General features: G+C 47.0%; 3 protein-coding genes across 4 annotated transcripts; 2 read left to right on the forward strand and 1 right to left on the reverse strand.

The window, feature by feature from the left end:
* The first annotated feature begins 249 nt into the window (after positions 1-249).
* LOC136521724 (probable ubiquitin-conjugating enzyme E2 18) lies at positions 250-4,070 on the forward strand. Its single transcript, XM_066515498.1, has 6 exons — positions 250-420; positions 539-642; positions 1,004-1,106; positions 1,189-1,252; positions 3,605-3,693; positions 3,771-4,070. The coding sequence occupies exons 1-6, from the start codon at positions 382-384 to the stop codon at positions 3,864-3,866; spliced, it is 495 nt and encodes a 164-aa protein (XP_066371595.1). The 5' UTR covers positions 250-381; the 3' UTR covers positions 3,867-4,070.
* A 576-nt stretch (positions 4,071-4,646) lies between these two features.
* On the reverse strand, positions 4,647-36,656 carry LOC136521706 (protein SABRE-like). 2 transcript variants are annotated; one of them, XM_066515471.1, is made up of 23 exons: positions 36,324-36,651; positions 34,981-35,092; positions 34,236-34,496; positions 33,293-33,558; positions 32,781-33,003; positions 31,873-32,046; positions 31,667-31,744; positions 31,338-31,589; positions 28,562-30,643; positions 25,254-27,084; positions 24,984-25,084; positions 24,210-24,566; positions 23,978-24,096; positions 21,728-21,980; positions 21,415-21,636; positions 18,634-18,767; positions 18,358-18,430; positions 10,507-10,605; positions 10,035-10,220; positions 6,538-6,891; positions 6,294-6,461; positions 5,381-5,750; positions 4,647-5,284 (listed from the first exon to the last, which is right to left on the reverse strand). In XM_066515471.1, the coding sequence occupies exons 1-23, from the start codon at positions 36,392-36,394 to the stop codon at positions 5,184-5,186; spliced, it is 7,887 nt and encodes a 2,628-aa protein (XP_066371568.1). In that variant the 5' UTR covers positions 36,395-36,651; the 3' UTR covers positions 4,647-5,183. The 2 variants fall into 2 exon arrangements, with proteins under 2 accessions (XP_066371568.1, XP_066371576.1); XM_066515479.1 differs by lacking the exons at positions 4,647-5,284; positions 5,381-5,750; positions 6,294-6,461 and having other exon boundaries at positions 6,729-6,891; positions 10,035-10,216; positions 36,324-36,656.
* On the forward strand, positions 6,903-9,914 carry LOC136521718 (uncharacterized). Its single transcript, XM_066515488.1, has one exon. The coding sequence runs from the start codon at positions 8,596-8,598 to the stop codon at positions 9,322-9,324; it is 729 nt and encodes a 242-aa protein (XP_066371585.1). The 5' UTR covers positions 6,903-8,595; the 3' UTR covers positions 9,325-9,914.
* Positions 36,657-59,710: the final 23,054 nt, after the last annotated feature.

The following is a 59,710-nucleotide window of genomic DNA, read 5'->3' on the forward strand; positions in this document are numbered from 1 at the left end:
TTTACTATGTTTTTTTTTTCAAAAATTCAGCCGAAATAAATAAAAAACAAAAAAATAAAACCGTCTTTGAAAACCACCCATATCCGGGTCATGGAGGTAAAATGAACGATTTTAAAAATTAAGAGAGGTGGTTTATCCGGTTCTAAAATTCAGGAGGAAAACTAGACTCTAAGATAGGGTAAAATAGACTTTTTCCGCAAAAGGCCGCCAAGTCTTGTTTTCTCCCATTTCCCTCGGCGCTGCCGCCCCACCACCAACCAATACAGCACAGCGGCCGCTGCCCCTGCCCTCTGCCGCGCCGCCCGCACACGCGCGCACGGGGCACAGACACCTTTCCTCTCCTCTCCCCCTCTTCCGCCTCCGCAGCAACCCCGGCGCGGCATGGCCAGCCCGTCCTCCTCCTCGTCCCCGTCCCGCAAGGTAACGAACCCTAGACCCTCTCCCGATCTCCCACATCCGATCCAGCCGCGTGCGAGGTCGCCGCTCGATTTGACTGATCTTCCTGTGTTCCCCACTTTGTGTGGGTGCGCGCGTGCAGGCCCTGAGCAAGATCGCGTGCAGCCGCCTACAGAAGGAGCTCGCGGAGTGGCAGGTCAACCCGCCCGCCGGCTTCAAGCACAGGGTCACCGACAACCTCCAGAGGTGCCCCTCCTCCATCGCCGCCCTTCCTATCCCCCTTCTCACCAGTCACCAGCAATCCCTGCGGTGCGGGGTCTCTTAGATTCCCTTTCTCCGTGGCTCGGTGCTTGGCTACTGTTTTCTTCTTCGCGAGTCTAGGTTAGTCCTGCCGAAACTGCGGAGCACGTTCCGCGTCCTGATTGACCTGAGACACGACGTGTTGCGTGCGTTTTGACCTTTTGGGCGTGTAGATGTTGGTTTCTTTACTATTTCCCTCGTCTTCTCCAAGGGGTTTGCAGTAGAATTTTTCTAGTGTTTTTGTGATCCTGGGCGAAAGAAAAACTTAATGAATGGAAAAATAATGGTGGATGAAACAACAAAAAAGGTGGGTCATCGATGTAGCCGGGGCACCAGGCACGCTCTACACCGGCGAGACCTACAAGCTGCAGGTGGATTTCCCCGAGCATTATCCCATGGAGGCACCTCAGGTCAATATCTTCAGTCCCGATTGATTATTACGTGTGCATTGGGTTTTAGTGCCTTTTTTAATATTGTTTTCCTTTGTTTCAGGTTATATTTCTGCATCCAGCACCGATGCATCCACACATTTACAGCAATGGACACATCTGTTTAGGTATGATCGTTAATTTCTATTCCCTGTTGACATCTTTTTTTGAACAACTCTTGTATTTTAAGTTCACCAGCACTAGGATGCAGTTTCGTTCCATGGTGTGGTCATCATTGATGTCTTCTCTGATCTCTAGCGAACTTGGTCACGACTGACGTTAAAACCAGCCCTTTCATATCTACCATTTTGTAAAAAATTCGGCGCACTTAGGGGAAATTATGAGTCCGTCCTTTTTCGTAGGCTGGCTGTTTCATGATGTTAGTGGAACACCTTGACAGTATTCTCACATATGACATATGCGGCATGCTAAAGTACATTGCACTTGGCATGGTGCCTTGATCAGGACCGGTGATTGGTATGCATTATGCTGCACCCATTGATTTTTCCCCCTTGCTAACCACCTGGACCATTTTGTGATGTTACTGTTTTACCTAGTTTCGAATGGCCCTTCATCTGTGGAGTTATATCAGACCTGTTAGTTAAGATTAGGAATGTGACTAAGCTAGAGTTATAGGTTATCTTTGCAATTCATGTCCATTGTTTTCTTCTATGTAAGCTGTCACGTGTAATCCAATCTTGATTGACAATAATAATGGTGTACTAAAATGATGCTTAGTCAAGACAATATATGCCAACATCAGTGGAGGTTTCCATGCAAGTAACACTTCTAGAAATCTCGATTAGAACTTTCAAGTACAAAACGATTCTATTAAAGTCCAATAATATACTATCTGGGCTTTACATCATGAACAGCATAAGCTTGTTGGAACGCTGCACCTCTTAGACTGTCTCCAACAACACAACCTATACACAATACCCATTCTCTTATTTGCATCATGCACAGTAAAAGAGTCGGCACCCAAAAAATTTTGTGTCTCCAACGACCAACGCAAATCCCAGGCGACAGCGGAAAGGGCAGAGAGAGATGGCGGCCGCGTCCTTCACCGCCGCCAAGGTCCTGGCGCCGGTGGCCGCGAGATCCGGCGGCGAGAAGGCGCCCCTGCTCCCCGTCGGCGCCTCGTCCTCCTTCGCCAGCTGCGCGGCGGCGGGCCGCACCTCCCGGCCTTGTCCCCATTTTCGTGCTTGGCTTCGATCACGATTTCCCGGAGTTTGGGTCAATCCCAGGCGATGATTTTTGGGGAATAGGTTCGTGCTAGGTTGAATTGCATCTGTGCAAAGTTTAGGCTCGATTCCTTTTGATTTGGTTCGGTTTTCATTGTTTTTCTCTCTCGCGTTGCTGCTGTCCAGAGCACCAAGTTCTGCTGTGTTCGTTGGTTCAGGTGTGTGCACCAAGCAGCGATATTGCTCAGGTCTCCTCCGTTCTGTGTCTGCAGCACTGGTGTGCTTCAAGTGAAATCGACTCAGGGATTTTCTTGGTCGTCTCTCGCTCTATTTCTGTTCTTCGCTGGTTGGAGTCGTAGGGACATGGGGCTCTTGCAGCAGCGCTACCAGCGCCGGCGTACAGATGCTGTGCGTGCTCCCTAGAGCAGCGCTTGCCTTTTCCCCTGCTGCCCGTTGGTCCTCCTCTCTCTCTGCGTGGTGTCGATCTCTGGACCTGCTCGCGGGGAACAAGGCCGCCGCCACGCATCCGGCTGCTCCTCGCCGCGCCAGCGGCTCCCCGCAGCAGCCCTGCCTGGCCGCGCCGGCCGCGTGCGCCGCGGACCCGCCTGCCGCCGCGGGCTCGCCTCGCCGAGCCGGCCGCAGAGATTTGCGTCGTCTCTCTCTCGAGACGCTTATTTGCGTTTCGGATCGGCTGCTATGCAAAATGCGTTTTCTGTTTTCTGGATGGGTCATCTGTTGGAGCGTGATTTCGGGACCCAAAAACACTGTGAGCCATCTATTTTGCGTCTGCGTTACGTTGTTGGAGACAGTCTTATAGAGAGTTTTTGTTACACTGTTGTCTTGTTTTCCAGCTTGGTCCACTGGCTATGCCACGAAATTTCTAGAAATATGAGTATTAATCATGATTCCATGACCATTGGTATATATCACTGGCCTCTTGAGGTTATTTTTGTAGAGCAAGTATATATTTTGTATACACCTGCATCCATTTCATGTGTTTGTGCCTCTTTTTTCAGTCTTTAATTACTTTTACCTCATGAACTTGAATTACCAATGTGATCTACCTGTTCTAGCTTAAATTATTTGAATTAGCTAGCTTGGCACAATTGAAAAATGTCTTCTGTGCTAGAATTCTTTTTTTATCCTGGGCACTGTAGAAGATGGAACTTGTAACATTTACTGTGCTTTTGTTTTTGGATGCAAGACTAATAATCCCTGATAGTTGACATCTCTATTCAATTTTTTTGCCATGAAAGAGCCATTCTAGTAACTATTGATTCCTTCACTTACCTACAGATATATTGTATGACTCATGGTCCCCAGCAATGACTGTCAGTTCTATCTGTATCAGCATATTATCTATGCTGTCCAGCTCACCAGCAAAGGTTACATATTTTCTCTACATATCCTTGTTGAATCGGTGGATCTTGCTTTCTGATTGCAATACATGTACTGATTGCAGCAACGCCCAGCCGATAATGATCGCTATGTCAGGAACTGTCGCAATGGGAGGTCACCGAAGGAGACCAGGTGGTGGTTCCATGACGACACTGTGTGATGGGTGTTCCGATTGTTGTTGCCCTGTCCGCGTTTAGTTGCCAGACTACATGGGGGATGATTTAGGCTTATTTCAAACGACCCATTTGACCAGAAATTAACATGCTCTTGTGGTTTGTAAATGAATGTGCATCAGCGTCAGGTCCTGTACTTGTTGATCCTTACACCGTCGATGGTATATAGAATAATGTTTGTATCATGTCAATTTACTGAACAAATATGAAATGCAATGCAGGTCACTTTTGACTTGCAAGATTTCTGAATCCTTCTAGTTGAAACGAGGGTCATATATGCTTGGTAGTCTGCCCCAGATCAACCAGTTCTAGCTCTAGTTGTACCTCAGTCTAAAACGCTTGGTAGCGCTTCTCACAATCTTGCTAGACGTCTCGGAGCAGAGCTCGTGTGGACTCCGCGACACGGAGCTACTTGACGGCGCAGTTTGAGTAGAGGGGGTGTCTGTTCAATCGTGTAATATCTGCTGTATGAGTATTGCATAGTTCTGTAGTTATTATATCCTGGTGCTTTGATAAACCTCAGCTATATCTACACTACCAAACTACAAATCCATAGGTGAGCAACATACATGAATATTGACTCCCTCGACACGTAATTTTTACCTCTCGTGAGCAGATAACATTTCATAGCTCACCAATCTGTGAAGTAGCATTTCTTTTTGACGTGGAGCAATGCATTTCTGGCTTCCAACTAGTCCGGCAAAAGAATCACAATACACTACGCAAATAACCTCTCCAAAATGCTGCAATGATTCTACCTAGACACCTAAGTCAATTGCTCCTTTCCCAATTGTTTCTGCCATAGCTTTTACAAATTCTTCAACAAGGGAGTCCTGAAGTACAAGGAAATGGGAATGCCCCGTGCCATAGATCACGGTTTTTTTGTTTTCTAGGAGCACGAGCTGGTCTCTTATTCGGCATATTCGCTGGTTGGTTTATAGGCTGGTTTGAGCTGGCTAGTACTGGTTTATTGTGAGAAGAAAACACTGTTGGCTAGTTGAATAAGCCTGGCTGAAACCAACAAGCGAACATTGTGATTAACTTACAAGGACATAATTACGGATTAATGCCTAACTACTATACATGATACATTCGGATATTTTGATGGTACACCCGCAATACAAACTCCACTACACCCTACTATATACAAGGGGCTGACTGATACAATGCCATGCGATCGCCGACTGTGACAAAGCAGCTTCACATTTTGAAGGGCTACATCACTGGACAATGATCCAATTGTCAAAAATGACAGCATCTTGTCCACCAGATGTAGAAGCTGAAAACAGCATCACCAGGTTGTTTTACTGCTCATGGAAGTCCTCGTAAGATGACCTGGAGGAATCACTTTGATACGGCGTTGTTTCCCGCGGACTAGATGGGAGTGAATCTTGCAACGACAGACCTAAGAAGACAAGGGAAAAAATGCCAGTCCTATAGAGTAGAAGTTGCAATCGTGCTAGAGAAGTGATACGAAGTATCAACATGGAAGGAATTATACCTGAGTTCTTTTGCCCCCTTGGACGGAATTTCCTTCGTATGAGCTTCTTGGCCTTTGTAATTGTAAGTTGCCTCGCAAAAGGATATTCACCATCACTCTCGCTCCATTCGTCCTGATATTCATCATTATTATGCCCTTCACCATGCATTGTCCGAATCACAAAGGCCTTTGCTTTACGGCGTTGTGTATTGAAAAGCCCCCTAATTGATGTGACAAATCCATCACCTGCACCTTCGCCCGGCCTCTTCAACCATGAAGCCGTTAATTGATCATGTCTTCCATGACGACCAACATCACTGTCACTCAAGTTAAGATCATTTTCAGGAATAGAACCCTCAAGTGTTTCCCTATGGTTGCTAAACTTCTTCCCCTGCTCAAAATTGGCACCATTAGTTACCCTTTCAGAAATAAAATAACTATTGGGCAAGGGTTTTCCCTAAAACCTGTGGATGCTGGTATGAACAAAATTACCAGACAGATTGGAATAATATAACCAAAAACGGTAGCTATGTTCCCTAGATTTTCAAACAGAAAAGGTGCCATTCGATTCCATAACTCTTTTAGACTATCGAGTATCAACTAAAATACCATGAAACAGCACCGATTTAGATGTTAGCACAAGCAGCATTTCACAGTTAAGGGGCAAGCATAATTTTTCAGAGGCAGGCCCAGTAAAGTTTCAGAAAGAGAAAAACCACATAGAAATTACTGCTTAGGTTGTCGAACCGTCAATCTTGATTAGGGTATTAGACTCCAAAAGTAATAAATCACATAAGCCAAGACCTAACAGAAGTACAGAACAAGTGCTTTCAACATATATAAATTGGTGATAATGTGGATCTAGAATATGATACAGCTAACTGTGAGCAAAGATTTTGTAATAACAAAATTTGTGCCCACCCAGAGCACTTGCCTGCATTCCAGTCACCGACTTCAAAACTCCCCAGATGATATGTTTTTTGACTCTAGAGAATAGTCGCCTCCATGTACCAGTAAATTCTGCCTTGTGGAAAGTATCCATAAGCAACCTTAGGTCATTAATAGCAAGCCTTGACCCCTCATATGTAACAAGAAGTTCAACCTAGAACATCAGCAACAGTTAAGACAAACTGAAAGAATTGTTATAGGACTACTGGACACAGTAATAAAGATAATACCTGGCTAATCTTGATGTTATGAAATTCCATGGACTTCCGAGGTTTTGTCTTCTTTTCATCAATAGACTTCCCAAGCTTTTTTTCCTCGTGAGACAGACAGCCAGACTTGGCAGGCTTAGAATCTTTCGTTTTACTTCTCCACATCTCACTTCCAACAACAGGGTTCTCTAAGACAGAATTGCTAGCATCTACTTTTGAAGAAATAGTAGAAGAATTCATGAATGATACCACATCATTACTTGCAACACTTTCTGATGCGCTTTCTTCCCAATTTCTTTCAAATGAAGACGACCGGTGCAACTCTTGATGCGAACCACATACCATATTTGCTTTTATACTCTGAAATTTTGACACCTGCATGTAGATTAAGCGTTAATAAAATTTGTTTATACTAGGGGGTTGGGGCGACCAATGCATTGGTGAACTAGGGTTGCAGCTGAATCATAAACCTAGACCTGTGATACCATGTTACAATATTAGGGACTGAGTTGTATGGTTGTATTGAGGCCCAATGGGCACTATATATAGAATACAAGAGAGAAAAACAGGAGAAACTCTAGACCACAGTCACAAAGTTCCCGGGTCGACGGGGTCAAGGAACGGGGTTAGGCTACTCATGAGAGGTTTTTACACGGCGGGGTCGAAAACGACCCCGCGCACCCGTTTTATGTGATTATGCTATAGACTAGGAGATTACTCTAATAATAGTCACTGATGACTTTTTATGGTTTTCAAGGTACAACCTCGACCACTATTTTTTCTACTAGAATATTGTTGTAAAATCCAATAAATATGAGATTATGAAAGTATGTTACAAGACAAATCTATACATGAATTTTATGTTCACAAACTAAATATTTTGAAACCACTGGTGGTCAGAATTTTAAAGCTGAATTTGGTCAAAGTGTCCTGCATTTATGACTGGAGATAGTTATACCTACCTCTCAGAGCACCCTTTCATTGAAAAAACAACTCTCTATGACACCCTACAGAAAATTATAAGCACATCTCGATGAACAGACATTGCCCCGTACATGTAGTTGGCAGAATAGTTGTGTGAATAAGAGGCCACCACATAGTAAGGGTAAACAAAACTTGGGAGTGCGTAAGCACAGTATCAGACATAGAGGGCGTGATTGGTTCGTTTCTCTGCTGAAACTGGCTCACACGAGAGAGACAGGCCCCGCTTGGCCAGGCCCAACGCATGCATGCGGGCGGTGATTGGCTTCCATCTACATCCAGCCAGCACAGGGAAGGATGGTGATTGGTTCGTTTCTCTGCTGAAATTGGCTCACACGAGAGAGCCAGGCCCCGCTTGGCCAGGCCCAACGCATGCATGCGGGCGGTGATTGGCTTCCATCTACATCCAGCCAGCACAGGGAAGGATGGTGATTGGTTGGACAGTGTACCTGCACGCCTGCTCTCTCACTCGGCTCAACCTGCTTGCTCACGCTGCACCAAGCCAGCCAGGCCCGGCAGGAACGGAACTCAACCGCGTTTCCAGCGAACCTGGCTCGGCGTCACCTCGTGCATGCGGCTGGCCTGGCCCGAGCAGCAAAGCAGCCTACCAATCACTTCATTCCTGCATGCGATGGGCCATGTACGAGTAGAAGCAGCGTACCAATCACGCCCAGAAAGAACAGAAAATGTAGCTGTTTTCAACGAGACGCATAGCCATTACCAATGGGCAGTGGCCATTATTCAGGTCAGGACTGCTTAATATTGGGTGCCAAATACTGGTTGCCAGTCTAAGTGCAGTAATCAGTGCAATTACCAGCTGGGGCACACAGTTGTTCCTTTCTGGAGAGGGGTGTCCACATATAGGGTGTGTTTGGTTGGGTGGCCAACCCCTGGCCTGGTTCCCCGGAGCCAAGTTGGGCTTGTTTAGTTGCCTGTAGATGGGCTGGGGCCTGGCTTCGGGGAGCCAACCATACGCTCCTGGCCTGGCCAGGAAAGAATGCGAGCGTTGCTCGTTTCCTGGAGCTAGGCTTGGCCAGGCGCAAGTCCCCGTTCCCGTCACCTCCCTCGAGCGGTGCGAGGCTTTCCTTGCTGACGCGGATGGCAGGCGGCGGTGGCGTACGTGGAGGCCGGGCGGAGAGGAGCAGCGCAGGCACTCGTGGCCGCGCTGCTGAAGACCGGCGAGGTGGGCGGAGAGGAGCAGCCCTAGCTGATCTGCGACTTCGGATGGGCGGTCTGCAGGATTATGGTGAAATCGAAAGGAACGTCCTCTCGCCCGAGAGGCATCAGATCGGATCCATGGAGCTGGAGGCTGCTGCCGCGTCGGCGACGTGCAGCAGGAGGGACGGGCGGGAGCTGGTGAGGTGCCCGTGGTTGCATCTGGACGCCAAGACGGTGGCGCTAGTCCTTGGCCATCTAGCGTGGCGGTGGAGCTCAGGACGGCAACGGCTAGCGCCTGGCGACGTTGGCGTTCCCTCTGGCTGCGTGGTGGCGCGGGCGGGTTGCGTCAAGTACACGGATAACGGCGACGACTCACCCTTGCTGCCTGTCCTGTGTGCGACGGGTGACGCGCCGCCGGTGATGGTGGTGCAAGTGAGCGTGGGCGGGCCGGGTGGGATCGCGGCGTATAGCGTCAGCCTGCTGGACGACTTCAACGTGGCGGTCGTGGTGACGCCGCACGAGCTGCCGCCAAAGGGTGCCCGGCGAGGGCGGCGGTGCCCCACGCTGGGATGCGCCGTGGACCTTGCCACCGAGTGCCCCCCGCGCGACCGAGGCGGCGCTGTTCAAGCACTTGTGCCCCGCACGCGGACCAACACCACCGACGTCTAGTTCACGCCGCAGGACTGCGTCGACCCCGGCGAGATCAAGGTCGTCTTCTGCCCCAAGCCCCGAACCCGACAGCGTCGTCGCCGGCCACCTCTAGCCTCTGTGGCCATTGGCTGTCCCTTGGGAGAGGTGGCGTTCACCAGGTGTTCGATAAATTGCCTCAAAGGTGGTAAACTTACCTGCACAAAGAAGAGGTGACTCTACCCAAGCCAAACCAGCCAACCAAACACACTAGTTGCTAGCTAGGCTTAGATGGTGCATGCAACCAAACAAGTCCATCTTGGCTTGCTAGGGACAGCCTTGGGTTAGCCTGGCTTATGTTCTAGTCAGGCTAGAAGATAGGCAGGAAACCAAACACACCAATAGCATCTGAATTGGGGATCAGTCTGCTTTCAGGCAAAGTTGACTAACAAGGAAAACAACATACTCAGTCACCTTTCTGCTGAATGGACATGGCCCTGTACACAGGTAATTGGCAAAATAGACGTGTGATTCAAAGGTCAAGGCATAGTAAGGGTTGATTCCTGCTCGTTTCAGAAAATGCATGTTGAGAAAACAGCTACTGCGATCAGGTGAGCTAGTGAATAATGACATTTCCCTCCCCACCACCCCCACCCAAACCTCACCCCTCCACCAAAACTATCACCTTCTTTATTCCCAATGGTATATGCATATGCAAAGAACAAATTGTGCATATGTTTCACTTGACTCACCTGTGAGTTATCGCTGAGTAAACCTTGCCAACTTGAGACATTTGTTGACGTAGATACAGTTGTTGCTGATTTCCCAGGAAGCTCATGATCTCTGACAGAATAGCTGCTAGAAGTAACAGCATCGACAGCAGAAGAGAGCCTTCTTGTTCTTCTAGGACCGGTCGATGTTGAAACTCTCCAAACTTCCTTCCCCCCCCCCCCCCCCCCCCCCCCCCCCAAAAAAAAAAGTCGAAATAAGGATGTAGGACAGAATTGTTTGGGTGGCTCTTGTTTTTGCTTGGCTCCATAGTACATCAGGAAGAAATCGGAGAAGGTCGCCTTTGAGAAGCTCGTTTCAAAAGCCATCACTTTTCAAACAGATAGACGGCAGAAATGGGCTCCTCACAAGGAGGCTTCTTTGATTGGCTCCCATTGCATTAGAAGTCAAGCAGAAGCCAGTAGAAGCCAAACCGAACTGGGACTTGCAGCTTACCTGTCGTCGTTGTGAATCATCTTCTTCAGGGAAGAAGTATTCCCACATCATTTTATACATTGCTTCGGATAGATATATTCTCAGTGGGTAGATCTCCACCTGAAAAACTTGAGTTAATATCAAAAAATAACAGAGCTAGTAAAGCAAGAGTGTAGACACTAGACAGTGACACTTAGTGTTCAGTAGAATCATGAAATACTTAGATCACCTCCATTACTAAATGATCCATTTGCATAAAAAAACTGCCACACGTGAGTGTGCAAGCAAAAAAAAAAAAACCCAACAATATCTTTGTGAATGCTTAGACTGGCCTATGAAAATATTAAATAACTAGCAGCAAATAAACCTCATAATATTCTAACTTCATTCGCATTTACAACTACGTTTACAAAGAAATTGGTGATCAGCCCCACAAAACTAAGTGGGTGGTCAAATTCCAAAGTTGGACTGTCCTGTGTCCAAAAGAACGTGTCATCCGATGTAGAAATGCCGTTTCAAATATCAGGGGAATAGCACAGTATTATATGTAATTTTATTTTTTTGCACGGCCCAGTTCCATTCATAGGTCATACTATTAGTTTTCCAAACTTGTTCCACCGTATACTTTCCTCATGAAAAGTGTTAGAATAGGCGCCTATGGGCTGGCCACATGGGCCTTGGCACCCACGCCTGATGTGGCTGGGCTGCCTCTAGGGACTTATGGTAGATGATTATAGATTGATTGGGTGTTTCCTATAAACCCTACTTGATCCTTGCCTATATATTGTACCTCCTTGTACTCTATCAAACAATCTACAGTTTCCCTGTGCCATATTCACTTACATGGTATTAGCCGCCTAGATCCTTTTTTCTGCTGCCCTTCCTCGCATGTCGGCCCCTCTCTCGCCACGTAGCGCCCTCGCGTGCCGGCCCTCCTCTCGCCGTGCAGCGCCCTCGCGTGCCGGCTCTCCTCGCCGCGCCGCGCCCCTCCGCGCGCCAGCCCCTTTTGTGCGATGCCAGCTACCCCTCCGTCTACCCCCCAAGTCTGGGGACGACACTGCTTCCACTGCCAACGCCGGTCTCACCGCGGCCTAGGTCGAGGACCTCAACCAACGCCTCACCAAGGAGAAAGCCAGTGAGGCAGCCACCGCCGCCCAGCGCCAGGCTGCACGCGACGCCGCTTTGGCCCGCGCCCTCGAAGCTGAAGAGGAGGCCGCCGCTGCTGCAAAGAACCACGATGCCGCAGCCCAGCACGCAAGCGAGGCCCTCGTGCGTGCCGCCAAGGAGCGTGCAGCCGCTACCGCCGCCTCTGCCGATGGGGGGTCCTCCGGCGCTGCTCCGGCGCCCAGCGACCTTCGTTCCGCCATGCAGCTTCACGAGGCACTGGCTCTCCAGAACCTGCACGCCCAGGCCATCGCCGTCAACAACATCCGGACTCACGTAACCATCATCCTCGACGTCGACTCCGGTAACTTCAACCATTGGCGCGATCAGTTCCTGCTGACCCTTGGCAAGTTCTCCCTCCAGGATCACGTCCGCCTCGACCCTCCGGTCCCTGCCTCCCCGGAGTGGTCCCGGATGGACTGCGTCAAGTCCTGGATCGTCAGCACGCTCACCGACGAACTCACTGTGGAGAACCGGAAGGACCCCCCTGCCACTGCGCTCGCTGCCTCCACTACGTCGAGCCCTCCACGTTCTACCCCGCCATCGTCCAACACCGGTTCCGGGGGCGCTGGTGGCTCCAAGCCCTCCAACAATCGCCGCAGCAAGCGCGGCGGCAGTGGCAAGGGCGGTAGTGGCGGCTGCGGAGCTGAAGGGCAGGGTCAGCGACCCCCTGCAGGTGCACAGCAGCAGCTGCAGGCCGGCGCCAGGAACTTCCCCACCGTCTACAACCCCTAGATGGGGTCCATCCAGATGTGGCCGAGCGGGCCCCGTCCTCCTTTGGCGCCAATCCTGCTGCATCCACAGCAGCAGGCGCTCCTTGCCCAGCAGCAGCAGCAAGCCCTTGTCGCCCAACAGCAGCCTGCTGCTGCCCCTGCTTCCACCGGCCAGTGGGTTGCGCCGGGCTACTACAACCCTGTCGCCGGCCTCCCTTCCTGGGATCCGTCGGCCCTCGCCTCCGCCTTCAGCACGACGTCGCTGACTCCACTTCCGGCAAACGAGTGGTATTTCGACTCAGGTGCTACATCCCACATGTCCTCTCAGTCCACCTCCCTTTCACATGTTCTTTTCCCGTAGTATCCTACTCCATCTATTATTGTCGGTAATGGTTCTATTCTCCCTGTCACAGCCACTGGCTCCACAGAGTTGTCACCCACTTTACGTCTTAATAATGTTCTTGTGTCACCACAACTTATTAAGAATCTCATCTCTGTTCGCCAATTTACTACCGACAAAAATTGCTTTGTTGAGTTTGACCCTGCTGGTTGTTCTGTGAAGGCTCTTCCGTCTCGGACCAAGATCGTCAGGTGCAATAGCTCCGGACCGCTCTAGCCTCTACGCCTCCCTCCAGCACACTCCCTTGTCGCCCGGGCTGCCTCTCCGCTGTGGCATCGGCGTCTTGGCCATCCTAGTCATGAGCCGTTGTCGAAGCTTGCGTCCAGTGTTTCCTGTCAGATAGAAGATTGCTCAGATTTATGTCATGCATGTCAGTTAGGGCGTCATGTTCGTCTGCCCTTTCATGTGTCCACCTCTTGTGCGTCTAGCAAGTTTGATCTTATTCATTGTGATTTATGGACATCTCCAGTTGTCAGCATTTCCGGTTACAAATATTATTTTGTCATACTTGATGATTGCACTCCCTATTTGTGGACTTTTCCTCTGCACCTTAAATTTGACACTTTCAGCACGCTCGCTCACTTCATCGCCTACGCCTCCACTCAGTTTGGCGCCCACATCAAGGCCGTTCAGTGCGATAACGGGAAAGAGTTTGACAACTCTAGTGCCCGTAACTTCTTCCTCACCCAAGGCATACCTTCGCATGTCTTGTCCCTACACCTCGCCTAAAAACGGTAAAGTCGAACGCATTATTCGCTCCATCAATAATGCCATTCGCTCCCTGTTGTTTCAGGCGTCTATGCCTCCCTCCTGGGTTGAGGCCCTCTCCAAGGCGACATCCCTCCTTAACATTTTGCCCACCAAGACCCTACAGCTCTCCACGCCGCACCATGCCTTGTTCGGCACACCTGCGCGTCTTCGGGTGCAAATGTTACCCCAACCTGTCCGCCACCGCTCCTCATAAACTCGCTCCTAGGTCCGTCCTGTGCGTCTTCCTAGGCTATTCCGCTCATCACAAAGGACACCGATGCCTTGACCTCTCATCCAACAGAGTCATCATCTCCCGACACGTCATCTTCGATGAAGCTGCCTTTCCCTTTGCTGAGCGTGATGGTCCTTGCGTTCACACGGACTTTGAGTTTCTTGATGCTACTGATGTTGTGCCCATTCCTATTGGACCGTCGCAAAAGTTTCTCACTGAAGGCACCTCCCATGGCGGTCCCGGAGCCTCCACCGCTCCTGCTGCTGACAGCAGCACCCCTACCAGTCCCCCTGTGGCTGTGCCTGGGGCGCCCATGCTGTCTCCATCGTCACCAGCACCGCCTGATGCTTCCCCGGCGCCCGAGCTCTACGTCCCGCCTGCGCTCCATGCGCCGGGGGTCTTGGCAGGCTCTCCAACCGTGCCACGCGCGGCCCCCGATGGTTCCAGCACGCCAGCGTCTACCGCTGGGGCTGCCTCACGCGGGCTGTACATCCTGCCAGCGCTTCGCGCGGCCTCGGTGTCCCCTGCAGCGTCACCGCCCCGCGCCCCCCCGCCTGGGTTCCCGCCTCTTCGACCGGCGCGTCTCTCACTACACGCGTCGGCAGCCTCCTACCCCGGCCGCGTCTCCGCCGGCTGCGTCTTCACAGGTCACCCCGCCACCTACTCCTCCGCTGCCCAAAGGTGCTGTTGTTGTGTCACCAGTGACCAACAGCACACCATGGCCACGCGTTCAAAGAGCGGGTTCCAGATGCCTGTTGCGTTCCATGTTGCGCCTCTGTCTCCAGTACCAAAGACCTTCTGTAGCGCTCTTGCCGATCCAATTGGCAAGCGGCTATGGAAGAGGGACACAGTGCTCTTCTAACGAACCACACCTGGGATCTCGTGCCTCGCCCTCCTCGGGTGAACGTTGTCACTGGCAAGTGGATCTCCAAGCAAAAATTCCAGTCTGATGGGGGTCTCTTGAGCGGTACAAGGCACGCTAGGTCCTTCGCGGTTTCACTCAGCGACCTGCTGTGGACTTTGATGAGACTTTCAGTCCTGTGGTGAAGCCTGCTACTGTCCGCACAGTGCTCTCTCTGGCCCTCCCTCGCCAATGGCCAATCCACCAGCTTGATGTGAATAATGCTTTTCTGCATGGCACCCTGACAGAGACTGTGTATTGTCAGCAGCCGTCTGGTTTCGAGGATCCTGCTCATCTGGACTTTGTTTGTCGCCTGAACAAGTCCCTGTATGGCCTGAAGCAAGCTCCCCGCGCCTGGTACAGCCGGTTTGCTACATATTTGCTCTCCCTTGGATTTGTTGAAGCCAAGTCAGACACTTCGCTCTTTGTTTACCAGCGCGGATCAGATACTGCCTTTTTGCTACTCTATGTTGATGATATTGTCCTCACAACTTCCTCAGTCGGTCTCCTTGATCATCTTAGCCCTCCAGCGAGAGTTCGCCATGAAAGATCTTGGTGAATTGCATCACTTCCTCGGTATGCATGTTCAGCATTGCAGTGATGGACTTCTTTCTCAGCGGCAGTATATGCTTGATATCCTTGATCGCGCCGGGATGGCAGAGTGCAAGCCGTGCTCTACACCTGTTGACACCAATCCTAAGGTTGCTGCAGCAGAGGGAGCACCTGTGTCAGATGCATCAGACTTTCGCAACCTTGCTGGAGCCTTGTAGTACTTGACGTTCACTTGCCCAAACATTGCCTATGTTGTCCAGCAAGTATGTCTTCACATGCATGACCCCCGTGAGCCCCATCTCGCGGCACTCAAGCGAATACTTCGCTACATTCGAGGCACTCTCCACCTTGGTCTCCTGCTGTGACCATCTACATCGACTGATCTTGTTGTCTACACTGATGCTGATTGGGCTGCCTGTCTGGACACACGCAAGTCCACCTCGGGCTATGCCGTGTTTCTTGGTGACAATCTCGTCTCCTGGTCCTCTAAGCGTCAGAACACGGTGTCAAGATCCAGCGCTGAACCCGAGTATCGCGCGGTGGCTAATGGAGTTGCCAAGGCCACCTGGCTGCGTCAGCTTCACCAAGAGCTGCACGCCCCTCTTTGCCGCGCCACACTGGTGTACTGTGACAACGTCAGTGCCGTCTACATGACCTCCAATCCGGTTCAGCATCAGCGCACCAAACACATCGAGATCGACCTTCACTTCGTCCGAGAGCGAGTTGCAGTTGGTGCTCTTCGTGTCCTGCATGTTCCCACCTCTTCACAATATGCGGACATCTTCACTAAAGGGCTTCCTTCTTTGGTCTTCATGGAGTTCAGGTCCACGCCTGATGTGGCTGGGCTGCCTCTAGGGACTTATGGTAGATGATTATATATTAGACAAGGATCTACGTTGATTGGGTGTTTCCTATAAACCCTACTTGAACCTTGCCTATATATTGTACCTCCTTGTACTCTATCAATCAATCTACAGTTTCCCTGTGCCATATTCACTTACAAAAAGAGTATACACATAACTCTACACACAAATCCACTCAATTCCTTAATAATCTTGGTGGTGTGGGAGGTCTGGAAACACCGAAACGATTGTGTGTTCGAGATGTTGAGGCCAAGTCTCCAGGCTGTGCCTAGGGAAGTGAGCGTGGAAGGCGGCCTCTGGTGTTCTGCAGGGGCTTCGAAGCTCCAAGAGCTCCTGCCCAGGTTGATGACCCTTGGTTCTTAGGCCTTGTGGTCACTGGTCGTGTTTTTCTTGTAGCTGGTGGCGCGAATTTAGCCTTTTTTCCCCTGGGGTGTGGTGTGTGTTCGCTTCTGTACTCGGGTTTGGGTCCTTCTGGACTCGTGTACTATCTTTTTCTACCTTAATGAAATGACGGGCAGCTCTCCTGCGTAGTTCGAGAAAAAAAATCCACATAGCTTAATCTTTCAATATCACTGCCATTGAGAATTGTACGATATATCTCTAACTCCCTGTCCCTGATCATCTAACAGCTCCCCTTGAGCCATTTTACCATTTTCTAACATTTCCTTAGTTCCTCGTAGGCGTAGGGAGAGAAGAGGACAATTCATAAGTGTGTCACTCCACTCAGGTGCTATAGGGAATCAACAGAAGGCCTTATAGGGAGTAACAAAGCAAATGACTTCCAATGTTGTTCACTAAAAAAAGTTCCCACCACTTAATGGAAGGCTTTGGTACTACGCTACTCAATTATAGATTCATCTAACTTGTAACTTTTTTTACATCTGTGCCTAATCAAAGTAAGCTCACACTACTGAATGGAGGGGGCTTGTTCCCGATAGTTATTTTTAGGGAATTTGGTGTTTCTGCCCCTGTTGTAGCGTGCAATGGTGATTTTACACCTACTTTTTTTAACTTTGTGGTTTTGCCCTCATTGTTTTCATTTGAAACTTCTGTTTACCCCTGTTTTAACAGAGTAGGGGCAAAGTCAGACTTCGATTTCAAATAACAGGGGTAAAAACACAAAGTTCAAAAAGTGAGAGCAAAATCACCATATAACACATAAAGTGGGCGTATGAACGCCAAAGCCCCTTATTTTTACAGAAGTACTTTCAATGACAAATATGTGAATATTATTTCCATGTGATAAATCTAAATCTGTTTTTGTGTATAGTGCTGCCAATGACAAGTTTGAATCAAAACATTATTAAATGGCTTATGCTTTTAAATGAATGAAGCGAAACACTATATGGTGATTCATGATAAAACCAGTCAAAAGGTAGCAAGAAAACAAACTAAAAAAAATAAAAAAGGATCTGACAATTTCGTGATAAATCCCCCATTGGGTATTCTATAACCTCAATACTTTGGATCCTCAATTCCTCACTCCACACCGCCATGAGAATCCAAAACATGCATAAAATAGTTTCCGCAAAGACCATAAGCTAGCTTGGTTAGCTTAAGTAAAGATGCATAATAGTCTATGCACAGAATTGATGAGCATGCAACAGGTGCACAGAAAAGGCCTAGATATTATCAAGAACAAACAGTGCACCCTACAATACACCAACACTATTTTTCAGTTATTGAGACTGATTCAAGCAATAGACCATGACAAAGAGAAAAAAATCCAGACATACAGTTGAAATTTAGTAATATTTGGATTTTGATCCCTTAATAATGCCTTTCACTTCCATCTATTGCCATTCTTCATGTCTACCACCTGACCATAGACATCCCTACAAATATGTTATATGTTTTCTTGCACTAGCATCTCCACTGTAGTATAATCTGGTCAGCTCTTGCTTCCTACCCCTTTCATGTCTTTTGTACTGCCCTGTCCTTTGACAAAGGGCTGATATGTATGACCGGTATAGCCTTGTAGTTGGTAGTATGGCTGGTATGGCCTTGTAGTAGTAGTAGGTGTACTTGTAGTTGGTGAAACATCACCTTGTACTAGAGTAGAACATGTACATATCCAATTGAATGGACTAGCTGCAAACCAGTTCAGCAGCAGCAGTAGCACTCCAGTGTGTTCGTGCTCTCTCTGTTCTCTCTTCTCCACTAATCCGACTTGTGCATGCGTGCGTGTGTGCACGGCTAACACCCACAAAATTTTAGTAGCTAACAAACTTCATTGGAAGTTAACAGTGCCAAATTTAATATTAGCATGGCAGCCACAGAACCATAAATTGACCAACCTGGAAGAGCTCAAGTGGATAACTTCCATTCTTAGGAGCACCTTGCTTGGCATCCACACGAAGCATGTTAATTCTGTAAAAAATACAATCAAATTATCATTCAGTGGAATCCCATTTTTTTAAGAGGAACTCGCTGTGAATCCAGAACATTACGAAGAAAAAGAACAAAACAGTTCTTGATAAACATGTTCCACAGAATATTCAATAATATGCTCAAATATCAAACAGAACAGTTTGAGAAGTGATCAAAGAGATGAAATGAAAAGTAATTCTTACTTTCCAGGAGGTGTGTTCCAGGCAGACAATAAGGTATCACATTTTGCATTGACCATGCAATTCCTCACAACAAAGTATTTAGTTGTAAACTGAGCAATGCCTATATCTTTGTAATCCCGATCAAAATCGTACACCTGCAAAAGATTTTCAAGTGTTATATGGAACCACAAATTGGTTATTAAATAAAAAGGAAAATTGGCTGCTGGACACTGAAAGTGACTACCCTTTGCTGCTGGACACCCAAAATAGACCGATTTGCTGGAGGACACTCTGGTTCTTGGTAAATTTGCCGCTGGACACTCCGCCTAATAAAATATTCATTTCTGGCTTTCGAGGAGAGAGAAGCACGGTGAAATGTCCTTTTTGCCCCTGGCTTTTCTTCTTACTGCTGCTACTCGTGTGGACGGGGAAGGGGCTCCGGCAGGGGGCCGGGCGAGCCAGCAACACGGTGTCGGCGCGGGGCCCACGCACTGGCCATGCTGAGGCTGGCTCGGCGGCCATAGGGTGCCGGCGGCGCTGCTGTGCAGCAGCACGCGCCCAAGGAGGGGCCTCGGCGGGGCCGGGCTAGCCTGCGGTGCGGCGGCTTCGCGGGGTGGCGGCGGCTGCCCTGCTTTGCTCGAGCCGTTTCCCCTCCCTTTGTCTGCGCACGCCACCGCCAACACCACCTCCGCCGCCACCAAATTCGCCGCCGTTGCCGCGCCAATACTCCGATTCCACTCCCCCGCAGCAGCTCCATGACCTCCTCCCTCCCTCCCACCTAGCTGCACCGCCGTTCTCCACAGGTACAGGTCGGGCGGGCCATTGCCACCGCCGTGCCCGCCATTGGCGCCGTCGAGCAAAGCTCGCGCGTGGCCGGCGCACCTCCGTCTCCCTCTGCTCTCCTCCTTTCTCGTTTTGGTGTCGCCCTGGGTCACTAGAGCCCACGCCGTTGGCCATGGCCTCCGCAGCCGGCAGTAGAACTGCCGAGCATTGCCGCCATGAGCTCGCCGCGGCATCGCCATACACGTGGCCACGCTTCACACCTACCTCCTCAGGGCCCGCAGGGACTTGCGCCCGTCACTCGCGTGCAGGTCGGGGGCCTCCCACGCGTCGTCGTGCACCCCGGGTGCCCGCCAAGGGGGCCTACCGGGGTTCGCCGCGAGCACGCCGAGGACCGCCGCACGATTGGGGAGGGGCCCAGCCGTCGCCGGCGCCGGCGCTAGGGTCAGGGAGGAGCAGGCGTGGCCGCCGGGGCAAGGGCGAGCGTGGCCACCATGGCGCGGGCCGCCGTGGCTCCAAGCGGGGCGGGGACGGGGGCCAGGGCTCGGCTCGATTCGGGGCAGGGAGGGGCGGCACTCCGGCGAGGCGGCCGACAAGGGCGGGAGGAGGAGCGGCCGAGGCCACTGGGGCTCGGCTCGTGGCGGCAGCGGGTTAGGGCGCGGGCAGTGTGGGGAGGAAAGTGAAGGAAAAAAAAGGAAAAGAGAAAGTGGCAGGGTTATTAAGGACATTTCACCTCTCTTCTCTCCCCTCTAAACCCGGAAATGAATATTTTATTGGGTGCGGTGTCCACCAGCAAGTTTGACAAGAATCAGAGTGTCTATCAGAAAAACTGCTCCATTTTTCATGTCCAGCAGCAAATGGAGGTCACTTTCAGTGTCCCGTAGCCAATTTTCCCTAAATAAAAACAGTTCGCCAGATCTCGAAGAATGGTACTTATATATATATATAATAGGTGAAGATTCATCCATAATAATATGGACCATGCAATTTTTCCACTAGTTTGAATCGTTATTGTGGATTTGCCACTAAATAAGACAATTGCATATTTGACACTAAGCGTGTTAGTCAACCATCAAACATTCCATTGGACTGCCGGAGAGCATGAATGGCATGCACATACAACAAATGTCCCTTTCTATTCCTCCTGAGTTCAAACGCTAAACATCATCTTTCGGCGCTTCTCATCCCCGCTGTCCATCCTCCTTGACGCCTCTCACCTCCTCCAGCCCGATTGAAGCTACGGGCAGCCACAGTGGTGCAAGGATCCCGTTCAGCCAAATCCTCGTCAGCCCACCAATATCCAACTATGTCCCCACCTAAGACCTTCTCTTCCAACCAGCCACCATCATAGGAGATAGGACGAAGGGTCAGCATGTGACGCCAGGTTGCTCAACCTCACACAGATGTGCACTCAGTTTTTTAGTAGCAAAGACCATGCTCCTCTCCATAGCCCAACCTCCTTCAGGCCCTTCCGGTGATGTGATGGTTGCAGCAGGCAGCAGGCGGCGGCGGCGGAGAGCACGACACCAGTGGTGAGGAACAGCAGGACACTAGATAAGAGGCATGGGCCAGCACAGGGATGGGGAGGTGCAGAGCCAGGTAGGAGGAAGGGTCCAGTGATGGAGATGGGTGAGTCTTGCTCAGGCCATGATGACTGGAATCGGGAACAAGAGCTCGACACATTAGATAGATGACAGGGATAATTTTGTCTTTTTTTTCCTGTCTATATGGTTTACAAAATCAATTTTCAGAAATATTTTTACACTAATGGACACCTATAGAAACTAGTGGCAAGCTGACCTGACTGGAGGGGGTTTCAATGGCAATTTTACCTTTTTTTAGCAGCATCCCAGTTTAAGGGTCAACCTAGTGGGAAATATGCAATTTGCATGATGATAAAACCTCAATGAAAAACAATAATAAGTGAACTCACAAGAACTGAAACATTCAAGCAGGCAAAAGAAGCAAACGAAAAGACCAGAGAAATTAAAAATAAACAATTACTAGAAAGACTGCACACACCATATCATTGATCTCAGCTTCTGCAAAAGTGTTTCCATCTGTGAGCATGCTCCATACAACCTTGCTAATTTTCATAGAAATTCGCATGGCACAAGAAGTGGTTTTGTTCTTTTCTTTCTCCAAATGTGATTGTGAAGCATTTGAAAGTGCTTTCCTCAATGCTGATGATGCAGATATTCGAGACTTCTGTAGGTTCGCGAAATCCCTTTTCAGTCCTTCCACCTGGTAACAGTACAATATTGATCAAACATTTTATTTGAATTATTCTACAAGTGGATGAGTTCCATTGCTCCAGAAATGAAGTGGTTTTTACCAATGAAGCTTTCCCATTGTTGATCATCCATAAACAATCACCCTTTTCTGAAGAATGACAGTGATCAGTCCCATTATCACCATTTCCAGTGAGAGACCTTATATCATCAAGCAGTAACTTAATTTCCCTTTCCCTCTGTTCGAGTGTAATTTTCGCAAGCTCCACTTCTTCAACTCCATCAGGGACTACCTCATCAGCTTCTTCTTCAATATCTTCATCATCTGATGGATACTGAAGACTGTTTTTCCTAGGCCTGTGACAGGAAACTAATACTGTGAAGTTCTGTAAGTAACAGAGATTGCAAAGAATAGTAGGTTATATTGCATTGAGCCCCATGGGCTGATTATACACAGTGTATAGGACTAACATCCTACGTTAGTAGGCAATGCGGTACAATTCAATCTACATATGTGCTAGACTAGAAGTCTAGGTGGGCTGGTCAGCTATAGAGCCCAACACAAACCCATATACATATACACATAATATGTCTAACAAGTTCAATAGGTTGTATAAAAAGGGGCAACCTTAAAATTTAATGCAAAGATATGAACATTTAAGTCGATAAAGACAAGGGCAAGAGATACCATACTTGAGAAATCTACCAAAAATATATATACATGCACTAGTAAACATCCTTCTCGTATCACCTCAAACAGATGAAATAAATTAAGCTTGTCCTGTTGGTATTATCTTAAGCATTATCCCTGCTACTTGCATATTTGCATCACAGGCCTGGGGATCAATTCGATTTTGATTTGGTAGTGATTCTTTTTTTATTGACCTCCAGACCAGAAAGAAGGCCAACTTGGAGTTGTGATTTGACTTTGGATTTTATTTTGAAGTTATTTACTGGCACAAAAATTTGGGGTATACTCAGTGTTACAGGCTTCTGGCCACAAAAAATGACCAACAGTCATTGATAACCTTCATGTAATAATAAGAACATAGATATTACTATATTAGTATCTTTTCTAAACAGCATTACAAAGATCCAATTTTATGCTCCACAGCATGATGGTTTCCATGTGCAGCACACCACATGTGTTGGAATGTGGGCCAAAAGTTCAATACCCAGAACAACTGGTAAACCAAAAAATGTAGGTACACTGGCACAGTTCTGTAAATAAGAGATGTCTATTCCGGTAAGCCTGTCACAATCAGTCTCTTCATTTCTTAATACCTTCCATAGTCACTTTTTTTACCTTTATAGCCAAAGCACCACAAAAGCTTCAAGACCCCTCAAAACACGTAGGAACAACAACCTACATTATCAGCCTCCATCCTTAAACTTCCTGCACACTGTAAACCTAACCAGTAGTCTCAAATCAGCCAGTCCACTTCATTCATGTGCGACCACGCTTCCCACAGTACCAAAGGCTGACGACCCTTACCCCTCCTCTACCCTACCAATACCAACCACTGTTGGCCCTCGATCTCCCTGCACAGGTGAGCAACTAGCTCACCAACACACTCACACTCACACTCACCATGGCTAGAGGTAGAAGAAAGGGGTTGAGGACAGAACACACAGAGCACAGCTCTGAAACTCTGAACTAGTTTCTTCCATTGCCTTTGCTTAGTATATATACAAGACTAGTACCAACTACAAGGTACATAAGTACACCTACTGCAATACATGGCTGAGATCAGCCTCAACAACTACCATGGCTGATGTATGCCACTACTAACTAGTGTACAATCTAGTACTAGAGGTGATGGCCTATTGCCAAACCTCAACAGTAGTCAGCAGAGCTGACCGAGTGCCAACCCATCGTAGCATGGAGAACGTTCAGTGAGCCGAGCATGTCATATTATCATCTGAACGTCAATAGCTATGCATACATAACAAAATGAGTTGCACGGTTCGTATTAAGATGTTTGTAGTCACTGAACAAAATTTAACAGAGATCAAATGCTAAATTCGGACACAACTAAAGGATGCTAATTTCAATCTTTTGGAATAATTTATAAATGCTTGTTTAAGGAAATACATGCTCATTTGGAACCAACATTTCTAGTTCATCACTAATTCCACTCCTGCATGGTAGAAAACAAAAGTTCAAACGCCCATCGCAAGCAGATTGATTCCAAACTCTGTTGTACATACCCTAGGAAGTAATATCCATGTTCTAATAAATTTTAAATGATGAACAGAAAAGAACATACTGGACCAAAAACTAGCATCAAACCATTGAAAGTAACAATTATGAGAAAACAAAAAAGAATTCATGAAACTCAAAGAAGTCTCACTTGGGGGGTCTTGCTAATATAAGATTTCTAAGCACGTCAAACAGAACTTGAAACTGGCGAGAGGTCATCGTTGCAGTAATGTCTGGAGAATTAAAGCGTAGCTCCTTTAATGGCTTAACCTGGATTACAGAGTATGAAAATAATTAACCTTCACAAAAAAAATATTTTATGTGTTTAGCTTTCTAACTGAAGTGCATCCAATACAAACACATAGGTATCAGATCTAATTTACCCTCAAGTCTGCAGTTCCACCTTTGTGTCTAGTGTAACGGAAGTACATTTGACAAGGCATAAACACTCTCTCTAACAAGGCACCTGTGCGCTTCAATTTCTCAGAGCTACCTAGAACCTTAGGGAGCCACTGTAGACCAGCACCAGGGTCCACATCAGTGGGGGCTACATGAGCTTGAACATCTTTAAGCATCACAGAGAGTTCAGACTTGTTCCAGGTCATTTCAGGTTGTAACTCAAGAATATGTGCACTGCTTGTTCCAAGTGCTTGCTCTAGTATTTCTTTCCCAAGATGAACCACTGAATGAAATGAACGAGCCAGTACACGACCACTGGCTGCAGCAAGTAGAAACCTTCCCTGGTACATAGAGATCATAATTTACTTTAGTTCCACACATGGTTTTACTCAATTTGGCAACCATGACCATCGGGTTGGCATTTATGGTTATCTAGTGGCTTTTATGGCAATAAAAATGTAACCTGCTAGAAAGGATGCAAGTTGAAACCAACTACTGTGGTTGTTAATATGGGAAACTGATTTATGAAACAAGCCTACAAGTGAAAATAGAATCAAGGTCATAGTTAAGGTTGAATATTGGAGTGTCCTCAAATTTTGAAATCTCGAAATACAATGGGCTAGATGAAATGCATGATGTAGATCACCTAGACAAACTACATAGTATAACCATTTATCATGGCGTACATAACAAACTAATTCGTAACTGAAACTCGCCAAGCGATAACAAAAGAAACAAATATTTACAAAAAAACTTACATTTGCTTCTTCAGAGTGTAGGTTGAATTGGGGTGTAATAACATTAACCATATATTGGGCTGTCCCTCCTTTATCCGAATCATAAAAAATGTCATGCTTTACTGCATTTACGGTACAAGCTCAAGATCAACTATCAAAGTTCAGAACAGTTAAAACAATTACAGTATTTAGCAGTTTTTAGCTTTTGATGGACTCAGATAGAAATAAGATGACCAAAACTTTCAACTTATGTCCCAGCATGAAAAAAATATATAGCAAAAGTAAACATACCAGCCACATCGGAGGAGTGATTGGCTTTACTATGCAACGAGGAAGATGAACCTGAAGCATCCAGATGTTGCACTGATGGAGAACCCACATGTATGGAAGAGCTGGAATCTTGCGCCAACTTAGAGCCCTCAGCATTCCTTTCTTCAATCATCTTTCTTTGTGCATATTGTCGTGAAGGAGAGGGTTTTGGAGGCTCAAATGCTTTGGAAATTCCTCCAACCCACGACCAAACCGCGTCTCGGTTCTGAATAGTCCATAAAATCCTAAGGCCATAAACAAATACTCTTTGGCAATTGTCTGCAAGCACCACATTAAAATCATCATCATCATCGCTAGGCTCAGATAGAGGGTGGTCACTTTCACTGTCATCCTCAAACTCAGACCTAAGATACGTTATCTCATGACTCCTCCCAGTATCCTGCCATCCCATAAGCCTTTCCGGATCTGCCTTACGTGTTTGCCTTCTTATCGTGATATAATCCGAAGACAAGAGGAAGCCATCCTCATGCTTTTCTTGGAAATTGCCCATGTTGCATCTGTCATGAACAAATTTGCCCTGTGACTGTTGGACCGTAGTCCTTACTTTGGATGCATTTTCAACTTTAGACAAATTGCTATCTCGCATCAGATAAACCTCTGGCATGTGAAGATCCAGACCACGATAAACAAGGTCCAGCGATTCACGTTTACAATCAAATGTGTACTGCTGCTTACCTCTACTGTAACATAACTCGTACTTCAAATTTGACATCTTAAACGTCAAGCCAGAAGCAGGGTCATCATCCTCACTTAAAGGTGCATGCCTTATGCAACAGGGAGTAGCATCCACACGGAAAAAAAATTCAACCAAAACTTTGTCCAGCGAGAGGTTACCAGATCTAGTAGCCCGAGGAATTCCAAAACGACGCCATCTAGAGAAAGAACGAAGTTTATGAGGGGGGCTGTAATTCAAGCTCCACCATTTGAAAACCCAAGCAAGGTCATGAGCTCCCAGGTTCATGGTAGGGAAGTCATCATCAGCCATTTTGCAAGGACTGCCAGACATGGTCCCACAGAGCATTGAATTATTTCCATAAAAGGGAGGTGATGGGCCATTACCATACTGGGATTGCAATGGTCTAAGGGAAAAGTTCCACCTAAGAGAGAGATAAGTAGATCGAAATGGATCATAAACTTTCTTCCGAGGTTCCCCCTCAACAGGGAGTGCATGCAAATAATGATTCAATGGATTCCTAGATTCACACTGCCAATCAATAACCACATTTAGGGAGAATAGAGGAGCATATATAAAAGGTCTGGGCACACGAGATGGAACTTTTAAGCGGCGGTTCTTTGTAATACTCTCAACGCTGCTTATGTATATCTTGAATTCTTTCGCGGAAACATCCACACAACCATCAGTTTGCTGGATCTCCATATATTCAGAAACAATTTGGAGTTTGTCCACATGCTCATAAGGATTAGTTGTCGCCAGGAACTTCCATTTGGTCTCATTGAAATATAAAATTATCTTTCCATGCAAGTAATATCTCATGTCATCCCACCATGGTAAGCTGCGCTCCTTTTTAGGCGGTTGGACTGCTGGACCAGAACAGCTTGCCCTGTTGCTAAGATTAACTTTCCGCAGGGCTACTTGAAATGCATAGCTTATATCAGCGAAAGATGGCTCATAACCAACTCCAAAAGATATCTCTCCCTTCTGGAAATAAATAGGTAAATTAGAGTACATTTTCATTGCTGGTGTAGTACCACTGGCAGAACGTAGCATCGTGACCTTTTGCCATCTTCCAATATACAATTCTTGATGTATTTGGGGTTGAAAACATGTTGCCTGAAAAGTGGATAGAGTGAGAAAGAAAAGTGAGGATGGACAAAGGATCTAAAATATATAAGAAAAACACCTGTTCGATATAAACAACTCGAATTTAAACATTTAGATAACCTAAGTTTTCATTCTCATGGTAATCAGCATTCATTGAACATGAACTCATTTTCAAAATGAAATGTTCATATGAATCTGAGTTAAAAGTTACTGGGAAACGGTACAGATCTACGCACAGATGTTTTCTCATGACTAGTCTATTTATGTGTGTGATGCTACAATATCTAAATATACAGCAATGTGACGTAGCATATAACAGGACCTCCTCATTTCCCAAATCTCCCAAACTGAGAGTCAGGCCATACTCAAAATCCCATCATCACAAGTTTAATAGTTCATTACTAATATACTACTACATCCCTTCGGATTTAGATGGCGCCTTTTTGGGGGTTCAAAGACCAAGGGCGTGGCACAATGGTCAGCACTGCCCTTGCTTAGTAGTTGATGTGGCAGCAGGCAGGCAGGTAGGGCTGCGCACCAATTGCAGCGTTAGTTTAAGATGCATGCCTTCACATGCACTTACTAAAGTGATTGTTTGGAAGTAGTAAAGAGGTTCATTGTTTGAAAGCTTGGGATATACCTAGAGATCTATGTTTGAATAGGAGTGCATGGAAAGCAACTATTGAAGTGCCTGAACCGTGACTAGGGGCTCTTGGTGGGTTTCAACTCTAGCCTACCCCAACTTGTTTGGGACTGACAGGCTTTGTTGTTGTTGTTGTTGTTGTAAAGAGGTTCATTCAACTGCATGCATGAACTTATTTAGGGGTATATACATTTCTGAATTAGGAAAAGTGTGTGTTCTCTATACCCGACAGCTAAACAATAAAACAAAATATGCGCCCAGTAAGAAACAGAGGGAGTAGTGGAGTACGTTCAATGTGAGGCATATTCTGATGGATTGCTTAATATTGGGTGCCAAGTGCTAGTTGCCAGTCTAATCACAGTAACCAGTCAAACTACCAATTGGGGCAGAGTCATTTCTTTCTGGAAAGGGGTCTCCGCATAGCATCTGAATTGGGGATTGATCTGCTTTCTGGCGAAGCTGGCTAACCAGATAAACAACATACCCACTCCCCTTTTTCAATTTGTACAGCTATGCATTGCAGTCATGTCAAATTGAGGTAAAACTAATGTGTGGAAGATCAAACCAAGTTATGCAACTAGAAAGTATATAACTTAAGACAGTGCGAAGCTGGCACAAATTACTGGAGGGTGGCAAAAACTAAGAACAGTTTTGAGTTTTCTAGAAAGTATATATATATAACTTAAGACAGTGGTAAGCTGGCACAAATTACAGGAGGGTGGCAAAAACTAAGAACAGTTTTGAGTTTCTGAAAGCGCATATTCATAGCCCTCTCAGTGTAATAAAAATCTTTAAACAAAAACATTAGTTCTAACACAAAGGAAAGAGTGCGATAGAACTGACCTGCTGGGCAAGCACAATACGGCCTTGACATTTCCCACTGAGTGAGGAAAACAGAGGAGAAGTATAGTCTCTTAACTGTACAACCAAGGACCCAGCAAGGACAGAAACATCACTACCATAGAACCGAGAGAACGGTATGTTTTGCTCCTGACAGACAGAGTCAAGCCCCTTTATAAATTCAACCATTTCTATCTCTCCACCGTCTATCCTGGTCAAAGTAACATCCAGATCGGATGCAGAAAATGACAGAAGAGAAGCTCTTCGCGAGCTTTGTCTGAACCCAGCTTGAAAACCTTTTGAGCATGCTCCTGAGCCTTCTGCGTGTACCATGTTCTGACAAGCCACATAATATGATCGAAATGCTTGCTTATGGATTTCTTCCTGCAACCTTTGAAGAGCTGCGGTGTCATGAATGTTAACTTCAACACCATTGTAGAGAAACTTTCTCTCGGAGCTGCGATTGCTCGGATCTACACTTCCTGATATAGCTTCCTCAAGATAATTCAACCTAACACCTAGCTCACAGATTTTGCTCCTCATCAAATGGTAATGTTCATCGAGCCAACCTTGGATGGGCTCTTCCTCTATATCTGCGGTCAGTTTACGCAATACAAACTTCACAGATCCAAATTTGGATCCCCCAGAATTAACTTTTCTAGATTTTTCTTTTCCATCGGGACATATTATACTTCTTTTGGCAGATGAGACAAGCTTAAGGGCACGAATCATATCTTCAACAGCATCCTCTATGGCACGCAATGGCAACCTGTAAGGCATGCAAATATGGACATCTAGCCCTTGAACAACCCAGTCTCTTTTAGATGATGGCTCAACCTTTGCATCAAGCAAACTCCCAGTGCTGAAAGGTATACAGGATATTTGTATGCGGGTGCTCTTTAAAACTCTAGCACCATTAAGAGTAAGAGAGAGACCTTCAGACAGTACACCTATCTTGGCATTTTCAGTAAAGATTGATTGTACATGCATGTTTGCTTCAACACCATCAGCAAGTTCAGCAGATACCCTTAACACATCCACATCAATGGCAAAAACTGACCCTTTTCTGTCAGATTTCTGAGGTTTAACAGAACCGGCAGTCATGTTGCCATGTTCATTTGCTTTCATACTGGCAACTTCAGTATTGGTCATCTTTTCAGATTTTTGGGACTCATGATGTAGGAAATGCTTAAAGCGGATGAATGTCTCATATAGTGCTAAATGAGCATCAGGTTCCCATCTCAGATAAATATCTGTAGCACTAAAAAGGGAACAAACAGCAACTTCCGTATGGCCACTGGATCGGCGAACAATTTTAGCATTCTGCGTGTCTAGTAAAGTTACTCTGACACCAGAGCGATCCTCAGGTAATTCCTCATAGATTGCCTTCACCCGTTCCAATTCCGCTTCTGTTGTCTTTCTCTCCTTGTCTATACACATAGAGAGATGAGATAGTACCAAAGATGCAGAGAACCGCAAGTGGCAGCCTGGTAAAACTGATGTTAAACTTGCCCTACGTGGTGTGCCATCAGCAGAAACACTAACAATTACTTGGCCACCTTGAGAGCCGTAGTTCACACGCTTTGGATCAGCAATTGGCATATTTACTATGTTTGCAACACCACAGTACGTAATAGAAAATTTTTGTAGGCTTAATTTCAATTTTTTTACACCTTTCATTTTCTTTTCCCCTCTACGCTCCAAATTCTTTTCTTTAGCACTTCCGCCAGATGACTGAAGACTCTTAAATAGAGTTCTAAACGACATCAAATTAAGCACAAGTGATTCCAAATGCTTGAAGCCAAATTTCACTTCTATATCACTTATATCAATGGAAAAAACAAGTGCATGCCTACTAGTTTCAACCATATCTTGGACATCACTTTCCCTATATCCCCAGTCAAGGCTCATCCGAGCGATATGCATTAGGGAACCAGAGTAAGTATCCACACCAAATATGTTTTCCTTTAAGAACTCTCTATATTCTTCCTCCATGTGCACCAGCAATTCACCAAGTTCTGTGTGTATCTGAATCCCCTTGCTTGCAATATTATTTGCAAACAAATGTGATGACTGGGAACAAGCCTGCATTTTAAAAGGAACATATCAAAACACAAGTCAAAGGATGATGTTTACACTTAGCAGGTAAAGGTTTAATGAATTTATAAACTCTAGATCACATCACTAACAATGGCTAGATTACCAATGCAAATGCTAGCTTAGAGGAACAAGTATTCTATTGTCCAAACAATAAATGGTACTCCAACATATGAAGGTAAAAGAGAAAAGAAAGAGAACCCATAATGAGAGCCAAACCACAATACCCACACTAGCCTGCATGGTCACACCTCAACAAACTTCTCCATTATTTTCCAATGGTGCATGACCAGCACTTGTATTTAAAGTGAACTATGCTCAGCATCTACACACACCAACCAGAAGTAGGCATTTTTTTTAATCAAACACGCATGAGAGCTGTGCAGCTTTGTATTACAGATAGAAAAGAAAGGACCTATCCCTTACAATGCCCCCAAGGGGCAAGGCTCACACCCAAGAACACAGATTGACACACATCACAAACACTGGCATTCAGCAGGAAGGCCCCCACACAATTTTTTGCAAAATATCTGCAGCGCGCAATGCTTCAACAGAAAAATGTTGTTTCTAACCAGCACAAGTCATTTTAGTAAGACAACTATACATGTAACATGCCAAATCCCACAGGACAAAAAAGTTCATTAACATAATAGGCCTTATTCTTATTACCATAGGAACTTACATGGTACAATACCAATCCATTAAGACTGTAAAGCAAGACAGTCATTTCCGGGGCAGCGACCGTGCAAGTCCACAAAATTGGCTTGATCTCCCTTTTTTGAGTAACTTCTTGATTGGAGTTTGTTTTAGAAAGCTTCATTCCTTTGGTTCTCAAAGAATAAAGCCGCATCCATGGCATCAGTCTGCTTAACATAACATTGCATTGGGTACCACCAAGTTTGGCATCAATCTCAGCTCTGATCGGAAGAAATGGCTAAAAGAAGATATATTTTAAGGTTCTGAAAGTTGATGACAAATTATAATAAACCAACTAAAGTGCATGATACTTACGTCAACAGGGACATCCAAAGAAGCTATTGCGAAAACTTTCAGAACTTCCAACAGAGAGCTAGAACCTTCTCTAATTAACTGAAAGGAACAAAGTAAATTTTTATTGATTAACAGCTACTGTTAAGTACAAGAGTACTAGGGGGGGGGGGGGGGGGGGGGGGGGGGGGGGGGGGGGGAGGAGAGAGGAGGGGAGAGAGAGAGACTACATGAATTTCATTTAGATCAATTTGAACATCGAAGTGTGGTGTCGCTTCTTCAAAATCATCCTGTGGTAGGGATTTTGCACAAGTAAACTGGATCCCTGTAATGTTGTTGTCAACACTAAGTCCTTCATGCAGGTGTCTGAACTTCACATCAAGCTTCGGCACACTGAAGCTAACCTTCCAAAGAACAAACACAATATTTAGCTATATTTTTCAGTTTTCAGTAAGAGCAGAGAAGAAAGAGAACATAAGTGGGTACAAAGACATGACAATGGTCACCAAACATGCCATTTTGGACATCAACAGAACCTTTCAAAATATAAAGTTTGATCATTATTTCTTTATGACAATGTATCTATAAACAATTAAACATAATAACATGTTATGAAGGAATAAGTCTTATTAACACCCACACACCAAAAAAACTCTTGCTGGGTTTGAAAATGTAACATCAACTTCAGAACCAGGTATATGACACCCTCAAACTTTTAAAATCACACAAAAACGAAGCTACCACCATATAAGCCAATTCAAGTTGCAGGTACCTCCCTAATTAAAGCAAAACAATTGACTCTTTTTTTTTTTGGGTGGTGGTGGGGGGGGGGGGGGGGGGGGGGGGGGGGGGGGGGGGGTATTTAATAAAAAAAAATCATTGTGATTTTCTTTCACCTGAAGGCATTTCACTCATGTTAACCACATCTCAATAAATTGAACCTTTAGGAGACTTGATACTACCTAATGACAAGAATTGAGTAAATTATGAATGCAAATTGACTTATCAATGTGGCACGACGTCAGCAAAGTGGTTACAGTGCTAACATGAAAAAAATATAGTATTCGCAGGCAAAAGAACATAACATTTTTTCACACAGATAAATAGATAAATCCAAGTCAATTTTGGGTACACTAACCTTATCCGGAAATACGAGCATTTGTTTCTTTAACAGCGGTAGAATGGATTTGCTTTTCGATGTTTGTTTGATTGCTGAAGTATCTGTGATAGAGTCTCCAGTGTTCAAAGAGACAGTGTTATATTCTGGAATCGTGTGCTTCTTGCGAAACATCCTTTCATCAATGTTGGCAATAGCATACCCATATTTCAATTCCAGGTTAATGATTTTAATACCTTTCTCCCTGATAAAAAAAAAGTTTTAAATACATGCAAAAATAGGTAATACTATAGGAACATCAAATTGTTACGGTATTGATATGAAACTCTTCTTGGGCAATCAAATACGCAATCTGTGTTGCACATGTAAGATCTAATTTTCACAGAACCGCGATACAGCAAACAGAAGGTAATTCAAGAATACTATGTAAGATCCCAGACATATTTGACCATTTTACTATGGAAATGATTTATATGTTGATAGTACAACCTTCACTTGAATATATCAGTTGCCAAGGCAGAAGAGGAACTCACTTTTCATGGCCGAGGTTACAAGTAACCAACAAATCTTCACAAACAAATGGGGCCAAGCTTTTCTCTGAGTTAGATACAGAAGCTTGATCAGACTGGAAAGCATCAAGCAGACTACAACTGCCCATCGGATCAGTAGTCAATCCCAAATCTCCAAAGTGTATATTCAAAGGTAAAAGATGCAACTTGACACCAAGAATATGATTAGGTCCAGCAATTTTAAACGTATCCACCATTAGTTCTTTGATGTCAACAGCACCTTTTGGTACCTACACCATTGTTTGGAAAATTAAGGTGAAAAAATCATAAGTAGCAGCATGGACCAGACATCACCATACATGAGAAAACAGATAATTTGAAGAGTATAGTGCTTCCAGTCAAGCATTCAACATAACAGTACACACACATAACCATCACATTTGTAAGGGTAAGTGATGTATTCTGCTAGATGCCTTATTGCTTTTCACAAGAATTTTGCATATACGACTCAGATCACCAGAACTGTGAAAATTAAACAGATATCGTACTGAATGCTAGTGCATGCAAATAAATTCTGAGTAAATTTGCTTGAGGTTACAGGCATAGCATAACAGGAGTTGCACAATATTTCCAGTTTACATCGGTCTACAGGGCACAACAGTACAGGTGTCTGCAGCATGTAGAGAAAAAATGAGGTACTTCAGTCCTGTTTATTTTCTCATTCATTCGGCACTAAGATTAACTGCAATTATTTGTAAGGATGCCATGATAGGCAGATTAATAATCATGTAATGGAGCACAAATTTCATCTTCATACACATTGAAAGGATCAATATATCTCCTATCTTTAAAAAGCCTTGCATTCTTGCTGCCTTTTCTGACCATGTCTAGTTAGCTGGGTGCAGATGATTTTTCATTGCAAACAAAATATTAGCTTATATAAGAAATTGTTGAGACAGTTTGTTACCTTGATTATCAGATCTGTCACAGAAACTGATAAAAGTCTTGCCATGCTTGATGTGAGCAGCCATTTCCCTTTTCCTGTAGAACGAGGCCTTGCTGACTTTCGTATCTTTTTATTTTGAGAAGATGATCTAGTCACAATTTCGAGATCATTTATAAGCAATTGCAACTTTGGGTCCTTGGAGATAACACCGAAACTTAGTTTGACTAGAGACTTGCGGAAACTTAGTTTTATTTCACCAATCGAAACAGATTCAACTGAACCCTGAGAAGTTGGATAATGTGAGCAGATGGATTAGTAAGAAAGGAATAGAATTGAAGGAGAAATATAACTACATACATAATTATTCAACATAACACGGATAATGTGAGTCTTAAGAATATCAATATTTCATAACAGAAAGAAGTATTATGGTCAGATTCTCCTTATCTACTCTGAAAGCAGAAAAATGAGAAACATGGAAAACAACACCTCCATTATAAAACAATAAGTACTTTAACAAAGAAAATATATATAGCTGCAAGATAATGTACTAAATGTCAAGGTAATATTAAGATGCTTCCCAATCATATCAAGAAGTGCAAGCCATCTTTTTTTGGCTCTACATAGCAGTATTAGTTGCTTGACAACTGTAAGATGCAAAAGGCACCAAACCAAAATGTTACTAAAATTAATTGAAAAAACAAGCATGGACAATCATTAACTTCTTATTACTCTAGGACCTCGCAGCATGAGATGAAAGACAAACCTTACAAAACTTTATTGTTACATCCCTCAAGCAGTTGAAACCAGCAACTCGAAATCCAACAGAAGCTGAGAATACACGGCTCAAGAACCAAGCTAACAATCTTGAAGCAAATCTGCAAAGAATGAACCACATATCAATGCAGCATAGTTGTACCTTTGAATGATTACTTCCTGCAGAGGTTAATACTAATGTGCTAGATTGAAATATAGAAGGATTAAAATGAGCTCCCCTTAATGATTGAGTAATGACCAATCAAATGTTCTTTCCCTCACAAAGTGGCAGAAATATAAAAGTCCGACCAAGTAACCAACATAAGTAATTCATTCACTACACAAAAAAAAGGTTTACCCACAATGTGGCATCAGAATAGCATGAAATTGACAGCTTGCTGAATCTTGGACATAACAATAACATGCAACGTATAAGAAGAGAAACTAAGGTATGTCAATCTCTACGTGGAAACAACGATTTTAACAAAGTGGCCATGAATCCATGCTCAAATATAACATAACATGATCCAGTTCTGCACCAAAGAGCAAGAATATGGAGGGCAGAACACATCAGAACAAATTGCTACTATCGTGGTTAAAATTAATTAAGCTGGTCTAAAAGAACTTTGAAATTGAGCGGCTCAAAATAGAACAGTCTACAACTCCTCACTAGAATGACTATCTAATATAAGTATGACGGAAACAACTCTTGTGTCATCTCGGTTACAACCAAAGCTAACTTTCACTATACCATTCAATCCACCACGATTGCAAGCTCCAAAATATACAGAGTGAATCCAAGGTCTTGATTTCACAATGCATCCTCCAAAGCAACCAGTCAAATGAACATCGCACGGGCCACCAGCCCGCCGCAATGCTTAAGCTTGCCATTAAAAAGCTCGGTTATCATATCATGAGCATTTACGCATCTAACTTGAATCGCATTTTTATCACAGAAACATTTAATGCTCCAGACCGGATGTGCCTGCTCAATCTCAAAAGACACAAACGATGATTCCAAAAAAAAAAAGGTTCCCATCACAAGCAGCTCCTAACCAAGGCAAAAACCACTGGTAGCAGCAAATATGCTCAGGCCACGGAAGAAGAGCCACTGCAGTGTCCAAGCGCCAATGGGCATCACCAAAAACCGCAATTCACTACCACAGAATCCCATCACAGACAAGCAGCGGCAGTAGTACGCAACCCGTCCCTCACCGTGGAATGCCGGATTCCCCCTACGTCCCCAGCAGTCCCACCACCCCGCGAGTCCCAAAACCGGCCTCCGCGAGAGATCCTACTGTCCTACTGCGCTGCAGCGCTGGCGCAGAGGCGGAGAGGGTCAGAGGGGCTTACGTGAAGACGACCCATCCGACGACGGAGACGGCCAGGAACACCGAGAAGAACTTGACCGGGGAGGACGCCATGGCCGGCCGGCCCTGCCCGCGTCCGGCGGATCCGCGTCACGCCGCCCGGATCCGTGCCTGCGATGGCGCCGGCATGGCCTCCCTCGAACCCTAGCTTTGCGGAGGCGCTCGGCCCGCGGCCCGCCGCCCACAAGGGAATCCCTGTGCGGTAAGGAGACGGCGGCGGCGGGCGATCTCGCGTGGGGAGACGAGACGAGATGCCGCTGTGCTTGTTGCCTAGTATCAGGACAGGACAAGACTTTTCACAAGTCAGAGCGAGAGGGTCAGCACTGTAGGAGTAGCAGCATCTAGGGCATGTTTAGATGTCGAAATTTTTGGCAAAATGACACGGTAGCATTTTCGCTGTTATTTGGTAATTAGTGTTCAATCATAGTCTAATTAGGCTTAAAAGATTCGTCTCGTGTATTTCGTCTAAACTGTGTAATTAGTTTTATTTTTTATTTATATTTAATACTTCATACATACGTCCAAAGATTCGATACGACGAGGAATCTTAAAAAATTTAGTATTTTGGGAGGTAACTAAACTGGACCCTAGCAAAAGGGGCAGCACTAGAGAGGCGGAGGCCTTCTTGGGCTTTTCGCCTTTCGTGACTTCCGGAGACGGCAACGGTCCAGGCTTAGGAACAAACGGCACGTTCGTTAGTAGGTTTTTGGGCTGGCTTAGATTGATTGGTGCTGATTTGTTATGAGAAAAAAATATTATTGGCTGGTTGATTTAGACTGACTAAAACCAATAAGTGAACAGGCTAAAATTCTCAGCCAAAGCGACAGCAATGGTTTCAGAACAAGAGAAAGACGCAAAATGTAGGACGTTGACAAATGGTGGAGGCTAAGATCAGGCGCGACACTGCAAGAGCATTACGGGATTTCAGAGTCTAGGTTTTGAGTGCTGGAGATCGGAGACAGTACAAATTGTGGCTAGTGTCAAGAATGAGCATAATTCTATGGGCGTCCCCAAGGGTGACCTCATACTCTATGATATGGAGAAATAGCACTAAAAGTAAACTCGCTAACGTTTCTGTACTCGCTAATCTCACGCTCTCCCTAATAAATACGGAATCTTGTCGCGACTCTTTACTTTTATTTTTCTATTCACTCTCACCTCCAGCTCAGCTCATGAAGTCGTCAGCTCCATTAGAGACGTCCTAGGAGCGGTGTGGATTCTCTGGCTTCCCGTGATAAAGTCACGATTGACTTTACCCCCATTTAGATGTCATTCAATTTTGATCCCACGGTTGATGAACCTTTTCACTTTCTTAGCATCTAGCTAGATGCAAATGACGGCACAATTAAGGCCTGGTTCACGGACAGGAGGGACACGTGGAAATTTTCCTTTTTTGTGCAAGTTTTATCTTTAAAAAATCATAACTTTTACGTATGAGCTCGGATAAAGATAAAATTTATATAAATTTTACGTCTCGAGGGTATCTATGACTTTATAGATGATGGCTTTTTCATTTGAAATCGTTTCGGTGCCTCAAAACTGATCAAAGTTAGAGAATTGATATATGTTTAGATCTTCAAATACAAATCTGAACATTGTATAAGTTTTTAGGCACCAAAACAGCTTCAAGTGAAAAAGCAATCAACTACAAAGTTATATATCTCCTCAAAGTATATAAATTTCATATAAATTTTATCTTTATATCATCTCATATGTAAAAGTTATGATTTTTTAAGATAAGCTATGTAGAAAAAAATCCACTTGTACCTATATCCACGAACCGGGCCTTAATTGGGCTGCCATTTTGCATATGAACTAGGCGCTAAGAAAGTAAAAGGCTCATCAATCATTGGATTAGGAGGCTCATCAACCATTGGGTCAGAATTGGATGGCATCTAGATGGAGTAAAGTCAACCATGACTTTATCACACGAGATCCACACCATCCTGTCCTAAGAGATGCATTATGGCTATTTCTTTTGGACGTGTGCAAGACATTGGGCCCAACTTCAACAGGCGAAGCTTCATCCCTGCCCAAACCTGGTAGCGTGCGTATGTGTGTTTTTTTATTATCTCTCGTTTATCCACATGACCTAATGAGACCCAAGTTTCTTTTTAAGCTAAGCTCACTCTACCTTCATTAGCAATGTGTAGTTCCGGGATTTTTCATGGCCTTTATGATCCACGAGTTTCATCGACCAAGGAATAAAGGTGGGATTTGGATGGCGTGCCGTATTGGCTCGGCCTAACTTTCTCATGCTCCGTGCCACTTTGGATCATGACCTGCAAGTATGTAAGGCACGTGTGCCCTTGTTCTAGAGGAATTTGGATGTTTTGGAGGAATTCTGGAGGAATTTGTGAGAGAAAAACACTGTTTCGGATGAAAAAAGAAGTTGATCAAGCCGGGTTTAAGGGCACGCGAACGGGGCCAGAGCATGGCAAATCTTTGATTTGGACCGAGCACGGCCTATGACATGCGGGCACACCTTTGTGTTGTGATGGCTTCAGCGCTGGACGCTCTGGGCTATGGCTCCGACAAGGGGGCATGGTCGGCTGATATTCAGGAGCTGCGGAGGTGTGAGGATGGTGCGGCGACATGGGGTGGTGCTGACGTGATGAGGTGGGTTGGCTCTTGCGAGGCGAGGTAAGGTGGCTTCGATGCCAGCGTGGAGCCAAGGATGGTGCGGCACGTGGCCAGGCGCCACTGAGCACATAGAGCGAGGACAGTGTGGCAAGATGTTAATTAGTTGAGTAACGAGTACTTTTTATATAAAAATATCGCAGGGTGGTTGACATATAGAACATTTGTCCCTATCTCCTCCACCAAACATAAAACAGGAATGGATCTATCTCTTTCAACCAAATAAAGATTGAGGTCACAATGAGGGATGTGTATCAAACGCAAGCCAATTCACTCGGTGTCTTGGATGAAAACCTTTGTTGCCTAAATACGTAGCCGATAGTTGAACGGAGGGAGTAACAGAAAATATGAGTGTTATAAACTAATGGATAATGGATTTGTCACGTACTAACTTCAGACATAGAACGATGCTGGAAGTCTAGAACTTAGCCTAAAAAAAGGAAGTCCGGAACTTGGCAAGTTATATGCGCTTATACAGTGTTGTTGGTGTTTCGAGTAAACACCAACGAGTAAATTTTTAATATTACGCGTCTGGTCCGGATGGTGTGTTAAGAGGACACGAGGTTTATGCTGGTTCGGGCAGAATGTCCCTACGTCTAGTTCGTTGCTGCTGCTCGTGTTACTAACACTGAAAAGTTCATAGTAAGGGTTACAAACGGACGAGAGAGGGACAGGTCACAAGTCTCTGGTGGAAAGAATGAATGGGTGCCGCAAGCTCGGTCGCTGTTCAGCTATGTGTTCGAGGTTTGATGCTATTCGTTTTTTATGTGATGTAGTGCGATGCCCCTTAATGGGACGCCCTGCTTTTCCTTTTATAGGCCAAGGGAAAGCACGGATTATAACGGAAGAAAAAAAAGGAGAACAATAGGGAGAGGAAGTCCTTTAGAGTCGTCGGGCCTTTCCTTTCCTTTGTGCGGGCCCCGCTGACACGGCAGGCGGTGACAGGGACAGCACCACGCCGGGCGCCTATCCGTCGATGATGTCATGCCCTAGTGTTGTCAGCGGGTCGTGACGTCTCACTCCATCTCGGTGGGCGGCTCGACGAACCAGTGTGCTGATCAGCGGCCGTACAAGGAGTAGGCAGCATAGTGACCATGCGTCCGTCACTATGGGCGATGTGAGTTCCCTAGAAAGACATGTCGCGGGGATGGGTCATGTTGAGACGTGACCGCTCCCTGCACGATGTCAGAAGTTTGACCTTGGGTTGTACTTTCTAGCCCGTAATGGTTGGTGACGGCGTGAGCTTCCGTTAGGAGCTATGCCCAAGGGATTGGGCTAGGCAGAGTCCGCCCTCTTACATCGGGTGAGGCGGAGCCCGCCCTCAGACGTCAGGCGAGGCAGAGCCCCCCCCCAGATGTCGGGTGAGGCGGAGCTGTGGCAGAACCTCCTAAGTTATAGGGCCCACATGCACCTGTCACTGTCCGATGACCTTTGACATTTATGCATACGTTTCCAATAACTTAAAAAGACTGTTGGGTGTCCTCGGGGAACCCCGAATCATCCACGATTTCTGAGCAGGATCACGTTACAGAGTCATTGCAGTATTACAACATTTATTCAAATATCAGCACCAGAGTAAAAACAGCGGAAGTCTTACAATAACATAATTTACAAAACAGTAGTTTCAAACCTCGCAACTAGGTTCGATGTTTATTATAAAACGAAATAGTGGAGTGGCATTATAATATAATACAAAACACACAAGGAGATTGCCCTGCCCAAGGGCCACACATTTACTTCTCATCGTCAGAACGAACAATAGTCATGCAGCACGATCCAAAACAGATCTGCTCATGAGGCTCACCTACAACAAGGGTCAACGAACCCTGAGTACAAAAGTACTCAACAAGACTTAACCGAAATAAAACTGATAGAACTCAGGAATGCAGGCTCAGGGATTCAAGGTATGGTTTTAGCAATAATCAAAGTTATTTTGCGTAAAAGCTCTTTAACAAAATTCTTTATTTCAACAATTTACACTTCATAAAATCATATACAAAGATGACACGATCCGTAATGAGATCATGAAACTTCATATCCAACACCTTCATCAACCATTCTTAAGTTCCAGTTATTAATACTACGATGATGAACAGTGAGTTGAGTCTCCATAACCGAGGAGCAACGACGATTCGAACCGATTAAACCCAGCTGGGACTTCCAGACCACACGACATATGCAGGTCCCTGACCTACATATACCAACCTACCCTCGGATCCTCTGAAACAAGAATGGGTCCGCGCCACCCGAGAATACAGTACTCCACCAATCCAGCCCATAGCCACGTGGGTACACGCTATTCCCGCCATCTCTCCACTCCCAGTGCGCGAGTAGCCATTCTCATAATAGAATCGTCAAGTTCAGGCTTACCGGAGTATGTGGTTAGTACTACAAATTCTCACCTCATGCAATTCAACAACGGACGTGCCTTAATCGACACAGGCGGAAAGAACCCGCTCACAAGACCTCCATGTCTTGTGGCTCACACACACCGAGTCCGCCCGGTCTAGATTATTACTCCACATTCCCATATCACATGATAACATAAGTAACCAAGGTTCCATTTAAAACTTGCAGGTGGCAGGTAATCACCCGACTTTCATCGTTCTACGCATAGCTAAGTAAAACTAGGCATATACGAGTTTAAAACTGGTAATATGGTAAATATGGAATAACAAGGGGTGGTAATGCACCAATTAGGCTTTTACTTAACTCCTAATCACTTAATGCAGTAACGGAAAGCAAAAGCGAAATTAATTTATAAAACACAAGGTAGGGTTGTATGCATCCGGGGCTTGCCTTCGTTGATGGAAAAGTCTGATTCCTGCGACGTCACACAAGTATTCGATCCGACCTCAACCGACAGATCAACCTCCTCCACAACTTGATTAACTACCACGTGTTCACCTTCGTTTACTACACGTAATAACAATGCCACGTTTAACATGATGCGGAATACGAAATATGATGCTCGATGATGGATACAAAAATTAACAATTTGAATACAACTTTCCTTCGCGGTACAGTTGCAAGTCAAACAAACTAAATCTTTTTCGTAAAACATACATCAACTACCAAGGATCATTATCAACAAATGACCCAAGGTCATCACTCAATCCAAAATTACAAATAAAACCTAAATCACTAAAGGTTACTATTTGCTTTTATGAATTAATTATTTAATTAAAATTATGAAATAAATCAACTTATTCTAATTGAGCTCAAAATTTTAGTAAATATTCATTACATGATAACTAAGTGGCAAAATAGATTTCATAATTTTTGGACAAGTAAATAAGCCTAGAAAAATCATGGAAAGTCATTTATTAATTAATTGAGCAATTTTTATCATACCCCAAAAATACTGAAAATCAATATTTCAAATTTTTGTTATATAATATACATCATAGAGAATTCACACAAAAAATTTCATAATTTTTGGAGCTCTAAATAATTCTACACAAAAATAACAAATTATAGCACTATTCATTTAATTCTGAAAAATAGAAAATCCACTTAGAACGCTGAGTCACTGACACCCGGGTCCCACATGTCATCTTCAACCTCCGACGTTGACCACGGCAGCGACAGCTCTGACCGGCAAATTCTCGCCGCCGGTGAGACTAACGGTGATGGTGAAAGCACTACCACATCCCCTACACCACTACGCTCTGATTGGTGGCACAAACGAGCCTCGACACTAACTGGACCAAGCACCACGGCGGCCATGGCGGACACGACGGCACGGCCGTGCTACACCGGTGACACCAGTGCGGTAGTGATTAAACAAAGGACACAGGAAGCATCAGGAGCTCACCCCGAACGCGTTGGAGCCAAAGACCGAGCTGGAGGAGCAACAACAAGGGGGTTCGACGATCAGCGCGAGCATGGCGGAGCAAAACGTCGTCGGCGATGGTGTACCGGCGACTGTAGTGGTCAAAATGAACAACCAACTATGGAGTAAGCACCACAGTATCGAGACGAAGCCATAGGTACACAGAGCAAGGACAACAGCTCACCGGAGGGCGCTGGCCACGGAGATGCGCTTGCGACGGGAAGGTCGCCGGCCGCGAAGAAGAAAGACGTGGACAGCGAGTTTCCGGTGGAGATAAACTGAATTGGTGGGTCGGTTGGACACGTAAAGTTAAGGCGGAGCTAGGACTAGCTTATTAGCGACGGTGGAGCACGACAACGACGGCACGGGCTCGCCGGAGTGGAGCAGCGGCGACGGGAAAACAGAGCAAGGGAGAAGGGCAACGACGATGGCGGCTCAGGCTAAAAAGGATGGCCAGGAAACTCAAGGAAGCTGCGTCATGGCCTTCACCGCGCCAGCACGACGCCCAGACGGCCACGCACGCGACTGGAAGCCAACCGAAGCTCGCCGGCAATGTAGCTTCGGCGGTGGACACTGTTCACTCAAATTACAGAAATGCCATTTGCCCAAAATTCACAAATTACTCTCAAATTTTCATAACAACTCAAAAATCTCCAAAAACAAAAGTTGTTCAAAATCAAAAGTTCTACAACTTTGCTTCTATAACCATCTCCTATTTCGGTCTAGATTTTGAAATGAACTTTTGAATTTGAATAGGGAAATTTAACGAATTACGCCTTTTTGAATTACTCAAAATTTTTCTAAACAACTTGAAAAACTCCAAAAACAAACTTTGTATAACTTGTCAAGCTCTACACTTTTGCTTTTGGGCTCAACCCCAAAATATGCTTATATTTTGAAATGGATTTTTAGGGTAGGATTTAAATGCTGAAAAGCGGGGTTTTCTCGAAAAAATTCAAAAATCCAAACAAACTTTGAATTTAAGTCAAACAATACAATTCAACACATACCACATGAATATAAACTTGTTTTAGTGTATGCATCTCAAAGTTTTCACCAAATGCCAAATGCTTTGTAATGCATATGATGATATGTCAGGTTTTAGTATTTTAAACACCCAAGGTGTTACAGGAGCCCACCCTCAGATGTCAGGCAAGGCGGAGCTAGCCCTTAGATGTCCAGTGAGGTAGAGCCAGCCCTCAGACATCGGGCGAGGTGGAGCTAGCCCTCAGACGTCGGGCGAGGCGGAGCCAGCCCTCAGACGTCGGGCGAGGTGGAGCCCGCCCTTGGGGGTCAGGCGAGACGGAGCTCGCGGCCTCGGTGTCAGACGTGGTGGAGCTCGTCCCCAAAGGTCGGGAGGGGCAGATCACATGACCTTAGGGTTTGGCGAGGCAGAGCCTGCGGCCTCGGTGTCGGTTGGAGCTATAGTCGCACCTTTAACTACCTATATGGATTAACGTATAATGTCTATTAGCCCCTCCTCTTCGGGTACCCTAGTATTGGTCCCCGATAGTAGCCTCTGAGCTTTCGGAGGAGTAGAATACTCCTTCGGAGGCTTTTCTAAATGGGGGACCCTAAGGGCTTTGGCCTTCTTCTGTAGCCCATGACATAAAATGGGAACGGTGGTTCCCTTTCGTCAAGACCGGACCCTTCGTGGGTATGGCCATGATATTTGGTGGTTTGGAAGAGGTCTTTCCTGATTGAGGCCTCGGTATCCCATTCACAGGGATCCAGCTAGGGCCAGCTGGTGACTGACTCTAGATTCTCAGCGGTCAATCCATATAGTTCTTGGGTCCGTTCGATCGGTCCCAAGGGCTCTCTGCCTTTCGTAGGAAGAAACCGTGGATCGTATCCAGCCAGGGCTCGAATGTGGGCCAGGATGCCCACAACGTTTGTGCGCCTGGGTGCTAGTCGCTAGTGGTCCCACCCCTTTCTACTTCCTTACCTTGAAGGTGCCCAGAGTGGTTGTCGAACCCATTGATGGGCCAACCTTTGAGCTCCTAGACCTAGATGGGCCGTAGAGATGTTTTTAGATCCATATTCATCACACTTGCGATGAGTTGTGACCCATCCGAAGAGGCGAAACGTCTGGTGATTTGATAGAGATTGCGTGCGCATATCCCACGGCATGATATTGTGGCAGATCGTGGCAGGCGCAGAGATCTAGGCAGGCGGTTGGTTTCTTCACGCTCGTCACCCCTATAAAACCAAAGGGTTTGCCCCCTAGGTTTCATATCTTATCTTCTTGCCTTCGTATCTACAACCGCCGCCACCAATTGCCTAGGCTTCCTACATCTACATCCCCGCCACCATTGAGCTTGCATCCACCCGCCCCCATCTTCCAATGGATCCACGGTGCCGCACTGACATCACCTTTCAGTGCATGAAGGGCCTCATCCATCGCGGCCTTCTCCATGCGTGGACCTCGGCCAAGGAGTGGCTGCTGCCCAGCAAGGAGGATCTATCGTCGCCGCTCAACGGCTATGTGATGTCATTCATGCACTTCCATGAGCGCGGGTTCGCTACCCCCACCCACAAATTTCTTTAAGGGTTGCTGCATTACTACAAGATCGAGTTGCAGCACCTCAATCCCAACGAGATCCAGCACATGGCGACGTTCGTCATCCTGTGCGAGGGATTCCTAGGGATCAGCCCCCACTTCAATCTCTGGAGGTACTTCTTCGCCATCACCCTCTAGAAGAAGTGGGAGAAAAGTAGTAGGTAGGAGCTGCACATGCCGATGGGGTGTGCCGGCATCTAGTTCTAGAACAATCGGGTCGGCGAGTACCCGCCGATGCGGCTATCAACATCCAACAAGGGGTGGCACTCGTAGATATTCTACCTCAAGAATGATGTCACCGCCGCCTTGCCGGAGTTCACCGGGCACCTGATCGAGGAGACCCCGAAGTCATAGAGGAAGTGGGGCATCCTAGAGAACGACAAGAAGAAGATCTAGGATCACATTGCCACCATCCGCATCCTGAAGGAGAGCGGCCTAAAGGGTTTGGGCATCATCAGGGCTTACCACACAAGGAGGGTGGCACCGTTAATGACGCACTCTCTCCCGCTGTACGCGATGGCATCCGAGGCATCGTTTGATGGAACGACGCTTGTCGAGGGGGCGCTCTCCAACTCCGAGATCGTGCAACGCATCAAGGAGGCAATGGAGCCTTCATGGGATGATGCAGGCACCCCCTCGACTTTGTTTATCCAGTGTGGGGCATCCTCTGATGTGGCTAGAGCTCGGTTATGCCATCTTCGTAAGTTTCCCCTTTCCATGTCTTTTCTTTAGTTGATTTCCCGACCTCTTGATATTAACTTTGAGGGGCATGGGACCAGCTGAGGGATTCGTCTGTGAGGGTGGTGAATCATGCCGAGGGTGAGCGGCTGAAGAAGGCGAAGGAGGACAAGAGGAGGAAGAGGCAACGGAAGCTACAAGCATGGGAACGGGGGGCGGACACCGACAGCGACTACGACAATGATGATGGCGATAATGACGAGGTAGCCGATGATGTCAAGTGGGGCATCCTAGAGAATGAAGATGCGCTAATAGGTAGTGGTTCACCCTTGCAGGAGTTAGGACCCTTTCCGTTCCATGGAGGGGAGGGTACGTCCAGGGAGCCGGTGGAGGAGGGACGTACCATCGTCCTCCCTCAGTAGTCAAAAGGGGTAGGCCGCTCTGCCTTCGCGCCTGAGATGTCGGCGGAGGTGGGCAGCTTCGTTGCCGCCTCCCAAGAGTCAAGGGGAGTGAGCCCCTCTGCCTAGGAGCAGGGGGCGGGCTCAAAGCGGTCGTGCCCCGACGAGGCGGAGCAGAGGTCGGGGGTTCACCCCCGAAACATATATGCCGCCCGACGGCACTGAGGTAAGTTATCAGTTCCCCTACTTCCTCTGTTTTGGGTGGATTTCATCATAGCTTATGTTTTTTGTTTCTTGCTGCGTCGGGAGACAGCGTAATCCGTTGGTGCTGGCGCCAAAGAAGAGCATCGCCTTTCAAGCGAGGCGGCAATCGTCGGCTGGTGCTACACCCATTTCAGGTAGGAACGATGCTAGTGTGACCGCACCTCTAGCTAGACAGGCACCACCCATGGTGGCGCCCATGCCCTCGGTGAGACAGGCAGACGTGGGGGCCCAAGGGGCGCCTTCAGAGGTCACCGAGCAGCCGGTGATGGCGGCAACACCGCTGCTAATGACGGGGCAGACAGGGCTACCGACCATGCTCATGGCGCCGACCATGGTGGGTGCGATGTAGCCGGTCATGACCCCGCTAACATTGGTGGAGGTGGCGGTGGCTGTGATAGGTGGGTTACAGTCGGGCGCTATCGTGGTGGTGCCTAAGGTACCGGCGTGACCCACGCCATCGGCATCCTAGGCGATGGAGTCTGGCGTGGACCCAGACATCGTGGTGCTGGGAGAGAGGTCAGTGCTCATACTACTGACCCCTTTCATCACCGAAGGGGGCATCCTGGTGGGGACATCACAGTGAGAGGGCTCGGCGGTGCTTAGAGCTAGCGGGGAGCCGTCCCTGGCCCTGACGTCGGTGGGGAGCGACTCGTGTGCGCAGAGCGAGCCCCTGCTTTGGTAGGCGAGTCCAGAGGATCCAACATTGACACTCTTCACTCTCGACGACACCACAAAAAGCATGGAGCAGGAGAGCCTCGACGTAGGGGTTGTGTCCTTGCTCGAAGCCCTAGAGCACGCCTGAGGTGCCTTGCACGATGTTGTTGTTCCCTCCGGCCGGGTATTCGCTTGACCCTGTTTCTCGCCCTTTTCTTTCTCTATGTGCTTTTTTGTATCCTGACCATCATCTTCCTACAGTCCCTCATAGCTCATAGCCAGGCAAAGTCTCGGTTCCTTCGTGATTAGAAGAAAACCTAGGACCGCCTCATTGAGGAGGCACGGCTACACGGGGAGGTGACCGCTTAGCTTGTTGATGCCCAGCAGAGGGTGGCTGAGCTAACTCCTCTCACTGAGGAGGCAGATAGTCTTCAGTCATGGGTGGCCAAGGCCTATCGGCATGCTAACGAGGCCAAGAGGGCGTTCGAGGCCCTATTGGTGAGATTGCGCCGGGACGACAAGGAGGCTGCCAAGGTCAGAAAGGAGCGGGACGAGCTGCTCTAGAAGGACGCTGAGACCCACTAGCGGATCCTCGACCTTCTAGCCAAGGTTGAGTGGGAAAGGGAGCTGAAGCTAGGGGCCAAGGAGAAGCTCACGTCCCTAGAGAAAAGGGCGAACCTGGATGCCAAGGCGGTCACCCGGCTATGCAAGGAGCGGGATAAGCTGCTCCAGACCGCGAAGAGGCTCCACTTGGAGCATGGCGTGGCTCATAAGGAGCGCGATCAGGCCTTTAGAGAGCATGACTAGGCCTGCCAAGAGTGCAACAATGCACAGCAGAAGGTCATCTCCCTCTAGGCCGAGCTTAGAAAGGTGACAACCCAGAAGCTAGAGGCCGAGAGTGTCTCTACCGGGCTAGTTGTGGACCTCACCAGGGTGAGGAGGAATCTTTAGGCAGAGAGCGATGAGCTTGGTATCCTGAGCGCCACCCTCGGTGTGGTCTGCGATGACCTTGTGGTGGTGCGATCGGAGGAGACCAGCTCGCTCGTGGCCTATCTCATCGAGATCATGACTCAGGTGCGCCAGCTCGAGAGGAATGTGAAAGGTCCTTGTTTGGTTTTGGTAATTGAGTGATAACCTAGGTGGACTAATTGTATTTATGTGAGATACATAGGTGATTAGTCCACAGGTACATGTGTGTGAGCAACATATGCCATGAAGGTGAAAATGGCTTGGAAATGTTGCAAAACTCACACATGTAATGATGAAGGAGCTTAAATGCACATGAGACATGACATTGAGTCATGTGATCAAGGTGGAGAAGATCAAGACAAGACTTGGCTTGATGGACCGGTTTTAAGCATGAAGGGCAAGTCGAAAGCTTTGGAGTGATGGACCGTGTGGCAGTGAAGCTTGAGCAAGACTTGGCGCCGATGGATGATGGCAATGGTGAAGAGCAAGTAGAGTCAAGATCGATGAACCAATATGATCATGTGATGATATGAAGTGGATCATATCATTGTTGATCGTGTTGGTGCATGTGTTGCATCGACATTGAAGGAGATAGAATGGAATGCGCAAGGCAAAGGTATAACCTAGGGCATTTCATTTCACTGGTCATAGGTGTGTAGAGAAGTTTATGACCGGGTTTAGGATAGATGGCTGTGCTATCAAGAGGGGCAAACTTGTTTGCATATCGGTCATCTAGTGCCACTCGAGTGATCTAACTTTGCATTGTCGCTAGGATCGAGTGGCGTGGCAAGTTGAGTGGCTAACATCCTTTGGGAAATGATTGTGAAAATGCTAACACACATACACATGGTGGTGTACACTTGGTGGTGTTGGCACATTTACAAAGGATTCGGCGCTTTTGGGAAAATGGAATGCCTATTTTCTATTGCGCCGGATGCAAATTCTTATGGTTAGCTCTTTGGAGCAAGGGTGAAGAAGTTAGAAGTGAAAACGAGTTAATCGCGCAGATGCTAGCGTCGGTCAACTGACCGAACGCTGGGTCTGAAAGCATCGGACACTGGCAGGGTGCGTCCGGTCAGGCTGATGTACGATGACGCAGAAGCTGGAGTGTGACCAAACCCTGGGCTGCGTCCGATCAAGTGTGACCGGACACGTCCGGTCGAGGTCATTACCTTACTGGAAACGACCGGACGCTGGGGGTTCAACGTCCGGTCAGTTGAAGCTACTGCGTCCGGTCAGGTCAAGTGACCGTTGGAATCGGGACACGTGGTCATCTGCGGGCGACCGGACGCTGTGGTCCAGCGTCCGGTCAACACGACTGGAGCATCCGGTCGGCCCGATTTTTGCCCAGTGAAGGGGTAACGGCTAGTTTAGCCCTTGGGGCTATAAATAGAAGTGGCCTTCGGCCATGGCTGAAGGAGAGCACCTTGGGGGACTTTGTGTCCATGCTTGAGAGTGCTTAAGAGCCCTCCATCTCACACATACTTGATAGTGATCATTCGATTGTGTGAGTGAGCGATTCTAGTGCGATTGCATCGTGAGGTTGCATCGAGTGGCACTAGGTGATCGAGTTGCAAGCCAGTGGTGCTTGTTACTCTTGGAGGTTGCCACCTCCTAGACGGCTTGGTGGTGGTCTCCGTCGAAGCACGCAAGAAGCTTGTGCGGCGCTCCAGAGAAGTGCTTGTGAGTGGCATTGTGCTCGCCCCGCGGGAGCCGCGAAGAGCAACTCTAGTAAAGCGTGTCATTGAGCTACCCTCACTTCAGGGGTAGGTTCTTGCGGCGCCCGACGTGCAAGCTTAGCGGGTGATGCTAATTAGCCGTCGAACCACCAAGTGAGCGGTTGACACAACGGGGACTAGCGTGTTGGCAAACACGTGAACCTCGGGAGAAAAATCATCGTGTCAACCTTGTTCTTCCCGTTGGTTTGCATCCCCATTACACAAGCTTGCCATTACTTTTATACATATTAAGCTTGTGTAGTTGCTCTTATAATTAGATAGCTTGTGTAGCTTGCTAATTACCTTCTTGCTTGTGTAGCATAGAAGTAGCTCCCTTGCGTGGCTAATTTGGTTTTAGTAACCTTGTTAGTCACATTGCTTAGTTTGTGTAGCTAAGTATTTGTGCTCTCTAATTAGGCATTGGTTGCCTTGTTATTGAGCATTGCTAGTGAGCATCGTTAGCTTTGTGCTTTTGCTTTTGCTTACTAGCATGTGTAGGAGCTCTGTTGTTGCTTAAAATACTAGTGGCATAGGTTTGTGTAACCTTGCTCTTAGAATTGTTTAGGGGAGCTCTAACTAGCCCAGCACCTTTGTTGCATAATTGTTATCTTTGCAAGGTGCTAGTGAACATATATAGTGGGGTATAGTCTTAGCTAGACCGATAGTTTTAATTCCGCATTTGTATCGGTTAGCCGACGCGATTAAGTTTTAGAAAAGACTATTCACCCCCCCTCTAGTCGCCATCTCGACCCTTCAGAATGCGCTTTGCACCAGGGTGAACCAATCCTTCGCAATTGCTCATTCTCATTATGGGGATAGCATTGACCTAGAGGCGATGAGCCATGGCTTCATGCCTGGCTATGAAGCACACGAGCTGGCGGAGATGGAGACGGCGGTGGCTCCCCTTTCGTAGGACCTAGTGGATAGAATAGAGAGCATAGTTCTCCCCTAGAGGGGTTTGTTAGTCAGATAGGTTGGACAATCACTCATGTTACAAGCGGACAAGCTCTGACCCCTCTATACTATCTGAACAAACTTATCATTTTATTTCATTTGATCGAATTTATTTTTCCTCCCTTTTTATGTGTGAAAAGGGGTTAATGCATTCCGACCCTTTCATTTGTGAAGACCATAGAGCTCGAGGTATAGGATAGAAACTCTGATCATGCAGGTGAGCAAAGATGTCATAGCCGCCGAGGCGTAGGTCTCTCGCAATCCGACTAGTTTTACTCAGCGTTCGTTCTCGCAGACCTTACCGCTAGGTTTAACATGAGGAAGGGTGTCGGGTGTAATGACTATTTTAGAAAGGGTGTATTTATACCCTTATCATCCCCCGAGTGAGATCCAACCCCTTGTCATTGCTGGGGTTGGGTGTCACTAAAGATCGAGGAGAGGATAGCAAAATTAGTAGGAAAACGTCTCTTGTTTTTGCTCATACCCCCTCCCTAGGATCTGAGCCATCGTTCTGCGACCTCGAGCCCTCGCACATAGCCCCTCCCTAGGAAAATGTCTCTTTGTGAGTCCAACTTTCCTCGAGCCCTCGCACGTAGCGGGGGTCCGGTCGAGGGTCGGCTCATCTTTGTGATCGTCGCCCCGTCCGTAGTTTTCGCAACCGGAGGGGTTGAGCTAACGTTGCTTGCCTCGATGGCTCGAGTGACGTGCTCAGTGAGCTCACTAACAGGCCTGTTTGAGTGGAATTCGGATCCATCGTTTGTGATGGGGTCAGCATAGCCCTTATGTGGCATTCCAATACTCCTTAACCCACCTCCCAATAGATGCTCGAGCCATTCCGAAGAGCGGCTTCGGTGACCCAATGGCCTCCCCTCAGTGGGGATTCTATGGGCTTGGCTCAAGGTTAGGATCGAATGAGAAGATTGAGATGACCCTATCCACTTCAAAGAGGGGCTGGGTGAAGGCCAATGGGGCTCATCTGCATTTTCTCCCCTAGCTCTATGCAACGCGAGGCAGCCTCGGGCCCTTCGTGGGCTGGCCTTTGAACCCTGGTCTCCTGATTTTGGGTTGGGTAGCTCAAGCCCCTGAGCCCCATGGGGTCATTAGGGGTCAGCTAGATTTCATGCGTCACCCCATCCTTGGTTTCCACAACCAGAGGGGTTGAGCTAACGATATTTGCCTCGATGGCTCGAGTGTCGCGCTCGGTGAGCTTGCTAATGGCCATGTCCGAGTGGGATCCAGGTCCATCATTCGCTGATGGGGTCGGCATAGCCCTCACATGGCATTCCACTGCTCCTTAACCCACCTCCCAGCAGATGCCTGTGTTGCTTTGGAGCGACTCAGGTGGCCCACTGACCTCTCCTCGATGATGATTTTGTGGGCTTAGCTTAAGGTTAGGATCGAACGAGAAAGGTCTAGATGTCCTTGTCCGCTTCTGAGCGAGGTCAAGCAAGGTTGCTAGGGCTCATCTAAGTTTTTCTCCCCTAGCTCTATTTGATGCGAGGCGGCCTCAAGCCTTTTGCGGGCTAGCCTTCGAACCTCGGTCGGTTGCCGCTCATGTCGAATGAGATGACTACCGCTTCGTGATGCGACGCAAAGCATTGTGATGCAGCAATTGCATATGCAATGCTTGGATGTATGGGATGAATGTATGATGAATGGATAAATGAATGTATGAATGAATGGATAAATGAATGTTCATGCATTGGAAAAGAAAAGTGGGGGTTGCTAAAGTTACCTCGACAGCTTGAGTGATGGGTTCGGGGAGCTCTTACCAGATATGTCCATGTGGGGTCTAGGTCCGTCGTTCATGACATAGTCTGTGTAACCTGCATGAGGTATCCCACTGCCCTTTGCCCGTATCTCGGCCACAACCCGAGCTGTCCCATCGGCCTCGGGCGACCTACCAACCTCTCCTCAATGGAGACTCCATAGGTGGGCCTCTCTAAATCCTTCTAGGGAAGGTGGAGGCTAAAGCTCGAGATATGGGGACAAAAACTCTGATCATGCTAGTGAGTAGGAACACCGTAGTCGTTGGGGCATAGGTTTCTAGCGGTCTGACCAGTTTTTCTTATAGTTTGTTTCTGCACACCTTGCTTCTAGTTTTTTAACATGAGAGGGGTCAGGCATATAGAATGTCTAGTGAATAGATATTCTTGCTAGCCCTCGAGCAAGGCCCAACCCCTTGCCATTGCTGGGGTCGGGGGCTCAATAGCGAAATAAATGTGTGTTAAAGTAAGGGTGACCATCTCTCGGTAGCAGCCCGAATTGTTTGATTAACTTGGGTGTCCTGCTAGCATAGGGCTTACCTCGATGGCATGAGTGACGGGTCTAGAGAGTTCTTACCAGATATGTTCGAGCGGAATCTAGGTTTGTCGTTCGTGACGGGGTCGGCATAACCCGCGTGGGGCATCCTGCTGCTCCCTACCCTTCCATCGGCATCGGTAAAGCCATCCAGTCGACTTGTATTGCCCCGCTGGGACAGAACTTACCTATGGAGATAGAGGATGAGAACATCCCACGCAAGCATTTAGTTAGGCAGATAAGCTAGGCGACGAACTTGTAATAAATGGATAAGCTCTTAAATTTCGTTATGGCCAAACAATTTTTTAGCCCTTCTCCCCTTTTCGTATAAAAGGGTTAGTGCATTCTGGCCCTTTCCATCATCGAGGCCGTTAAGCTTGGGGTGCAGGTGAATGGACTCTGATCATGCTGATGAGCAAAGGCGTCGTAGCCGTTGGGGCATAGGTTTCTCGCAATCAGACCAGTTATACTCAGAGTCTGTTCCCGCAACCCTAGCTCTTAGGTCTTAACATGAGAGGGGGTTGGACATAGAGAAACGTTTGCTAGGTGGATATACTCTTAGGCGCGCACCGACTCTTATCGTAGCTAAGGCCAAAAAGCCTAGGGTACAGAGAAAAACTCTGATCACGCTGGTGAGCAAAGGCGTCGTAGCCATCGAGGGCATAGATTTCTCATAGTCTGACCAGTTATACTCAGGGTTCGTTTCCCCAAACTTGCTTCTAGGTCTTAACATGAGAGAGGGCCGGGCATAGAGAATGTCTACCGGATAGGTACGCTCTTATTAGCCCCCGAGTGAGGCCCGATCCCCTCATCATTGCTAGGGTCGGGTGTCACTAAAGATCAGGGAGTTTGATAGTGAAACTGATAAGAGAAAGTGTGCATTTATTAAGGGTACAAGTGACATAGCTGTTCGATATTCTAGGCATTGACGAAGATCTCACCGTCGATGGTTTTGAGCTTATAGGCACCTTGTCGGAGCACCTCCATGACGACGTACGGTCCCTCCCATGGCGGAGAGAGCTTGTGGTGGTCTTTGTTGCTCTAGATGAGGCAGAGCACCAGGTCTCCAACGTTGACGGCCTGACCCCACACTCGACGACCGTGATACTGGTGCAATGCCTATTGGTACTTGGCCGAGCAGAGAAGGGCGACGTCGTGCGCTTCATCTAGCTGATCCATGGCGTCCTCGAGGGACGCCTCATCTCCCTAATCACATTATGCCCTAACCCTCTGTGCTCCGTAGTTGAGGTCGGTCAGGAGGATAGCCTCAGAACCATAGACCAAAAAGAATGGTGTGTAGTCGATGGCCCGGCTGGGGGTTGTCCTCAGGCTCCAGAGCACCGTGGGAAGCTCTATAACCCATCGTGCGCCAAATTTGTTCAATCGGTTGAAGATCCTAGGCTTGAGGCCTTGTAGGACCATGCCGCTCGTGCGCTCGACCTGCCTGTTCATTCAGGGGTGCGCTATGGTGGCCTAATCGACACAGATATGGTATTCATCATAGAATCAGAGGAACTTCTTTCTGGTGAACCGTGTGCCATTGTCTGTGATGATGTAGTTTGGGACCCCAAAGCGATGGAAGATGTCGAGCAAGAACAACATGTCTTGCTCAGACTCGATCATGGAGATCAGCCAAGCCTCTATCCACTTTGTAAACTTGTCTACGGTGACAAGCAAGTGGGTATAGCCCTCGGGCGCTCTTTTGAGAGGTCCAACCAGGTCGAGCCCCTAGACCGCAGATGGCCATGTGATGGGGATCATCTGGAGTGCTTGGACCGACAGGTGGGTCTACCGAGCGTAGTACTGACACCCTTCATAGGTGCACACGATATGCTCAGCATCAGCCACCACGGTCGGCAAGTAGAAGCCCTGTCGAAACACGTTTCCGACCAGGGTACTGGGCATGGCATGATGACCACAAACCCCACCATGGATATCGCCTAGCAACCACTTTCCCTGTTCGATGGGGATGCAGCGCTATAGGATCTTGGTGTGGCTTTGCTTTTAGAGTTCACCCTCAACAAGGAGAAAGGATTTGGCATGACGTGCAAGTTGTCAAGCCTTTGTCTTGTCTGTCGGTAGCGCCTCGTGGAGGAGGTAGTCGAGGTAAGGCACCCTCTAGTTAACCAAAGGGTCAGGCTCTATCGCTGGATCCTCATCGAGCTCCATGACTTTGGGGTCGGATGGAGCCAATGGCTGGTCAGCTCCCGAGCCCAGGGCAGGTGGTCCACCACCGGCTTGTTCTGGCTCCTCGTAGTGGACCAAGGGCTGGTGCTAATCACTGGTGAAGACGCCTATTGGCACTGGCTCTCGGGCGGACACCGTTTTTGCTAGTGCATCGGCCGCCTCATTGAGACGCCTCGGGATGTGGTTTAGCTCGAGGCCATCGAACTTGTCCTCCAGTTGGTGGGCTTCTTAGCAGTACGTAGCCATCTTGGCATTGTGGTAGCTTGATTCCTTTATGACTTGGTCGATGACTAGCTAGGAGTCACCCTAAACGTCGAGGCATCAGATGTCGAGCTCGACGGCGATGTGTAGACCATTAACGAGCACTTCATATTTGGCCACATTGTTGGAGGAGGGGAAATGGATGCGAACCATGTACCTCATGCGTACTCCAATGACGGATTTGATTTAATGAGATTCAAGTGTTCTGTTGGGACATCCATGTGGCAAAACCACCCAAAATAACACACTTACGGAGGCGCTCATCTTCTACCAGACACTAAGCACCCCAAAAGCAAACTACAGCGAGCAGTATCCGTCGACACACCCCATGGGAGAACCCAAAAGATCCACATTTTCCCCAAGGATCTAATAATGAGAACGAGTTACAATACTTAATGCATTTTATACATCCAGAGTTCATAAAAGATACATTATTACATTTCCAAAGTTAGAGTGCGGAATAGTAAACATCAGAATTTAAAAATAAACATCTAGCGATAAGGAACGAGTATCCGTTTGTGCCCACCAGAAGAATCCTCCACACAATAGTACTTCTCAAGCATTACCTGCAACAGGGGTAAATAAACCCTAAGTACACAATATACTCGCAAGATTTATCCGACTAGTGGAAATAATTTTTTGACTCTAAGGAATATGATAAACTTTATGGTTTGCTGGTTTCCTTTTTGGCAGAAAGCAATACTATTAGTGAGTCCTTATTTATGATATTATTAATAGCCATATTAATTCATTATCTAGTCATTCTATGTAAGCACTTGTTCTACTTTCAAGCAAGAGTTTCATCACCTTCTATCTTTCAGTTCTTACTATGATGCTAAACCATAGACAAGCCATACCGGAACACCGGTGGTTCGCGAATCAATGCCCCCAGCTGGGTACCCCAAAAACACATGCCCTGTTTATACCATATGCATAAGCAGGACCAACCCATCACCCTCCTATCCTGGGGTCTAGGTCCCCATCCAAACTTGGACTCCAAGCCCCCGCTCCTAGGTCCCAGACTTAGTGCAGTGCAAGGACCTCCACCATCCCCGTCTTCAATCAGTCGGTCCAAAAAGAGCCAGAACCCACAACAAGAGAGCAACAAGTCTTCTCTACGCCCATACCCAAGTATGTGTTTAGGATAATAGATCTATGACTTGCCTAGAGCCTTATGCAGCGACCGGTCCTTAACCGACAAAGACAGGGAAAAGTGTAACCAAGCTATGTCCTGATGGTCGTGGGACACAACCTCTTACACCCACCAGTACCTAAACCACATCCTTGTTCGGTCAGCACTTTTTCTTTCCACCATTTTATCATGAGTGATCATAATTATCACCTATTGTAAGTAACGGCAGGTTACTCATGCTACCAAAATCCTAAGCATAGCAGCTACTCGACCTATACTAGTAGGAGTCATAGGTAGATATATTTATGCATGTAGTTTCTATAAAATACCTGAAACATAAATGCACATCATATATATATATATTTAGTGATCAGTAAAAATATGGGTTATGCATCGGGATGTGCCTTGGGTAGGCGGTGGGTCAGCAAGGTCAGCACCAAAAGGCTTTGGAGCTCCCTCCTACACAAGGATCTCCTCCTCGTACTCCTCAATGACCTCTTCATAATCCTGTTCGTCCATGGGCACAAACTCTACCAACTTATGATCTACATGCATAAAATGATGATGCAACACTTAGTAATATGGCAACATTAGCTCTTAAAATAAAATACATCTATCAAGTTACTAAGCTAGTCCTACCAACTAAGGTGATAAGTTACCTACTGTTACCACTAACAAGTATGAAGTATGACATATATTATCTTAGCAACTAAAGGTATTCTTACTCCTAATACCGATTTATTCTATATATGATAAAACAAGGGTACTAGCTATTCTATTTATCAACCTACTCTAGTGCTATAAAAATTACAGTGAGTACATAATAATCTAATGGTCTTACTGTAAAAATTTCATGGCTAAATCTATCATCTATTTGCCACAAAAATTCCTACAAATATTAATCTACATAATACTAAGCTCTCTAATTTGATTTTATAAACCTATCCTTATCATAGCTAACTGTAATCTAACTATACTAACAGATAGATGACATTTTTATGAACCTAACATACTTGGTTTCACTATTTTTGGACATCTACAAGATTTACTATAAATTATCAAAGTTCAGCTCAAAACTAAATTGAATAAGCATTTACTAACTTACTGAAAATTGGAAAACTTAATTCTACCGCACGGCCCACAACACACGACGTGGCCCACGTCCGCGCTGCGCGCGCGTGCACACACGCGCTCCACCAGCGTGGCCCAATGCGGGGGCGCGGCCCAGTCCGCGCGGTGATGGCCCGCGATGGGAAGAAACGCCCTCGGTCTACCTAGTAATCGCACAAGCACTAAGAGTACTATTCTGCCAATGTACGTTTAGGCAAAATAGTCCCTGGAATAACCTATCTTCGCAACGACCATACCCCTGGGCACCCACGCGCGCAGAGATATGTTCCCATGAGGACTCCTCCCTACAATGGTGGCCATGTTCCCATGAGGCAAGGCACAGACAATGTGAACGAGCTCAAGGGCGAGCATCAACGACTCACCTCGAACCTACCAGACGTGGTGGATTGACCGGAGACAGGCCAAGCCGAGCTGGCCACGTGCGCACAGGCAGTGCGGTGGCACACGACGGTGGCAAGGCTGTGTCAGGGGAGGCTAGGCGATGGTAGCAATTCAGCAAAGGTGCGCATGGTGATGAGTGGGTGGAGGTGAAGCTAGCGATGCAAGGAATTGACACGAGCTGCACTGGATAGGGCGCTTGCCTTCGACGTAGACCGACACTGTCTTATTGACCCAGCAGAACGACAGCTCCAAATTGGAGCATGGTGCGGCGAGGTTCGCTGCACGGTGGGGTCAGGTGGGTGGCTAGTTACTCAGCGGAGCCAAGGATAGGGCTAATTGGATTGAGGTGGCTCCACCATGGTGAATTTAGAGAAGCGGGTACAGTGACCACGGCGCCAGAGAACAAGGGAGACAGGCATGGCGTGGCTCATTGCTGCCGTGGTGGGATGTGGATGTCACTTCGGTGCTCAATCACGTATGGCTATAGGCGAGGGGGAAACGACCAACGCATTTTGGACGGTGGGCCGCACGGCCACAATTTACAAATCGACGCCGGTGGCTTGGCTCTGCGCGCCGTAGTGGCATGGCACCGGTCAGAGGAGACATCAATGCAACATCATCAAGCACCAATGTGATGGCAAGGCAGACAAAACAAGGCGACATGCGAGCAATGCCAAATGTGGCCACACGCTCACGGCTCTACACAGATGAGCACGAGGCGGCAAGGCGGCGGGTGGATGCGATAGCATGGCAGAGCGCATGCGGTGACTTCGCGCAAATGGCCAAGGCCAGTAGCAGTGTAGTGGTGCGACGTGCGGGGTTAGCGACATGGCGAAGTGGCTATAGCAGGCTAGCTAGAGCAGCGGACCCGCGATGACGGCGATGGTGGCCGAGCGGCCAGTGCATGGTAACGGCGGTGCAGGTCCACGTGGTTGGGCACATGTGTGCATGAGCATGAGCGCGAGCCAGGGCATGGCAACGGGTGACAATGGCCCGCACCACGGAACCAACGGCAGGCCTAGCTAGCGTGGTGGCACGTGTACGCTTTTTAAAGTGTCCCAAAAACTCACCTCAAGGCTTCGATCGCTAAACCAACTATTCTACGCTCAAGACGACATGTCAAGCTACTAAAACAAATCCTAAACCCATGCCACTACTTAACCTAATCCTCCTATAAAAATTCCCAAACTTTGCGAATCCCATTCTCGACCGCAAGTATTTCATCATCGCCTACGAAGCTAGTACTACTAACTTTATTAAAGTGCCGCATATGCTTCCTATAGCATTTCTGTTCAATAAAAAATCAT

Source organism: Miscanthus floridulus, chromosome 2, assembly GCF_019320115.1.
Source record: "Miscanthus floridulus cultivar M001 chromosome 2, ASM1932011v1, whole genome shotgun sequence".
Taxonomy (NCBI): Eukaryota; Viridiplantae; Streptophyta; class Magnoliopsida; order Poales; family Poaceae; genus Miscanthus; species Miscanthus floridulus.

Bases quoted from the DNA above. Each gene is read 5' to 3' on its own strand.
- LOC136521724 (XM_066515498.1), top strand. From the start codon at position 382: ATGGCCAGCCCGTCCTCCTCCTCGTCCCCGTCCCGCAAG. The intron at 421-538 runs GTAACGAACCCT...GCGCGCGTGCAG, and splicing joins CCTCGTCCCCGTCCCGCAAG to GCCCTGAGCAAGATCGCGTG. The intron at 3,694-3,770 runs GTTACATATTTT...TACTGATTGCAG, and splicing joins TGTCCAGCTCACCAGCAAAG to CAACGCCCAGCCGATAATGA.
- LOC136521718 (XM_066515488.1), top strand. From the start codon at position 8,596: ATGGCAGGCGGCGGTGGCGTACGTGGAGGCCGGGCGGAGAGGAGCAGC.
- LOC136521706 (XM_066515471.1), bottom strand. From the start codon at position 36,394: ATGGCGTCCTCCCCGGTCAAGTTCTTCTCGGTGTTCCTGGCCGTCTCC. The intron at 10,606-18,357 runs GTTGGTCAATTT...CAAGTTTTTCAG, and splicing joins ATCCACTTGAGCTCTTCCAG to GTGGAGATCTACCCACTGAG. The intron at 5,751-6,293 runs GCAAGTGCTCTG...AATTTTGAGCAG, and splicing joins AGTCGGTGACTGGAATGCAG to GGGAAGAAGTTTAGCAACCA.